Source organism: Lactuca virosa, chromosome 2, assembly GCF_052849685.1.
Source record: "Lactuca virosa cultivar CGN04683 chromosome 2, Lactuca_virosa_CGN04683_v6, whole genome shotgun sequence".
NCBI classification, from domain to species: Eukaryota; Viridiplantae; Streptophyta; class Magnoliopsida; order Asterales; family Asteraceae; genus Lactuca; species Lactuca virosa.
In genome coordinates, this window is record NC_136427.1 from 100,697,704 (window position 1) to 100,769,792 (window position 72,089).

Genomic DNA, 72,089 nt, shown 5'->3' on the forward strand with positions numbered 1-72,089 from the left:
TTCTGTTGATCACCACCCCAACCGCTTAACCAAGTACCTGCCGCTGGAGTAGGTCAAGCATGCTACCAATGTGGGGATGTGGGGCATTTCAAAAGAGATTGTCCTAAAGCTGGAAATGTCGGTGGAGTTGGGAGAATTTTAGCCTTGGGTCACGAAGAAGTGGTAGCAGACCCAACTGTGGTCACGGGTACGTTCCTTCTCAACAACACTTATGCATGCATTCTATTTGATTGTGGTGCTGAGAAGAGATTTGTGAGCCATAATTTCAAACACTTGCTAAATCAAAACTCCCAACCACTAAAAGAAACATTCACAGTCGAAATGGCTAACGGGAAATCTGAATCCACCAATGATATATTCATAGGATGTATTCTTACCTTGAATAACTTTTCGTTCCCAATAGACCTTATGTCGGTCTCTATTAAAAGTTTCAACGTCATAGTAGGTATGGATTGGTTGTGCCCTAACCATGCTGACATCCTATGCTATGAAAGAGCCATTTGTATGAACTTGCCAACTAACAAAACTCTTGTTATTTACGGCGACAAACCTGGAACGAACCTCCAGATCATTCCTTGCATCAAGGCACAGAAGTACCTTCGCAAAGATTACTGTGCTTTCTTAGCTCACGTGGTAGATAAAAAGCAAGAAGTGAAAGATATCGTGAGCATTCCTGAGGTCTGCAACTTTCCCGACATTTTTCCCGATGATCTTCCAGGAGTGCCTCCCGAACGACAAGTCGAATTCACAATCGACTTAATCCTTGGGGCTACCCCTATAGCAAAATCCCCCTTTCTCTTGCACCTTCTGAAATGCAGGAATTATCCAGCCAGCTTAATGAACTCCTTAGAAAAGGTTTCATAAGACCAAGCTTCTCACCCTGGGGAGTACCGGTCTTGTTCATAAAGAAGAAGGATGGATCATTTCGTATGTGCATAGACTACCGCGAGCTGAATAAACTTACCATTCAGAATCGATACTCTCTGCCTCGCATTGACGACCTATTCGACCAACTTCAAGGTGCGAGCTACTTCTCAAATAGACTTAAGATTCGGGTATCACCAGTTACGGATTTTGGAGGATGACATTCCCAAAACCACGTTCAGAACTCGTTATGGTCATTATGAGTTCGTAGTGATGCCATTCGGATTGATGAATGCACCTGCTGTGTTCATGGATCTAATGAACAGAGTGTGTCGTCCATTCCTGGACAAATTCGTCATAGTCTTCATTGACGACATCTTTATATATTCAAGAAGTGAAGAGGAACATGGCCAAAATCTTCGTCAAGTATTACAAACTCTTAGATCAGAGAAATTCTATGCGAAGTTTTCAAAGTGTGAATTTTGGATCAGGAAGGTTGAATTCCTAGGTCACGTGGTCAGTTTAGAAGGAATACACGTTGACCCTTCCAAAATAAAGGCAATTAAAAACTGGTCAGCACCAAAAACACCTACAGAAATCCGTCAATTCTTAGGTCTTGCTGGCTACTATCGCAGATTCATCCAGAATTTCTCTTGAATAGCTAAGCCTCTTACCACCCTGACGCAAAAGGGTGTAACTTTTAGCTGAGGAGAAAAGCAAGAAACAACGTTCCAAACGCTGAAACGAGCTTTATGTAGTGCACCGATCATGTCTCTTCCTGAAGGTACAGAGGATTTTGTATTGTACTGTGATGCTTCTAATCAAGGGCTTGGATGTGTTCTTATGCAAAGAGGAAAGTTTATATCCTATGCCTCAAGACAGATAAAGACACATGAAGTCAACTATACAACACATGACCTTGAACTAGGAGTAGTAGTATTTGCTCTGAAGATCTGGAGACATTACTAATATGGCACGAAATGCACAGTATTCACACACCATAAAAGTCTCCAACATATCTTCAATCAGAAAGAGCTGAACATGAGACAACGACGATGGGTGGAGCTACTGAACGACTACGATTGTGAGATTCTTTATCACCCTGGTAAAGCTAACGTAGTAGCTGACGCCCTTAGCAGAAAAGAATACTCGGGACGCCGAGTAAAGTCGTTGACCATGAAAATCCATTCACACCTGTCCACACAGATCAGAGGGGCTCAACTTGAGGCCATAAAACCTGAAAACGTGGCAGGTGAAACTTTGAGAAGAATGGATAAAAACTTCAAAGTCAGGGATGATGGAGTCTATTGTTTCATGAACCGGATCTGGACACCAAAGTTCGGTGGTTACAGAGACGTGGTTATGAATGAAGCACACAAACCCAGATACTCCATTCATCCAGGTTCAGACAAGATGTATCTGGACCTTAAGAAACTTTATTGGTGGCCTAATATGAAGGCCGAAATTGCTACCTTTGTGGGCAAGTGCCTTACTTGTGCCAAGGTCAAGGTAGAATACCAGGAACCTTCAGGTTTATTACAACAACCTGAAATCCCTGAATGGAAGTGGGAGTGAATTACAATGGATTTCATAACCAAGTTACCCAAGACATCGAGTGGTTATGATACTATTTGGGTAATCGTTGATAGATTAACCAAATCCACACACTTCTTACCAATCAAAGAGACCGACAAGATCGAGAAGCTAACAAGAACTTACCTCAAGGAAATCGTTAGACTGCATGGTGTGCCAATATCTATTATTTCTGACCGAGATAGTAGATTCACTTCTCGTTTCTGGCAGTCTTTACAAAAATCTTTGGGAACTAGGCTGGACATTAGTACAGCCTACTATCCACAAACTGACGGACAAAGTGAGAGGACGATTCAAACTCTAGAAGATATGTTGCGAGCTTTCGTGATAGACTTTGGAAAGGCATGGGATACTCATTTACCCCTTATCGAATTCTCTTTCAACAATAGTTATCACACTAGCATAAAGGTTGCTCCTTTCGAAGCTCTCTATGGCCGCAAGTGCAGATCACCTCTGTGTTGGGCTGAAGTGGGTGACCCGCAGCTAGCTAGAAGTCAAGTTCCTGACAGTGCTCTCACTGGTCCGGAAATCATTCGAGAGACCACGGAGAAAATCGTACAAATCCGGGAGTGACTTAAAGCTTCCAGAGATAGACAGAAAAGCTATGCTGCCAAAAGAAAAAAACCTTTGGAATTCCAGGTTGGTGACCGCGTCATGTTAAAGGTCTCACCCTAGAAAGGCATGATACACTTTGGAAGGCGTGACAAGCTGAATCCAAGGTACATAGGACCATTTGAGATTCTTGCTAGAATCGGTCCAGTAGCTTACAAACTCCGACTACCTCAAGAATTAAGTAACATACATCCTGTTTTCCACGTCTTGAACTTGAAAAAGTGTCTGTCCGACGAGACTCTTGTAATTCCACTCGATGAAATCGAGATCGACGAGAGCCTCAACTTCGTGGAAGAGCCAGTAGAGATCATGGACCGAGAGGTCAAACAAAGGAAGCAAATCCGTATTCCTATAGTGAAGGTTCGCTGGAATGCCAAGCGAGGACCTGAATTCACTTGGGAGCGCGAGGATCAAATGAAACTGAAATATCCTCATCTCTTTGCTTAGTTATTTGTAATTGCTAAATTGCTTAAACTCTAATTTCGGGACAAAATTCTCTCTAACCGGGGGATAATGTGACAACCCAAAATTTCTATCATGTACAGTCCTTCAAATTCAATCACAGTCATACTCGTTTCTGCTATCTTTTAGCATTGTTCGGGGTCTGTTTGAGTGTTCTAAGTCTAGTATATTCAAGTTTTGGGTTTAGGGATGAGTTATCTTAAGTTCATTGTATTGCATTCGGGCCAAACACTCCATTTAGAGGAGTGTACGGTCGTACACATGTGCACGACCGTACAAAGGAGTGTACAACCGTACACATGGGTGTACGACCGTACACCCAAGTATGGCCGTGAACCCAAACATATATATATATATATATATATATATATATATATATATATATATATATATATATATATATATATATATATATATATATATATATATATTTTTTTTTTTTTTTTTTTCTCTTCATTCTTTCTCATATTTCACACTTTCACCTCAAGAATTCAGATTCTCTCTCAACTATCATCCAGTTTCTCACTTAGATCTTCAAAGATGTAAGTGTTTCCTACCTTGATTAGTTGCTTCATTGCTTTAACTAGTGAAGAATCCATGTTTTCATTCCATGAATTTCATCTCTGGTTAGATCTTCATCTTTCACCAAGAACACACACTTGTTCTTGAGCCTTCAACTCCTTAGAAGCCCTCAACCGTGTGAGTATTCCTTCTATCATCTAGTTAGACATGTTAAACACTTGATTCAAAGCCTTAAAACATCATCTGACTCAAGATCATCAAGGGTGTACGGCCGTACACACTTGGTGTGGCCATACACACCTCAAAACCTTCCAAAATGATAGTTTTGTCCATCCTCTTGTTGTGCAATTGTCACACTAGTTTCCCCAAGGATCAAACACCCATTTTTGCATGTTTTTCCATGAGTGTACGGCTGTACACTCCATGGCCATACACATCATGGCCGTACACATCAATGACTGTATACATCATGGTCGTACACTCCCTTAAGTGACCATAAACTCCTTTAATGCAATCACATGTGATTGATACACTTCAATCTAAGTGATTCCTAGTCCCTAAGGTGGTTTCTTAACATAATTAGTTGTACAACCACTAATTATATTTATATATGTGTCATTATATGCTATTAGGATCCGTTTGTGCTCAAGACTTCACTTGACACTTAGCATCCTACACCGATCTTACATTTGAATAACTTACTACAGGTAAGTTCATACCCCTGTATTTTCATAGTTTTTACTGTTTTAAGGGGGGGGGGGGGGGAATACAAGTCTAACCCAAAGATTTTGTGTTATAAATAAATGGTTTCAAATATCTTATCAAAATGGATTTCAGTTATCATCAATTCAAATGGTTTTTCAATGATTGTTTCAAAATGACATCAAGTCACCAAAATATATTTCAAAATATTAAACTTCTTTTAAATGTTTTTATAAACTTATATTTCTCCCAAAAATCATACTTGCATAAATATATTTATATAAATAAGATTTAAAAGACTTAGGACTGATAACCCACTTTGGTTCTTTTTCCTTGTTTGGATGGGGGATTATAAGCATCAGTTATTTGTCGGAGTGTCATTTAAATTTTACTTATATATATTTGTATATGTATACAAGTATAAAAGTTAGTTCATTAAGTTTCAATTACCCTTCGTAACATGTTGAGCAAGGGGTTGCATTCATAAATACTCAGTATCAGTTCAGAAAATACATATAAATTATAATAGGTATAATTTATGAATTCACAGAACACTAATTCACGATTCAAGTATACCAAAGTACATTGTTTTACAAAAACAAAGGTTTGATTCAAAACTAATCAAGAGTATACATCTTTCAAAATACATGTTAAGCATAACAATTCAAGAAAATACAGTCAATTATTTATTCCAGAATGATTGGGTTTTTCATAACTATTATACATGTAACGTTTATATGCTTTTATGAGTCAAGTAGTACAGGTTGTTTAATTCATTTAAACAATATAGTTAACTACTGACATTATAACCAGAATCTCCAGCCGGGGATCGAAACAATGTGTGTATAGATCTATATTGGGATTGACAACCCCACACTCGGACTGCTTGCTACAGTCAGGCATACACGCCTGTGAGTGACAAATTGTTATCAACAGTTTTCAGCGCATTCATAGCGTTGGGTCAGGCCATCTAGTCAGTATGGTTATAATAACTCATATAAAGATATTAACAATACGTTAGTGTATAATTAACTAAACCTAAGTACATTTTCAAAGTACTAGTTTACAAGATACATTTTACAGTATTACATTACAGTTTACAATAACAGTTGATGAAATCAGACACACTCTCAGATACAAGTTTACAAAAGGATTACAAACACAGAACATTGGTTTACAAATAGAACAGTTTTATGTAATTAAAACTACTTTTCATATACAATAGAAAATATAGGATTTTCTGGAACATTTTACATATTCAAGATAAAGGTAACATTCTTTCAAACATAAATACTTGTGCACTTACTCAACTTTATTTTGATACTCTCTTTTCAAATTACTTGTATAATGCATGTGTTGTGATACTACAAATGAAGTCCTCCACCCCCGGACATTTCCGCTATGTGGTTTGGGGGTGTGACAGCAACCTAGAATAGTTTGCATCAGTTTGAATCTCTTTGTACAAGCTTGCTCTTGATACATGTCTTTGAGCTACTCATTCATGTTCTACGCCCCCAGATTCTTGCAACTCTTTTGGAGTTCAGAAGACATGGTCGCCAACATTAAGAACGAGACTTCAATCAAGTGATAGTGATGATTTTAATGATTGGTTGCTTCTTCTTCAGTAGCATCGCCAGGAAGCTCCTCTACAAGCTCTTCTTCCAGAACATACTCCTTCTTTTCGTACCTCCAAATGATCCTTAGGTTACGAATCCAATATAGATAGTTGGGACTAGTAAGCTTGTCTCGCGAGAGGAGTTGGAGTAGAGAGACGTTTAATGAGGAGGTTGGTACTAGAGGAGAAGGAGGAGGAGTAACACTCGAACCATGAGACATCTATGAAAAAAGAAACACAATTAGTTGATCAAAAATCATTTTATTGTAATTACCCAATATTATTATTCAAAAGGGATAGGATCCATATTTTGCTTCACAATGTAATGTGGATTATAGGGAAATTACAAGATTAAGTTATTTAGATAGTCAAACTATTGTCGATCTCAATCTCTATGAGATTCCTAGTATCTATATTTATAGAATTATATCAGTAGCATGTTAATCTCTTCTAATGCTCATTTAACATTCATGATTCATTTACCCTGTAAACCACACACGCTTAAGTCAACAAGATCATATCACAAGAAAAATTTTCCATGGGAAGCATAAAATTAACATTCTTTATTAAAACAGGATTTTTGTTTTATTACTTATAGAGTTACTACTTTTAACTTCTCACAATTGTCCTATCAAACCCTTTCGGTAAGTCCACTTCAAACGCAAGAAGGCGTTGAGGGTGGCGAGAAATGAATGCCTCTTAAAATCCGACCTCATTAGGAAACAAAGAGACCTACCTGAAACCTTCCATGTAGCAATAAAGTGGATGAGTGTAGTCAAAGTAAGACTAAAAATGCACATCACGATAAAACATGCAAGAACATAATGCTTACTTTGGTTTCATACATATAAATACTATTTTACAATATATATATATATATATATATATATATATATATATATATATATATATATATATATATATACTATTTAACACAAAGTCGAAAATTAAATTATAAGTTCTAATCTTTTATCTGTTAATTAATCTTATAATTAAATCAAATGTAACTTAACTTTTTTAGTGTTAAGGCTAGTTTGTATATGATTAAAATTGAAAAATCGAGCAACCAGTAAATAAAGACAAATTTAGAGAAATCTGGACTTTCAGGTTTGACGACAAGGGGAAAGAGTTGCCACGTTGTGACATCCCGAAAACTATGAAGTTAATCGCGATCTGGGTAGATATGATGATGTGGCGGAGGACAAGCCACTTCGTGGCGAAGAGGCAGATCGACTAAAACGTCAATTCTAATGTATTATCAAATTCTTTTTCAATAAAGGCAAATTCTCGACATCTAAACAATTCATGACAGAAACCCTACACCTACAAACCCTAACACACTTAAAAGACATAGTCTAAGTGCAATAGGATTGAGTTTACTAGCTTTGACACCACTGATGGGTTTCGAGCCTCATTAGATAAAATATAAAGCATTGAAAATGATTAGCGTTTCTAATCTAAACTCGAAATATGATGAATCTAAACTCTCTAGTCTATGAAACTTAGTAGAACTCTAAAGAAAACATACCTTTGATTTCTTAGTTGGTTTCTTCTTTTGTCGAGCCAAAGGATTGAACTAGAGAACCCAAAGGAGAGTTCATCTTCTGTGATCGCACCTAAAACACAAACAAGAACCAGATCTGTGCAATCCTCGAACTTTGAGCTCAAACGGAATCGAAACTTCGATTCTTTCTTCGGTCACGACGTGACGTCAGATGGTCACAACGTAAAGACGATGATTCGGTATTTCTACAGGGTTTGAGTATTCCAAACTTTTATAGCTTAGACGCGTAAATATCATCTGTCAAAACCGGAATTAGAGCCCCTATTTTTATGGAGGTGATTTCAAACCAAGAGATAAATACCAAATATAATTGTAATTATCTAAGGTATTCAAATCATCTTGGAATATTCCATATTCCATTTATTTACAATTAATTAATTAAACTATTAATTAATTAACAAAACAAGTCCCTCAATAAATATCTTAACATATCTGCTTCGTTTTGTTCTTGCATGTAACAAAAATATACATTGGTATTTATAGTAATATTACCGAGCTTTGTTAAGGGTATAGGCACTAGTCTCTATCATTTCCAACAAGCCATTTACTCAACTTATTGCAATATTTATTTCATTTTAGCAATTGTATATATCATGTTAATATCTTGTTTATGTATTGTATCTGAACACGTTAAACTATAAAGTGAGAAATAAATGTGTTATCGACAAATCGTCTTGTTGGCAAATGAAAAAAGTAGTTGGATACAATTTTCTTATGCATTAATATTGTTGGAATTTAAATAGTAGCATTCATTTTAAAATACTTTGCATTTATGTGTCGTCTCATTTAAGCCTACGTTCAATCAAGTTTATGTTATCCAAGTAAATGGTATAAATGTGATACATTAGGTATGTATAGGTATGTCTAAAGTAAATTTGAATGAATGTATTTCAAACTTCTTTATGAATATATATATATATATATATATATATATATATATATATATATATATATATATATAATGCCTTTCTTCTAGCGGAATGGTCTGTGTTCTCTCCGGTAGAAGGTTCAAGTCTAACTTGGGACATATGTCATATATTCCTTACTTATATTAGACCATTTCAAATGTGATTATAATTACATCAAAGTTTGTTGTTGTATCATATATTTTATGTTTATATAAGCTTTCGTAAGTAATGTAATTATATTATATAATTATAATATCTTACCTAACTAATGTGATTATAAATATTTTATCAAAGTGTTGTCATATCATATGATCATCATTATATTACACATCCTAAGTAATATAATTCTAATTCAGAAAACGATTTATATAAGTAACTATCTAATAAGAAGTTTTTTTTCAATAAAGCTATTATTTTTAAAGGTGAATAATATTATTTAGAGAACTTATATGTATAGTGCTTATGAAAAAATAACTTAGGTTTATGGATTAGATGTAGTACAAGCTATCATGACATGCCTCTCACGTTTGAGAGAAATCTATAGATTGAGATTCTATTATAGTTTATAGTAATGTTTATTGGATTTTGCTCCATAGATTAGCGAGTCACTATCATTTTCTACTCTAAGAACAATAAACTCTCCTCACTGATTAAATTTTGCATCACATGTACCAACTTTACGGTGTCATCACATCATGCTCCTTTTTCACATCTGGATTATTTACTCGCGCAATGTCTTCCTACATAATACTTCTCTTTATGTCACATACTACCTCTACACTAGCCCTCCACCTCCTTCTCCAGTAGGAGTACCATGATGACAACCTGTTCATTACACACATATTAAAAAAATATCCTTCATGGCATGAAAAACAAACATTTCATGAAAAAGTGATTGAGATCTAAGATTTTCTTGCACATCGAATATGTGTATATTATTTGTTTATCATTTCATTAGTTTATTTCTTTTAACTGAAAGAAATACTAATGCAAAGTGTTGTAGGATAGAAGCAACAAACAACACAAATCCTAAATCAATTAATTGAATAGGCAAGACATGAAGTTTCTATGGTGGAAATAATATCTAGGATTCTCTTTTAGAATCTCATTTCATTTAGAGTAATTATTCATTTCAAAGTCAAGAAATGAGGTTGCATGGATAAAAATATGGCGCAAACTAAGTTTGAGGTGTTAGTTGTACATGATCAAGGGAAACCATGTGGCATTGTTTTATATGTAGTTCATGAGGATGTGAAGAAACGTTCTAGTAGAGTGGCATACTAGGGAGGGAGTATGGGAGGAGGGTCGAATGTTAAAAAAATTAATTATAATAATAATAATAATAATAATAATAATAATAATAATAATAATAGTTATGAAGCTAAATTAGTCATTTAGATTGGATTAATGGATTACAACAAAATGTATGTATTCTGAGACCAAAAAAACTGAAACTAATAGGTTTTGGCAAGAGCAATAAAGTTTAAATATTATTTCAATATTTTTTCCAAAACTATAAACAAACATTGGATTTCAAAATATATTTGCACATTATATAACATTGTGTAATAGTATTTATTTATAAAATAGATTAAATTGACAAAGAAAATTTCGACTTACAATGTATTTTCGAGCCAATCTAATGTGAATTAGTCATTTTGAACCGTATAATAGTTAGTTTGAGTAAAAAAAATTAACTTGTTTTTGACCTCTTCTTATTTCGATCTTCTCTATTGAGAGTTATTATAAGATTTATAAATCATGTTTAAATTTATTAAACCTTCTAAATGGTTTAGCCATGTTGGGTTCCGAGCAAACGAAAGCCAACCGAAGAGCAGACCCATGTTCAACCAACCCAAAAAAAACAACCATAGAGGAATAACAATATGTAAACATGTAGCCTTTGATTTCTTTGGTGTAGCCAGTTGATCGGATATGTAGAATCCAAAGTCGGTTCCCTCTAATGTGTTCGCACCGAAAGATCAAATCAACAAAATTTGGTAAAGGTTTGTGTTCTTCACACACGGCACGTGAACAAGAAGGAAACGACACATCTATATAGGCATATCAAGATTTAGAGAGGGTTAGATAGGCAACTAAAATTCTTAGGGTTTTATCCCTTTGACTCTTGGTCTGTGGTCCTCTATTTATAGGGGAGGGTGTAGAATCCCTATGGTATAATTACTTAGTCACTACGTAATTATCCATAAGATTTGACTTTCAAATCTTGACACTTAAACCCTTAAACTTTACAAGTTTCCACGAATTAAACATTTAACTAATTAACAAACTAGATCCATGGTATTCTCTCATTTCATTAATTGCTTAAATATGTCCTTGACTGTTACCCAAATGGACTATGCAATTAATAATGATATTACCAACCATTATGATTGTAGGCCTTATTTCCAAAAGTTTCCCACTTGCACATGTCACCAACATTTTATGGCCCAATATTCAGTAATAATCAACAGAGAGTACGAGATCCAATCCAACTAAAGTACGTACTGTAAACTAGCAATAAAACAGCTTATAGACAAGTGATCAAATATTCATTTTCTCTTCAAGATATATGTATGAACATGAGTCATGTGTAACATGCCAATCTTAATACTCAAGGTTATGTTTCTCGATAGAGAATTATGATGAACATTTTAGACTACGACATTGATATGATCAATTCAGTCATAGATTGGTGGAGCATTACACTGTCAACACCAAATCACTGAGGGGCCTAGATATATCAACTTCCCTTGTTAGGCAGATGGATGAAATAAACTTTTACTGCATAGACTCCACGTGTTCTCCATGTCATATATGGACATTCCCTTTATGGCTTCCAGTTACGGACAACATTGGAGAAAATCAAGACACAACATACTGCAAATGAAAAGTCCCATGCATCTTCATTTGAAGAATATTAGATATTATCATCTTATAATTACTTATGATGGAATCCACAAAGTAATATCTAAGTGTGGGTTACTCCAATACTCAAAATCTTCATTTCATGTACTCATGAGTATTAATCGCATCTTTATGATATGTTCATTTCCATGTGCAATCTACTAATATTCTATGACAATCATAAATCACTACTTACTTCTAGAAATAGCACCGCTTATGGAAATTCTATTAAATTAATATTCTGGAAGTGAGTTCAAAACATGCAAAACAGAACACACAAATATATGAAAGCAAATTGGTCCAATACAATCCATTATTAAGTAACCACAAAATCAGATAAAATATAAACTTTATCAGTTCCAATGTATCAAACTATAAACTATACAATCAAACAAATATACTAGCAAATATAATGGATATTGATCAAGTGTAATATTCATGTTTGATCTGGGACAGTGGTTTGGTGAAGGCATCAGAATAATCTCTTCTGATGATACATGACTCACTGTGATGTATCCTTCTTCTATTAGATTTCTGATGTAGTGGAACTTTTGGATTATATGTCTTGAACGCTTTTGTGATATGGGTTCTTTCTTCAAAGCGATTGCACCCTCAATTTCACAGAAGATCCCAACATGATAACCTATGTTAGGACCGACAACTAGATCCCTAATGAACGTCTTCAACCAAATAACTTCCTTCTTCGCTTAAATATTTGCTATATACTGTCACTTTGTTGTTAAATTCGCTATTGTCTATTTCTTAGAACTCCTACATGTTATTGCTTTTGTATCTATCAATTTGGAAACTTTTATCTATGTAGCCCTTTACACTTAGCCCTTCTTACCATCGTAGACCAACAACATATCTTTCATCCTCTAAAGATACTTGATAATGTTCTTGCATATAAATGAATTTTACTCGAAATTACTTGATAATGAGGCAGCCTGCTCAAAGCACACGAGACATTAGGCCGAGTACATATTATGGAATACATGATAAATGATATAGAAGAAGAATATGGAACTAGAATCAATCTTTATAGTTCTTAATTAAAACAAGGACACTATGTGTTACTTAATGTCCTGCAATGTTGCATAGTATGAGATCTTACTTAGAATCTTGCATTTTATATTTCTTCAAGATCTTATCTAAGTATATACTTTGGCTCAATCCAATTACTCATTTAGATTTGTATCTATAGATCTTTATAACAAGTATATACGCGACATCTCCTAAGTCGTTCATAGAGAACATTTCCCAATCCATACTTTTATACTTTGTAATGCTGGCAGGATGTGGAGGTATGTTAGATTCCTAAACAGGTATATCAACCTTTGGTTGAGTGCAACCATCAACTTTAGGTTCTTTATTGGTTGACTATTGAATCTCATCAAGATAAATATGGCTCCCATAAGTTCCTTAAGCTATATGCTCCCTCTCTCGGAACATTACGCTTTAAGGAACAAACAGTTTATTCTCAAAGGGTTTGTAATACAAATTTACAAAGGACTTGTCGTGATATCCAATAAAGTAAAACCTTTCTTCTTTGTGTTATAGTTTGTTGAGCACTTCGTAACGAACGAAAGCCTCACAACCCCAAACATTAATATGTTCTTATGAGGGACAAACCCCACTCCACATCTCAGAGAGTGTATTTAAAATCTTCATAGTTGGAACAAGGTTTAGGACCTAAGCAGCAGTCTATAGTCTTTAAGGCATAAACCCATAAACTGATTGGAAGCATAACACTATTCATCATACATCAAACCATATCAAGTAACGTTCAAATTATCCTCTCAAACAAACCATTATGTTTTGGTGTTCTATGTGGAGTACTTCTCTTTGTAGTGTCTTTGAGATCGAAGAATCTTAATCCTTTTGCCTAGTTGAATCTCTACTTATCTTTGGCGCGTCTTGAACACCTAAAAGGTTCTAGTCTTATATTTGATTAGATCATAACAGTCCATACATGTCACACCCCCGAACCGGGACGGCGGAAACGTCCGAGGGCGGGTGACTTCATCTTGTAATATCATAACAATTGATCATAATTGAAACATAGCCATCCAAACATCATACATTACAGATACCAACACGCATTGTTAACAACTTTGTATTTGTTCTTGAAATTGCATCCCAAAAATAACACAATGTATGACATTTCAAAAATTACAAAAATTATCCAAAAATCCATAGCTGCCAACCTGCTTACTGAGTCCCTGAGAATACAAGTTGTTTTGAAAAGCGTCAACATGGAATGTTGGTGAGTTCGAAAGCATATTTGTAAGAAAACTTTGCATTAGTTTGTAAACTCCAGAAAATCCAATATTTTCTGTAAAAATAGTGTGTGAGTATCGTTTCAATTCATGTATAATTTCATGTGTATTCTTTGCTTACCTTGTTTGAAAATTATATAGAGAGTGTTCCCCAGAAAAATGCTATATTTTCTGTTATACGAAAAGTTGTGGTCCTAAAACCCTAAGACCCGAGTGGTGGAATTCGTTGCAAAATAGCGACACGTAGTTTTGTACTTTATAAAATGAGTAGAGTGTGTGGTTTGCGTAAATTATAAAATAATATTGGTTTTTTCTATGTGAGTCGTTACAACCATACTAATGTGACTAAAGCGCATGTCTTGACGTTCTTCAGGCGTCGGTTTCTAAAGATAATTATCACCCTAGACTGGCATGTCTAGCTGTAGCGAACAACTCAGGTGTGGGGGTGTCAACCCCGTATAAATCTATACACAATATCTCGCTCTTCCTCCAGGAGATTCTAGTTATAACTACATGACTTACGATGTGCAGTAGGTAAGTACGAGTGAAGGAGTGTCTCACAAGAGCCTTAACGGAAATTACGCGAATATTGAATTTCATTATTTAACGTTATAAATAATCTTACTAGTGTATATTTTCGACTACAAAATGTAACACGCAATAATTCATGTCGTAATTTATACAGTTTACTAGAAATGTTTAAAAATAGCCCATTTTTACTATAATTGTCAAAAATAGCCCATTTTTATTGTTGTTGTAAAAAAAGCCCATTTTTACCATAAATGTCAAAAATATGCCATTTTTACTATTGTTGTCAAAAATAGCCCATTTTTACCATAATTGTCAAAAATAGCCCATTTTTACTATTGTTGTCAAAAATAGCCCATTTTACCATAATTGCCAAAACTAGCCCATTTTTACCATTATCGTCGAAAATAGCCCATTTTGAGTGAAATTTCCATATTTTTCCATTTTTCAAGTTTTCATGACAAAATTTTGCTTTAACATTTTCTTGGACATATTTTTGTGATCTTTAACACAAATCAAGAAAATTATTTCTTTTCACCTAGTAACTTGTTTCCATTTTTGACAAACACCAAGATAAATGAAAACATATCAAGATAACTAAGCTCCAACAACTTGAGACTTAGCAAATCTCGAGTTCTTGGAGTGTAAGCATGAAATATCAACATTTCATCACACATAAACATACATATACACAAATACATGCAAATATACAAAGATCTTCACAAGACTAGACTTGTATTCTCCCTAACCCACAAGTTCAAAGACTTGAAAAGTTTAAGGTCACTCAAGCCGTATTGGCAAGCAAACACTAAGATGGAAGTTTGTATGTGCCAACATCTTGGAGATGAAGTTACATATTGTCAGGCTGGGAGAGTTGGGTGTCGAAGTCTCAAGGAAGTTGGCTGTTGACTTCGTTCTTCAATCACTTCCTAAGTCATATAGCGGGTTCTTTAAGGACTACTATATGGGAGATCATGACATGACCCTTATTGATCTAACATATTTTTTTGTTGCTGCTGAATCAGAAATGATTTGGTGTACTGGTAAATCAAATTTGATTGGAAGGTCTGCTCTCCAAACTTCCATGGGCATTGTCAATGGTAACATTGGAAGTCCAGAAAAGCTTTATATTTCCAATGGAAAGGGATCGGCCATGGTTAAGTCAGTTGACCAAATGGTAAAGAGAAAAGCTAAGTCTGAGATAGTCTAGTATACTATTCCCAAAAGGTCCATATGTTCCTACTGCCAAGAGAAGGGGCATTGGTTGCGAAGTTGCTCTGTTCACCTGAAAGATAATAAGGATGGTAAAGTCAAAAAGTTTGACTCTACTTCAGGTAAGTCTAATATCTAACTTTATTAAGTTCCTATTTTGAGATTCTTAATACATGATGTAATGTAATTACGTTTTGATGTTTTGGAGAATCGAAGAAAAGAAAGGAAACTTAAAGGAAGAATAAGCTGATTCTGATCGCGAAGAGATGGATTTCGATCGCATGGTTTAGTGATCAGAATTTTGAGTTGTTGCTTAAGAGTTGTGATAGATTGCTTAGGAATAGATAAAAACATAGTTTTCATATGTATTTGCATTGTAAGGATAAGTTTTTCGCAATTTTATAAATAAAGAAAATTTTTGAAATTTATTTTATTTTAAGTTTCCTTACAATGGCATTTGTGAAAACTGTTGCTTATATGTTTCCATTGATAGCAATATTGGAAAATGGATTTGATTTTTTCGTTTGTGGTAGTGTTGAAAATTTACAAAATAAGGAAAGATTCTCATCACCCAAGTTCCAATTGGACAGAAACTTGGAATCATTCAACTGGTATTGTATGATGAATCAGAATTTTCGTCATTAGGAAAATTGCTATATTTTCTGTTATACGAAAAGTTGTGGTCCTAAAACCCTAAGACCCGAGTGGTGGAATTCGTTGCAAAATAGCGACACGTAGTTTTGTACTTTATAAAATGAGTAGAGTGTGTGGTTTGCGTAAATTATAAAATAATATTGGTTTTTTCTATGTGAGTCGTTACAACCATACTAATGTGACTAAAGCGCATGTCTTGACGTTCTTCAGGCGTCGGTTTCTAAAGATAATTATCACCCTAGACTGGCATGTCTAGCTGTAGCGAACAACTCAGGTGTGGGGGTGTCAACCCCGTATAAATCTATACACAATATCTCGCTCTTCCTCCAGGAGATTCTAGTTATAACTACATGACTTACGATGTGCAGTAGGTAAGTACGAGTGAAGGAGTGTCTCACAAGAGCCTTAACGGAAATTACGCGAATATTGAATTTCATTATTTAACGTTATAAATAATCTTACTAGTGTATATTTTCGACTACAAAATGTAACACGCAATAATTCATGTCGTAATTTATACAGTTTACTAGAAATGTTTAAAAATAGCCCATTTTTTTTTGTCAAAATAGCCCATTTTACCATAATTGTCAAAAATAGCCCATTTTTACTATAATTGTCAAAAATAGCCCATTTTTATTGTTGTTGTAAAAAAAGCCCATTTTTACCATAAATGTCAAAAATATGCCATTTTTACTATTGTTGTCAAAAATAGCCCATTTTTACCATAATTGTCAAAAATAGCCCATTTTTACTATTGTTGTCAAAAATAGCCCATTTTACCATAATTGCCAAAACTAGCCCATTTTTACCATTATCGTCGAAAATAGCCCATTTTGAGTGAAATTTCCATATTTTTCCATTTTTCAAGTTTTCATGACAAAATTTTGCTTTAACATTTTCTTGGACATATTTTTGTGATCTTTAACACAAATCAAGAAAATTATTTCTTTTCACCTAGTAACTTGTTTCCATTTTTGACAAACACCAAGATAAATGAAAACATATCAAGATAACTAAGCTCCAACAACTTGAGACTTAGCAAATCTCGAGTTCTTGGAGTGTAAGCATGAAATATCAACATTTCATCACACATAAACATACATATACACAAATACATGCAAATATACAAAGATCTTCACAAGACTAGACTTGTATTCTCCCTAACCCACAAGTTCAAAGACTTGAAAAGTTTAAGGTCACTCAAGCCGTATTGGCAAGCAAACACTAAGATGGAAGTTTGTATGTGCCAACATCTTGGAGATGAAGTTACATATTGTCAGGCTGGGAGAGTTGGGTGTCGAAGTCTCAAGGAAGTTGGCTGTTGACTTCGTTCTTCAATCACTTCCTAAGTCATATAGCGGGTTCTTTAAGGACTACTATATGGGAGATCATGACATGACCCTTATTGATCTAACATATTTTTTTGTTGCTGCTGAATCAGAAATGATTTGGTGTACTGGTAAATCAAATTTGATTGGAAGGTCTGCTCTCCAAACTTCCATGGGCATTGTCAATGGTAACATTGGAAGTCCAGAAAAGCTTTATATTTCCAATGGAAAGGGATCGGCCATGGTTAAGTCAGTTGACCAAATGGTAAAGAGAAAAGCTAAGTCTGAGATAGTCTAGTATACTATTCCCAAAAGGTCCATATGTTCCTACTGCCAAGAGAAGGGGCATTGGTTGCGAAGTTGCTCTGTTCACCTGAAAGATAATAAGGATGGTAAAGTCAAAAAGTTTGACTCTACTTCAGGTAAGTCTAATATCTAACTTTATTAAGTTCCTATTTTGAGATTCTTAATACATGATGTAATGTAATTACGTTTTGATGTTTTGGAGAATCGAAGAAAAGAAAGGAAACTTAAAGGAAGAATAAGTTGATTCTGATCGCGAAGAGATGGATTTCGATCGCATGGTTTAGTGATCAGAATTTTGAGTTGTTGCTTAAGAGTTGTGATAGATTGCTTAGGAATAGATAAAAACATAGTTTTCATATGTATTTGCATTGTAAGGATAAGTTTTTCGCAATTTTATAAATAAAGAAAATTTTTGAAATTTATTTTATTTTAAGTTTCCTTACAATGGCATTTGTGAAAACTGTTGCTTATATGTTTCCATTGATAGCAATATTGGAAAATGGATTTGATTTTTTCGTTTGTGGTAGTGTTGAAAATTTACAAAATAAGGAAAGATTCTCATCACCCAAGTTCCAATTGGACAGAAACTTGGAATCATTCAACTGGTATTGTATGATGAATCAGAATTTTCGTCATTAGGAAAATTGCTATATTTTCTGTTATACGAAAAGTTGTGGTCCTAAAACCCTAAGACCCGAGTGGTGGAATTCGTTGCAAAATAGCGACACGTAGTTTTGTACTTTATAAAATGAGTAGAGTGTGTGGTTTGCGTAAATTATAAAATAATATTGGTTTTTTCTATGTGAGTCGTTACAACCATACTAATGTGACTAAAGCGCATGTCTTGACGTTCTTCAGGCGTCGGTTTCTAAAGATAATTATCACCCTAGACTGGCATGTCTAGCTGTAGCGAACAACTCAGGTGTGGGGGTGTCAACCCCGTATAAATCTATACACAATATCTCGCTCTTCCTCCAGGAGATTCTAGTTATAACTACATGACTTACGATGTGCAGTAGGTAAGTACGAGTGAAGGAGTGTCTCACAAGAGCCTTAACGGAAATTACGCGAATATTGAATTTCATTATTTAACGTTATAAATAATCTTACTAGTGTATATTTTCGACTACAAAATGTAACACGCAATAATTCATGTCGTAATTTATACAGTTTACTAGAAATGTTTAAAAATAGCCCATTTTTTTTTTTGTCAAAATAGCCCATTTTACCATAATTGTCAAAAATAGCCCATTTTTACTATAATTGTCAAAAATAGCCCATTTTTATTGTTGTTGTAAAAAAAGCCCATTTTTACCATAAATGTCAAAAATATGCCATTTTTACTATTGTTGTAAAAAATAGCCCATTTTTACCATAATTGTCAAAAATAGCCCATTTTTACTATTGTTGTCAAAAATAGCCCATTTTACCATAATTGCCAAAACTAGCCCATTTTTACCATTATCGTCGAAAATAGCCCATTTTGAGTGAAATTTCCATATTTTTCCATTTTTCAAGTTTTCATGACAAAATTTTGCTTTAACATTTTCTTGGACATATTTTTGTGATCTTTAACACAAATCAAGAAAATTATTTCTTTTCACCTAGTAACTTGTTTCCATTTTTGACAAACACCAAGATAAATGAAAACATATCAAGATAACTAAGCTCCAACAACTTGAGACTTAGCAAATCTCGAGTTCTTGGAGTGTAAGCATGAAATATCAACATTTCATCACACATAAACATACATATACACAAATACATGCAAATATACAAAGATCTTCACAAGACTAGACTTGTATTCTCCCTAACCCACAAGTTCAAAGACTTGAAAAGTTTAAGGTCACTCAAGCCGTATTGGCAAGCAAACACTAAGATGGAAGTTTGTATGTGCCAACATCTTGGAGATGAAGTTACATATTGTCAGGCTGGGAGAGTTGGGTGTCGAAGTCTCAAGGAAGTTGGCTGTTGACTTCGTTCTTCAATCACTTCCTAAGTCATATAGCGGGTTCTTTAAGGACTACTATATGGGAGATCATGACATGACCCTTATTGATCTAACATATTTTTTTGTTGCTGCTGAATCAGAAATGATTTGGTGTACTGGTAAATCAAATTTGATTGGAAGGTCTGCTCTCCAAACTTCCATGGGCATTGTCAATGGTAACATTGGAAGTCCAGAAAAGCTTTATATTTCCAATGGAAAGGGATCGGCCATGGTTAAGTCAGTTGACCAAATGGTAAAGAGAAAAGCTAAGTCTGAGATAGTCTAGTATACTATTACCAAAAGGTCCATATGTTCCTACTGCCAAGAGAAGGGGCATTGGTTGCGAAGTTGCTCTGTTCACCTGAAAGATAATAAGGATGGTAAAGTCAAAAAGTTTGACTCTACTTCAGGTAAGTCTAATATCTAACTTTATTAAGTTCCTATTTTGAGATTCTTAATACATGATGTAATGTAATTACGTTTTGATGTTTTGGAGAATCGAAGAAAAGAAAGGAAACTTAAAGGAAGAATAAGCTGATTCTGATCGCGAAGAGATGGATTTCGATCGCATGGTTTAGTGATCAGAATTTTGAGTTGTTGCTTAAGAGTTGTGATAGATTGCTTAGGAATAGATAAAAACATAGTTTTCATATGTATTTGCATTGTAAGGATAAGTTTTTCGCAATTTTATAAATAAAGAAAATTTTTGAAATTTATTTTATTTTAAGTTTCCTTACAATGGCATTTGTGAAAACTGTTGCTTATATGTTTCCATTGATAGCAATATTGGAAAATGGATTTGATTTTTTCGTTTGTGGTAGTGTTGAAAATTTACAAAATAAGGAAAGATTCTCATCACCCAAGTTCCAATTGGACAGAAACTTGGAATCATTCAACTGGTATTGTATGATGAATCAGAATTTTCGTCATTAGGAAAATTGCTATATTTTCTGTTATACGAAAAGTTGTGGTCCTAAAACCCTAAGACCCGAGTGGTGGAATTCGTTGCAAAATAGCGACACGTAGTTTTGTACTTTATAAAATGAGTAGAGTGTGTGGTTTGCGTAAATTATAAAATAATATTGGTTTTTTCTATGTGAGTCGTTACAACCATACTAATGTGACTAAAGCGCATGTCTTGACGTTCTTCAGGCGTCGGTTTCTAAAGATAATTATCACCCTAGACTGGCATGTCTAGCTGTAGCGAACAACTCAGGTGTGGGGGTGTCAACCCCGTATAAATCTATACACAATATCTCGCTCTTCCTCCAGGAGATTCTAGTTATAACTACATGACTTACGATGTGCAGTAGGTAAGTACGAGTGAAGGAGTGTCTCACAAGAGCCTTAACGGAAATTACGCGAATATTGAATTTCATTATTTAACGTTATAAATAATCTTACTAGTGTATATTTTCGACTACAAAATGTAACACGCAATAATTCATGTCGTAATTTATACAGTTTACTAGAAATGTTTAAAAATAGCCCATTTTTTTTTTTGTCAAAATAGCCCATTTTACCATAATTGTCAAAAATAGCCCATTTTTACTATAATTGTCAAAAATAGCCCATTTTTATTGTTGTTGTAAAAAAAGCCCATTTTTACCATAAATGTCAAAAATATGCCATTTTTACTATTGTTGTCAAAAATAGCCCATTTTTACCATAATTGTCAAAAATAGCCCATTTTTACTATTGTTGTCAAAAATAGCCCATTTTACCATAATTGCCAAAACTAGCCCATTTTTACCATTATCGTCGAAAATAGCCCATTTTGAGTGAAATTTCCATATTTTTCCATTTTTCAAGTTTTCATGACAAAATTTTGCTTTAACATTTTCTTGGACATATTTTTGTGATCTTTAACACAAATCAAGAAAATTATTTCTTTTCACCTAGTAACTTGTTTCCATTTTTGACAAACACCAAGATAAATGAAAACATATCAAGATAACTAAGCTCCAACAACTTGAGACTTAGCAAATCTCGAGTTCTTGGAGTGTAAGCATGAAATATCAACATTTCATCACACATAAACATACATATACACAAATACATGCAAATATACAAAGATCTTCACAAGACTAGACTTGTATTCTCCCTAACCCACAAGTTCAAAGACTTGAAAAGTTTAAGGTCACTCAAGCCGTATTGGCAAGCAAACACTAAGATGGAAGTTTGTATGTGCCAACATCTTGGAGATGAAGTTACATATTGTCAGGCTGGGAGAGTTGGGTGTCGAAGTCTCAAGGAAGTTGGCTGTTGACTTCGTTCTTCAATCACTTCCTAAGTCATATAGCGGGTTCTTTAAGGACTACTATATGGGAGATCATGACATGACCCTTATTGATCTAACATATTTTTTTGTTGCTGCTGAATCAGAAATGATTTGGTGTACTGGTAAATCAAATTTGATTGGAAGGTCTGCTCTCCAAACTTCCATGGGCATTGTCAATGGTAACATTGGAAGTCCAGAAAAGCTTTATATTTCCAATGGAAAGGGATCGGCCATGGTTAAGTCAGTTGACCAAATGGTAAAGAGAAAAGCTAAGTCTGAGATAGTCTAGTATACTATTCCCAAAAGGTCCATATGTTCCTACTGCCAAGAGAAGGGGCATTGGTTGCGAAGTTGCTCTGTTCACCTAAAAGATAATAAGGATGGTAAAGTCAAAAAGTTTGACTCTACTTCAGGTAAGTCTAATATCTAACTTTATTAAGTTCCTATTTTGAGATTCTTAATACATGATGTAATGTAATTACGTTTTGATGTTTTGGAGAATCGAAGAAAAGAAAGGAAACTTAAAGGAAGAATAAGCTGATTCTGATCGCGAAGAGATGGATTTCGATCGCATGGTTTAGTGATCAGAATTTTGAGTTGTTGCTTAAGAGTTGTGATAGATTGCTTAGGAATAGATAAAAACATAGTTTTCATATGTATTTGCATTGTAAGGATAAGTTTTTCGCAATTTTATAAATAAAGAAAATTTTTGAAATTTATTTTATTTTAAGTTTCCTTACAATGGCATTTGTGAAAACTGTTGCTTATATGTTTCCATTGATAGCAATATTGGAAAATGGATTTGATTTTTTCGTTTGTGGTAGTGTTGAAAATTTACAAAATAAGGAAAGATTCTCATCACCCAAGTTCCAATTGGACAGAAACTTGGAATCATTCAACTGGTATTGTATGATGAATCAGAATTTTCGTCATTAGGAAAATTGCTATATTTTCTGTTATACGAAAAGTTGTGGTCCTAAAACCCTAAGACCCGAGTGGTGGAATTCGTTGCAAAATAGCGACACGTAGTTTTGTACTTTATAAAATGAGTAGAGTGTGTGGTTTGCGTAAATTATAAAATAATATTGGTTTTTTCTATGTGAGTCGTTACAACCATACTAATGTGACTAAAGCGCATGTCTTGACGTTCTTCAGGCGTCGGTTTCTAAAGATAATTATCACCCTAGACTGGCATGTCTAGCTGTAGCGAACAACTCAGGTGTGGGGGTGTCAACCCCGTATAAATCTATACACAATATCTCGCTCTTCCTCCAGGAGATTCTAGTTATAACTACATGACTTACGATGTGCAGTAGGTAAGTACGAGTGAAGGAGTGTCTCACAAGAGCCTTAACGGAAATTACGCGAATATTGAATTTCATTATTTAACGTTATAAATAATCTTACTAGTGTATATTTTCGACTACAAAATGTAACACGCAATAATTCATGTCGTAATTTATACAGTTTACTAGAAATGTTTAAAAATAGCCCATTTTTTTTTTTGTCAAAATAGCCCATTTTACCATAATTGTCAAAAATAGCCCATTTTTACTATAATTGTCAAAAATAGCCCATTTTTATTGTTGTTGTAAAAAAAGCCCATTTTTACCATAAATGTCAAAAATATGCCATTTTTACTATTGTTGTCAAAAATAGCCCATTTTTACCATAATTGTCAAAAATAGCCCATTTTTACTATTGTTGTCAAAAATAGCCCATTTTACCATAATTGCCAAAACTAGCCCATTTTTACCATTATCGTCGAAAATAGCCCATTTTGAGTGAAATTTCCATATTTTTCCATTTTTCAAGTTTTCATGACAAAATTTTGCTTTAACATTTTCTTGGACATATTTTTGTGATCTTTAACACAAATCAAGAAAATTATTTCTTTTCACCTAGTAACTTGTTTCCATTTTTGACAAACACCAAGATAAATGAAAACATATCAAGATAACTAAGCTCCAACAACTTGAGACTTAGCAAATCTCGAGTTCTTGGAGTGTAAGCATGAAATATCAACATTTCATCACACATAAACATACATATACACAAATACATGCAAATATACAAAGATCTTCACAAGACTAGACTTGTATTCTCCCTAACCCACAAGTTCAAAGACTTGAAAAGTTTAAGGTCACTCAAGCCGTATTGGCAAGCAAACACTAAGATGGAAGTTTGTATGTGCCAACATCTTGGAGATGAAGTTACATATTGTCAGGCTGGGAGAGTTGGGTGTCGAAGTCTCAAGGAAGTTGGCTGTTGACTTCGTTCTTCAATCACTTCCTAAGTCATATAGCGGGTTCTTTAAGGACTACTATATGGGAGATCATGACATGACCCTTATTGATCTAACATATTTTTTTGTTGCTGCTGAATCAGAAATGATTTGGTGTACTGGTAAATCAAATTTGATTGGAAGGTCTGCTCTCCAAACTTCCATGGGCATTGTCAATGGTAACATTGGAAGTCCAGAAAAGCTTTATATTTCCAATGGAAAGGGATCGGCCATGGTTAAGTCAGTTGACCAAATGGTAAAGAGAAAAGCTAAGTCTGAGATAGTCTAGTATACTATTCCCAAAAGGTCCATATGTTCCTACTGCCAAGAGAAGGGGCATTGGTTGCGAAGTTGCTCTGTTCACCTGAAAGATAATAAGGATGGTAAAGTCAAAAAGTTTGACTCTACTTCAGGTAAGTCTAATATCTAACTTTATTAAGTTCCTATTTTGAGATTCTTAATACATGATGTAATGTAATTACGTTTTGATGTTTTGGAGAATCGAAGAAAAGAAAGGAAACTTAAAGGAAGAATAAGCTGATTCTGATCGCGAAGAGATGGATTTCGATCGCATGGTTTAGTGATCAGAATTTTGAGTTGTTGCTTAAGAGTTGTGATAGATTGCTTAGGAATAGATAAAAACATAGTTTTCATATGTATTTGCATTGTAAGGATAAGTTTTTCGCAATTTTATAAATAAAGAAAATTTTTGAAATTTATTTTATTTTAAGTTTCCTTACAATGGCATTTGTGAAAACTGTTGCTTATATGTTTCCATTGATAGCAATATTGGAAAATGGATTTGATTTTTTCGTTTGTGGTAGTGTTGAAAATTTACAAAATAAGGAAAGATTCTCATCACCCAAGTTCCAATTGGACAGAAACTTGGAATCATTCAACTGGTATTGTATGATGAATCAGAATTTTTGTCATTAGGAAATTAAGACTAATTCATTGTTCACATGAATATGTTAGTCAAGTGAAGGACTAGGGGATCGGGTATACTGGGTGTGCGCTGATCAGGTCCACCACAAAGAACGATAAGACTATTCGTTATTATTTACTAAAACTTAGTAAATATGGTTATGCGTACAAGTTTAAGTGTAATTCTGAAACATTGGAATAGTTTCAATGTTTTGCAGAACGAATGAGAAGAATCAAATTAGGCAGAAAGATAAACGTTTCTCCAATCTGAAAAGAAAGGAGAGTACTTTAGTATCGTGTTTAATGATCATTTTAATGATTATGGAAAACCATATCACAATTGATCCTCTAAGAATATCTTAGTGTATTTGTATGGCTAAGAAGAGGAATAGTGAATTGTTGAAATGGTTAAGTCAAGAAGATGAGTCATACTTCGTTCCAAAACAAGTCTTAGAGTTATAATCCAAGATTGGAAATTGAGTGACATATCTTAAGGAAGGTTTATAACACTCATCAAATGTAGAGTTTAATGTTTTCTACTTTTGTACATTTGAGATTGGTAAGTTGTGATGTTTTGGATACGACAAAGATCAACTAAGACCAATCATGTGAAGTGTTTTTCTTGATAAGAAACCGCACTAACTCTTGAATATTTGTTTGTCAAGTAATGTTCCGTGACAAAGTGAATCTTATATGTCAAGAGGTCAGTGGGAGTCTTAAGGATCTTGAAAAGTTTCAAGAACTAATCAAGAGTAAACCAATTGTTAATCGCTAGCACACGACTTGAGTTTTATAACCTATTGTGTTGACATATTCTTGTTTCTGTGCCCATTCTAGTTAGATTTGACTATGCATGTGAGTTCTATGAGTGCTCAATTGTTTGCATAACAACTTGGAAGCAATGGTAGGCCCTTGTGCTGCCAGGTGGTAAGGAATTAAGATTGAACAAGTTCAGTCCATATGAGTTTGGATTTGTCACTAACCTTGTCTTGTGATTATGGTTATGACAAATTCACATCGATAAGAACACATACACCATAAAAATCTATGTGTCATAAGGTTTCTCTCTAATTCATGAAAAATATTGTGAGGAAACGCTTTCACTAGGTAGATTTTAAATAGTTAGCAATTGTAATATTTGCATTCTCAAATTCGATTATGATTACGGCATCCCTCTTCATAGTTCGAATTGTGAGAAATGGCAAAGGACTAAACATTTGAGACTTATTGTTGTAAGTTCTAAAATTGTTTAGACACACATGTGAGCTATCTAAGGAAAGGTGTAAGAGTTTGAGAATCCTAGATAAAGTCTTATCGAAGCATCTTGTATCAGAAATCTGAACTTTGGTAAGAAAGTCAATAAGTATTGATTTCTAGAAGTCCAGCTCATGTTTGGGTACATGTAAAAGCTAGTGGGAGCATAAGTGTTATGCTAATCAGAGTGTAATTATTATGCTAGTGGGAGCATAATTATTATGGTAAGTGTTGCAAGTTAGCAATATTAATTATAGAAAAACAAATTTTGCTATAATTAAGGGAGAGGAATTTATACTTCATTTCAACTCTAAAAGCTTAGATTGAGATTTTAATCAAATTTAGTTAAAATGGTGATTGCTTTCTCAAATTCGATTATGATTACGGCGTCCCTCTTCATAGTTCGAATTGTGAGAACATGGCAAATAGAAATATTATAGCAAAAGACTGATCAAGTATCATGTCTTTATGTAAGACATTATGAATCGTGTCTCATATGCTTCGGGTATAGGATCGATTGCATATGCTATAATATTCTCGTGTTCTAATTTTTCAAAATGCCTAGGGAATTAAGAGGGAAAAACGGACTAGAACAAGATATGACTAAAGTGGTTAAGCAATTGTCGAGGACAATCTGAGGTTTACCAAAGATTGGTTGCTCATGGACAGTTGGAAGTATTTTGAAAATTTTTGGAAGGACCATCTTGACATATTCTGAAAAGAGGTGACTCTTGTTCAGAAGTAATAGTCAAAATGGGAATATGGAAATGTTTCCATAAGTGGAAGTTAGTTTTTAAATCTGTGTAAGATTAGAAAACTTAATGCAAGAAGGATGTTCAAAGGAATGTACTTTGACTGTGAGACTTTGTTTCCATGGAATTGCTCTCCATTGGAATACTTTGTAATGTCTGTTGCCAAGTCTCTATGACTTTTGTGCATAGTCATTACAAGAGGATCATTGCATATAAGTTTAGAATCTAACAGATTTCATTAAATGGCAAGAATTTGGTATTCTTACATTTATCATAAGGATTTGGAATTGTGAAATGAGCATCATTGAAATGTTATCAATAGATCTATCTCACAAAGAAAGGACCATAGGCAAACATAGTGTGCATGCTTGGAGCATGGGATAATTATTGCTTTTAATTCAAGTATAAGTTGATTATTCGAAACATTATACAATGAATAATGAGTAATCAATTTGGCGATTAGCTAAAAGGTGTTTTATTTACACTCAAAAGTTTTGGGGCCATATAGGATTAGTATTATTCTTGGGTTTCACTTTGCATGTTTTGACTTCCCGAATAACTAGGTTATTCAAACGATCCACAGTCGATCATACTTTGGAAGTAGGTATTGAGGCAAGACTGTCATGAATGGGTCTGTAGGATTGTCTAAGGAGTTAGACATAGCACAAGTTTACTGCAGTATTCATGAGTACTCCTGTAATAAGATTTGAGTATTGGATTCAACCCACGCTCATTGTATCACTTCATGGATTTTATCACGAGTGATCGTGAGACGATAATATCTTATATTCTTGAAACCCAGACATGTGAGTTGCAGTTTACAAGTCGGTTGCACATTGATAATATGAAGATGCACCGGTAAATCGGTGTTATAAAACGTATTGTTGTGTGTGATTTGATGAGTAAATAGAGCAAGCATATGAATCGAAGTTTATCCGTTCCTTTTACCCTAAGGGGATAAAAGCGATATCAGTGGGCCCCTCGATGATTTAGTGATGACACCGGAAATGCTTGGCCAAGCGTGCACTGATTTGATTTATTCAATTAGTCACTCATCATAAATCAGAAATTGGGAATCAACACATGAACAGAGAGAATGATTATAATCCATGTCTCAGTTCATACGATATCTAGAATGGAGGAACATATGATGCCTTATCTAATAGACGCGTCAATTGATTTGTTCAGAGTTCGACAGCGGCTTTTGAGAGCTACGATTGCTAGTCGGGTTATGGAGTCATACTTACAATAATAGTTATTAGACTTATCCAAGTGGGGGACTGTTGGATTATTGTCTAAGCCCATAACTATAATTGGTATGTACTTGACCCGAGAGTAGCATGGTCCATTTCAGGTTGCCTTCATCAGGACAATTTGATAGGATGGATATTTGAGTAAGAAGTTATTTGTGATTTATTAATATATTATAAGTATAATATATTAATTGAGGAATCATATTATTTAATTAGTATTGACCAAGAATTAGTTTGGAATTAATTTAGTGATCAAAAGAGACTAATTAAATATATGGGGATTGATTTGGTAAATCAATGATTCTTATAGTGTGGGCCAATTGTTGTTTAGGATAGGCTAAACCAATATCGTGGTCCATGGATAGTCCATGGAGGTTTAACCCATGGAGCCTAAGGAATATGAAAGGTCATGGGCGATAGGGTATGCATGGATGTAACCCTAGACCTAGCCACACTATAAAACGGATCCATAGTCACCAAAATCAGCACCTATGCATTCCAAGGAGAGTGAGAGCCGATTTTGTGCTTCATAACTTCTCTCTCAATATTCACCAATTGTTCATGATGTTTGTGACTTGTTTGAGGTGCAACACTTGAAGCACTAATCTCTTAAAAGGCCAATGTCTACAAGCTACAACAAAGAGGTAATCTTTTAACTCATTTTTATGATGTTGATGTAAATTGTATGCTAGTTGTAGGCGTAATGCTTTGGAAACCATATTGCATGTATAATTAGAGAAAACATAGATCCAAAGCATTTAGGGTTGTATGTGCACCATAGGATGTTGTGGTATACCAAAAACCCAACACATATGAAGGGCGCCTTTTTTATCTTGCCAAGTAAAAAAGATTCGCATATAGCATCCGACTCTAAGAGAAATGATTCCAAGATGTCATTCAACTGGAGATTCATAATGTTCTTCTTATTTACTGACCAAGTTGACATTGCAATATACATGATTTATCCAAACTATCTTTGGAAGAATCAACACTTATGATTAAGACATCATTATTTCTTATTCCTATGATGGTTTCATAAATTCTATTACGCGGATTAACTTTTAAGTAACGATTATATTTTTTGAAAACATGAATACTTCCATTATCAGATCCAAACTGAAATCCATCACAATACAATGCATGAACATAAATAACCTTTCTTGCCATATCAAGCGAATAGAAACAATATAATAAATTAACTAAAAAATCACTTGATAGCATGGGCTTATAGTCCCTAACCCTTGTACTGGAAGATTTGTTCTTGTTTCCCTTGAATAGGTCGAGCTATCTATGCCTTAGCTTCTACTTTTATTTAGTCCCTACACATCATAGAAAATGTGACTGCTACATACTATGTCATGGATCCAAGAATAAGAAGTTAAAGCATTATGGAGTTCAATCATAAAAATATCGGATGTCCCAATCTGATATGATTTGTTCTACTTAAGTTCCTTCAGGTATTTTGACACCTACATTTCGAATGTCCATTTTGTAGGCAGTAGAAGCATATGTCTTCATTAGGATCCCTAATAGGTCTTATGTTAAAGTCGACCTTGTTTGGGGTTGATTTGAAATGTCCAACCTTACCCCTTTCCCTTACCTTTAGGATATGAAGTCTTCTTCCTCTTGATACCACCCTCCTTTGGACAAAACGGGAGCTATAGTGGTGATGCTACAAGGAATAAATCCAATCGAGATAGTTCGGTCTAGGGAGTTTGTCCCTCAAGAGGATTTGAAGTAGTGAGAAGTTTAACGAAGGTGTGGGTGTAGGAGGGATAGTTGCACTAGTACTAGAAGACATATAAATAAATGAAATTTGTTAGTTTAAAAAAAAAAAAAGAATCTAACGCTCTAGTCTAATTGAAGACTTTCAACGCTCATGCTATTTGAAAGAGCTTTCAACATGGAGTGGAGACTCCATAACGTACACAAAGAGTAACCGCTCTATGAATATCATCCTAATTCAGGTCTTGTTCCGCACTTAAACGGATAACTCAAAGCCTTACCTTGACCAGGAAAACCTCGATGACATAATCGTTTATAGTCACTCACTGGAGGTTTGATCAATTTCTTTGAAAAAATAACTACCTAATATATCAAAATTATTTAAATAAGGGTAGGACCTATATTTCACTCAAAGATATGAAGAGAGTTTTCATAATCACACCAATAAGCTATTTAGGTAGGCAAAATGTTTTCCATTTTCAATCTCTATGAAACTCTTAGATTTTTCAACATTTATTTCCTTATGTCAATAATATGTTTAATCTCTTCGATGCTTATCTGAATTTATGACAGATTTTCTTAGATCGTTAATCTAAATGAAAAATCAACCATGAAAAAACCTCGTGATCCCCAACACAAGTAAAACTTCAGAATTGTGAGTATTATATCACCTCGACTATAATCTAGCCAATGTGTTAGCTCTTGGAACTACCATATGTAAAAACAATTTAAGGAAGTGTTTGTTTTTCATGGATAACATGTGATTTTCATTTTTATAAAACAGGGTTTCGTTTCATTTATTTAAAAGTGTTTAACTTTTGAAACCACTAAATTTTGTTCTTGTATTATATCTTTTATAAAATCCTTTTGTTAGCTTTTAATGATTTCAGTTCCTGATTTTAAATAACCATTAAATTAAAATACATACATTCATAAAGAACATATGCCAGTAATGATAGCACGAGCCTCGATCCTATAAGTATCCCTTATTAGTCATCAAAGGAGAGACAAGTCATGCTAAGGACAAAGGGACACTTCAAAACTCCCACTTGAAGAGGACCAACTTTTGATACTACCTTGAAATCCATGGGACACCAAACTCTGTGATCTTCTTCCTGGTCTTTGGTCTTCATAACATTAAAATTTTCAATTGTAATACAAATTTTATAACTAAACTATTACATTAAAATTTGAAATAAAAATTACATATTACTAAATTGAAAACAAATGATAGTCACAAATACAATAATTACAACCATGCATATAACATATAGGTTAAGTCGAGGCTCGGTCAGATCCATACAATTCAAAACAAATAATTATTTTGAACTTGGACTACAAGTTTTAGATTAAATGAATAACCATTAAGTTGAAAACAAGTTGACAAACCATTGTTTCTATGATCCCACACGTAGGAGATCATTCAAACAACAATGTCTCAATATTGACTTTAATTAATAATTAAAATTAAACTATTAAAACAACAAAAAAAAATAATAACCACTTTTAATACCATATGATTTGCAAGAATTTATTATTTTGAGTCACATAAAGAGAATCATCACCACCGCCACCATCACCATCACCACCACCACTGCTACCACCATCAACATCATTACCACCCACCACCGCCGCTGCCACCGGTACCACCGCTGCCACCGTTGCCACCGCCCCCTCCATCACTACCACCACCGTAAAAATTTTAGTATTTATATAATATATCTTTACATATAAGTTAGAAAACAAGGTAAATTTAAGCAAAACAAACAAACGGGTATTCTGTCATTTTACATGGGTTCCAATTCCATTTCCTACCAACGAAACAAAATCTAGAATTGATTCCAATTCCATTTCTTTCTAACCAAACAAGATATAGCATTAGATTCGAATTCCTGACAGTTTCCTTTTCCAATTCCAATTACAATTCCTTCATAAACATTTTGCAAACCAACCAACACCTTAGGGTTTTATAACTTTGATTTTAGCTCATGGGCTCCTCTATTTATATGGGAGGGTTTAGAATCCTTATCGGTTAATTACTTGGTCCGTGTGTAATTATCCATAAGATTTGACTTTTAAATATTTACACCTGTACCCATTAAGTCTATAAGTTTTAATTGATTAATTAAATACTTCAGTTATTAAAAAAAAACTAGAACTCTGTTATTCTTATGTCATTAATTGCTTAAATTTGCGATTGCATGTAAACTAAAACTAGATCTTTATATATTCTCTCATATCATTAATTTCATAAACAATTGATTTTGCAACATCTTTTTCAATTTTACCAATTGCATATATCGTGTAAATGTGTTGTGTATGTATTGTATATTAACACAATAAAATATAAACCGCGACACAAATGTGAGATTGACAAATCTTCTTGTATGTAAATTAAAAAGAGGTTTGAAACAGTTTGCTTATACATTAATATTGTTAGAATTTAAATAATTCCATTAACTTTAAAATAATATTTATTTATGTGTTGTCTCAATTAAGCCCACGTTCAATCATGTTTCTTCTTTCAAAGTAAATGTTATAAATGCGATACTTATATAAAGTAAATTTAAATTAATTTATTTCAAAATTCTTTATGAAATATGTTACACCCCAAAACCAGAACGGCGGAAACGTTCTGGGGTGGAGGACGTCATGTACAGTATCATAACAATGCATAATAGTAAAGACAAGCAACAACATCCATTGCATTAATATAATAATTATAATACAAGCGTGTTCTGTATAGTTTGTAAGACACCCAAAAGTATAATCAAAATAAAAGACGATTCTTGTATGTGCTCCATCTTCTCAAAAGCTTCATCTGTACCTGTCTACTGATGACTTGAGAATACAAGTTATTTTGAAAGAGTTTATCAGCATAAAGCTGGTGAGTTCATAAGTATTTAGTGTCATTGCTTGTATGAAAATGTTTGTAACAACTTAGTGTAGTAACCGATTTCAAATGTTTGTAAATAGTATACTCCCTAGAAAATCCTATATTTTCCAGTAAAATGTAGTCTGCTACCAAGACCCGATTGTTTGTATGTTTGTTCTCTCGTAACAGTAAGAGTTTTCCCCAGTGGAACTATCAGTATGAAAATATAGTTTTAGACTTCACTCATGTAAGGTGATTACAAAATAAATGTACTAGGGGAAATTAATGTTTTACCCCAGCAGTATCACTACTGACTGATAGTAATGAAAATGCAGACTCCAGATAGTATTAAATGTACAATACGCCTCTGGGAGTCCGTTTTGCCTTTAATTATTAATTGCTTAATTAAAGGTTTGAATGTGAACTCGTATGTAACCATGCTGATCGACGGCTGAATAACTGATGACCCTCCGAGTCATACGTAGTGAGGTAACATTTTGTCACCCCTTGGCCTTATCGGCTGGGACTGTAGCTAGCAGTCGGGATGTGGGAGTGTCTATCCCGTATAGATCTATACACACAATGCCCGCTCTCCCTCCAGGAGACTCTGGTAACAAAGTAATACCACGATGAAGTGTCGTATCGAGAGATAGTATGTCACATTCAGTTTATAGTATTCAAAAGGTTGTATAGTATGTCATAGTGTAGTGATGTTTTCTCTTTACTAGTATATAGTATGTTCCTAAATAATGTATAGTATGTTCTCTTGTATAGTGTATAGTATGTATTGTTTCTCACTGTAGTACTCATATAGTGACTCGTGAATGTACTGACTCTTGTATGTATCTTTGTAATAGTAGTAGCGAGTAGTAATCCCTTAACTATACCTATTATAGTTAAATAGTAATGTGGTTTGTATGCCTTTGTTACACAAAGGCATTGAACTGAAGTGAAAGCTTTTATATCCAACACCAATATATATGATATATAATTAAGATTTCAACGACATTTGGATAAATAACAGGATACCCTAAGTCCACAACCAAACAAGGAACAGGAAATAAGGTGAGCTATCAGTCCTAAGTCCTTCAAGTCTTACTTATATAAATATATTAGTGTAGATATGAGTTTGAAAACAATGCAAGTTTAAAAGAGTTTGGAAACAGTTTTAGCATTTAAAGAGTTTAATAAAAGGTTTTGAAGTGCTTGAAATCCATAAGTTTGATAGTAATTTGAAAGTAATAGTAAATCTTTCTGTTTGTTCTAGTTATCAATCACATGCGATTAAAGCAATAACTAGAATGTTTCAACTTGTATTCCCCCCCCCCCCCCATAAAAGCATTTAAAATCATTTCAAAGGTTGATTAAGGGGTATGAACTCACCTATAGTTAGTAACTCGAATGGAAGATCGATATAGGATTGTTGGGTGTCAAATGGAGTCTGAACACAAACGAATCATATTTAACATATAATTACACATATATGAATACATTAATGTATATAACCACTAATGGTTATAGGGACATGCCTTAAGGACATAAAAACACTTAGAATTAAGTGTTACCAACTCATATGGTTGTATATAAGGGGTGTATGGCCCTATATTGGAGTGTAAGGCCACAAAAGCATGGGTTTTGTGTGTGTGCGGCCAGAGTGTGCGGCGAAGCCTGTGTGCGGCCGTACACTCACTATGAAGTGTATCAAAAACGTGCTTCCAAGCCTTAGGAATGTTCTAGTGAAGGTGCTTTGACCATTTCTTAGCCGGAATGGAACTTTATTGATATTTTGGACCCTTAAAAGGGTGTGTGCGGTTGCACATGGCGTGTGCGGCCAGGTGTGTGCGGCCAGGACTGTGTGCGGCCGTACACTCCCATACAAATGTGTCCAAATCGATTTTCTAAGGCTTTGTGATGATCCTAAGAAGGTGTTTTGGTCGATGCTACGCTTGGATGAGTGTTAAAGCCCATTTTAGGACCAAAAGATGTGTGTGCGGTCACACATGATGTGTGTGCGGCCGTACAAACATGAAGATCATCTAGAATGATGATTTCATGGATCAAACTCGAGGAAAAGGCTTTCTAATGTGTTTTAATAACGATCTAAGGATGTTTACTTACTTGTATTGTCGATTGGAGAAGAAAACTTGAAGAACTCTTGAGAGAAAATGTTCCAGCTTTGAGGTCTCTCATCATTCATGGCTCAATCTCTCCTTTTCTCTCCACGTATATAGGGTCCTTTATATAGGCTGGAGTGTGAGGCTAGGAGGGTGTGCGGTCGCCTGTGTGCGGCTGGCTGGCCGCATACTCGGGTGTGCGGCCGCACACACCTTGTTGGGTGTGTTTGGCCCGATTTTGCGATGCTACACACATTCTAACCCTTCCTAAGACTCATATCTTGATTATACTAAGTCTAATGCACTTATATAGACCCAAAACTACATTGTAAAATAGCAAAACGAGGCTAACTTTGATAAAATTGAAGGATGTATAAGTTAGAAATTTCGGGTTGTCACAAAATATACAAAAAAGATAAAATTTTTACTTATGTCAAATCATACAAGCTGTAGAATATTTATGTATAATTTTAGACGAAAATTAGTTAACATAACTATATCTTATATGTAGCATTAATAAGCACACATATAAATCTCTATATATACGGGTGATTTGATATCAATTATTTCCAGTCATTATTGGAATATTGAAAAAAGATATACAATGGATCTTAAGCTTTTAATGGCTGTAGTTGTGGGGTTTTTGATTTTCACAACCGACATTGTTTGTGGTAGAAAAATTATTGGTGGAGATGAAAATCGTTGCATATGGTGAGGATACTAATAAGAGTGGTTGTGACTCAAAAACAAGTGTATCATGCGGTGTTCGTCCTATAATACATAGTGGAGGAAAGGTCAAACGAAGTGGTAAAGCAATAACCAAGGCAAGTACGAATGTAAGGATGGGTATTGATATTGGTTCGACCAATGAAGATCCTATCATTGGAATTAAGATAAATAAAATGCCAAATAATTCAAGGTATAATACTGCCCTTGGCGTTGGTATTGATACCAACGGACAATATTCCAGTCAAATGTCGAACAATGGCATGCAAAACAACCAAAATGAACAAGCAGGGGGGGGGGAGGAGGGGGAGGTGGTGGAGGAAATGGAGGCGGAGGGGGTGGCGGAGGCGGCGGACGAAAATGATGATGTTGAAACTAAATAGAAACATCTACTATAATAAACGATACATCATTTTACAAAGCCTCTCTAATTATAATAAGATATGTATTGTTAAAATATAAGTCAAATATATATGTATTATCTCCTAATGTAGTTATTTAATGAATAAATTCATGATGTTATATCTTTCTTTATCGTTATATATATATATATATATATATATATATATATATATATATATATACTATTTTATAAAAGAAATCACATTATTTCTAAAATTAGATTCAATATAATAATAATATTTTTTTAAGACGTTCAAACCATTAAGCTTATAGTACAACTAACCATCAATAAAATAATAATATTTTAAGTCGTACAAAACATAAAGAATGAAGTACAACTTTATATTGCAAGCCCTTGTTATGGATAACTGTATAATGATATCATTCAAAATAGTTATTCAAATGAGAATTCCTCAAATTTTTGCAGAAAGCACAAGAGACTAATTCAAATTAGAAGACCCATTCAGTTTAGTTCTTTTTTTCCTATATATGTCGTCTCCGATGTCTCTCCATAAAAAGTCCTAATCATATTCTAGCTTTAAGGTCCCCTGGTTAACAAAATGCTCCTTCCTCCCCTGATTCACAGTCGTTCCTTTCATGAAATCCACCATCTCCCCCTCTCCTCTACGAAATCTACCATCGTCTCTCATCATTATCTATAAAAGCTAACTAAAGATGATCGTCTCTCATCATTCATGGCTCAATCTCTCCTTTTCTCTCCACGTAACAACCCCTTCCCTCTATATCGATCAATCCCTCCTAATCCCACCTTCGAAGATAAAAAAAGACCCATGTCTCTTAATAATCCCTGCATGCTCCATCTCTCTTTCACACACATTTAAACCCCAATCATCTTAGGGCTTCATTCGCTGCTCGAAAGTTGCTTAGAGCTAAAGGAAGAGCCGACACAAATAATGGTGCAGTCATGATTCTATCTAATCTCCTTTGTAAGTATGATTCCGAATTCGCAGATGTGAGCCTCTCCTTCAAAACAATCACATTGTTCACAAGTTCTAACATCTTTAAAGGTAATGTTTCCATTTACCTAAGAATGCATGTGTATTCTATAAAATCACCTTCTATGCTTGGGTATCTGTTCTATTTGGTAGGCTATTCTCCCTGGTTTTAGTAAATTATACATGTTTTGTGAAAAGGAGGTATTTTCTTGGAAAGAAATAGAAGTTACCGGTGAGGAGAAAGGAGGCCTTTTGTTTTTGTCAAAATGGCAATTTGTATTTTAATTTGATTTTTTATATCAAGTTTTAGTTTATAGAGTTTTGTAAATAAATCAGGCTTACATTCTTTTTTCTTTATTACCTTTTTTTAGTTTAATAAATTATTACATTGAATCGAAGGTCATTCAATAATAGAAATAAATTATATTACCTTTAATAAATTAAATTATTAGTTTAATGTAATAATTTGATTAATAATTCTTTATATCAAGTTTTAGTTTACATTCTTTTTTTCTTTATTACCATCAATAAGTTAAAGAGTTATTACCTTTTTTTTGTATTTCTTGGATTGAATGTGAACAATACATTTATCTTTTTGATGACTTGATGCAACATCTGTAGGTGGAGAAGATACCACTTATTCTAGGTGTGGGGAACAACTTCTCTGATCGTTTGGTCATCATTTGTCGAATGAAACATGTGCCGAACTGGCTTCCTATTTGAAGATAATGTATAGCTATAAAGTTATAATAATCATGTTTAAAATGTCCCTCAACAGTAAGTTACTTATTAATTTTCTAATGATTTTAGCTCCCTTAAATTATATCCAATCAACAATGGTTTTGTGAGTATAAATTTTATAGTTTGACTATTGTTTGACTACCTACTTAATTTCTTTTGTAGGTTCTTTTCTCTAACATTAGAACTTATGAGGTAAATTATATATTAATTTATTATAATTTGGTGCAAAAGTGAGAATTGGAAATGGAGCGGGCTTGATATAAAGATGTTCAGGTCATTGTCTAACATCTCATCGTTGAATATGTTTGGTTGGTAAGTTTACATTATAACACATGTTTTTGAGAAGTATGATGTTATAATGGTATTTTTAATCATATTTTTTCATTTGGTTTAGAAACCGTGGCTTGATGGTTCATTATTTGGGAGGTGCTTTCACTAATAGCAATAGTGACGGGTCCTATGTTGAACTCACCATAGAAATCCCCCATTTTAGAGAATTTTTATCTTTCAACTGCAATTGCAATTTCTGAGGTATGTGACTTGTTTATGCACTACAATAATCCTTGAATCTATTTTCTTATAACATGTATTGATGTTGATTATTAATCTTTATTTACTCTTATCTTAGGACGTAAGAAGTAAAGGTAACAAAATTACTTATTTAACCCAATACCTAATAAGTATTGGCACAATTCTAACACTAGATATTACTTTCGCATGATTAGAAAAGTTTCCTTTAATGATGATAATCTTTAGTGGAAATTTTTGTAGTGACAAAAATGCCCTTGTGTGGAAACTTTGTTGTTTGAGATCTACGTATAAGGGTTGATTACTGTTTTTGTCTATATTATAGTTTTTGGATCATTCGTGTTTGTAAGATCAATGAAGGGTTGGAGGAAGGGAACCTAAATATGTTGCTCACTACAATGCTAAAATACAAAACGGTGACATTATAATGACAATGTCAAGTTTATTTGATTTTAATTTTAAAAATATTTGATATATTAACAATGATATTTTTAAAGGTACAATAATAGGTGCATGAAAATGGTGAAATGATTGGAATTTTTTGTTTTTGCAATAACAGTAGGAGAACACCGAGTGTTAAATGTTGCATCCCTCAAAGTATGTTATTTTATTTTTCTATCTATATGTTTTGTGGAAATAGACATCGCATATGGAAAATTATAAATATTACTAACATGTAACTTTTGGTTTGTGAGAGTAAAGCATTGCAGCTAAAAGTGCAAGTATTTATGCATAAATATACAACTTTTTTTTCAGTTATGGCCCCTATACTTTTATGGATTTTTCAAAACTCATCCAACTTACAAAAATTAGTCCATAAACTCCCAAAGATGCTACTTACAATGCATAATTTACAACTTTTTTTTACCGTTATGCCCTTATATTTTTATGGATTATTCAAAAAACAAGTGGCGGACGCAGTTAATTTGAATAGCGGTGTCAGTCATATACGAAGGCGGTGCACCTAATAGAACTTTTTTTTAACTACGGGCCTGAATCGAAGCAGTAGCCCGAGACCCCAAATGCCCTACACAAGTCCGCCACTGCAAAAAAAATCCAACTTACAAAAAGAGTCCCTAAACTCTTAAACGCAATTCGATTCGGACCTCTTTTATATATATATATATATATATATATATATATATATATATATATATATATATATATATATATATATATATATATATATATATATATATATATATATATATATATAGAGAGAGAGAGAGAGAGAGAGAGAGAGAGCGAGAGAGAGAGATAGGTTCAGGTGTTTAAACTAAGTATTGTGTTATTATATGCATAAATGTGGGCCAATCAAAATTTAAAATATAAATAAATAATTAAATAAATAAATAAGGATAATTAGGTAATTTTATAAACAACTTCCCTAAATAATTTCCTATAATTATGCTAGTTGATTTTAACCTAATTTATTCCCTTTTAATTACCACCGACGTCACTTTGTAAAACCTTACGGATTCGATCGAAAGGGAACAAGATCGAAGGAATCAGAAACCCCTCCTTCTTCTCCTTCGCCGCATTCACCTGCTGCGACGCTATCGCCGTCTCCGGGGCTTGACAAGGCCGAAGCATCGATGACGTGTAGAAGCAGCGAAGGTTCAATTGTTCTTCGCTGGCTGTGAGATGCGAAGGAAGGAGGTCTAATGGCTGCTGATCTTATTGATTTGCAGTCGGTGATGGCTTCCAGGGTTCGACTTAGGCAAAAGAAGAGGAATGGGAAAGAAGTAGAGACGCTTCTATGGGGTTGGGGAAAGGGAGTGAGAAGCGAGGGGGAAGAGAAAGGTGCGTGGGGTTGGACGATAAGCCACAACAGCTTCGGTAAGGGGTTCGGTGGCAGCTGCTCGACGGGAGAAAAACAGATGTGCGAGAGGTGTTGCTCTGAATCGATAACAGGTAAGTGCCTTGTCGTTTCTTGTTCACTCTTTTCTTTTTGTTTTGACAAAAGCTAATGAAGGAGGATGAAAGAAGGTAAAAAAAACGATCCACTGATGTGTTTGGCTTTGATTTTTGATAGGAGAAGGAGAAGGAAGAACAAAGGAGGTTTGATACTCCTTTTGCTAATGAAGGAGGATGAAAGCAAGCCCATGGATGATGGAGCCCAAGGATGCAAGAGCCATTAGAGTGTAATCCAGTGCATCTGCATAACTTAAAAGCTTGGTGAATGGCAATGGCTGATCATTCAAGATCTCTTTTTCGTCATCTACTACTTCTTGTGTGTTAACTTTCTTCATTATGCTTGCAGCAAAGTTTGAGACTGGTAAAATCAACTTGTTTTTGTTATAGTTTACATCATTACATGGTTTATATTGATTTAATTACATACTGTAAAGAAGCATCAGAGAATCGTGAGTGCATATTCGATTGGGTTTGTAGAAAAAAAAAAGAAGGTGACAAATATATATAGAAGGAATTCAGCAAAGGATAGATATTTGATCAGGTTTCTCTATGATCTCTTTATACAATTGTGAACTATGATCTTTTTATACAATTGTGAATCAAGCATTGGTGATAAGTTATTAATTTTTATCAGGTTTTGGGTTTGATTGTTTGACAAGAAAGAAGGAAGAAGGAAGAACAAGAGGGAGCAGCTGGTGTTTGGGTGGTCCGAGGCTAGCAGTGAAGAAAGGAGTGCACGTTAGTTCAATTCAGAATGGGTTGTTTGCTCTCTTGATTCAATAGATGATACTGGTGAGATTCCAATTCTATTGGAATGGAATCACGAATTCCAATTCTGTTGGAATGGAATGACGAATTCCAATTCTGTTGGAATCACAGAAGTTGATGCTTGAAGAACGGACCACAAAATTGAAACGGACCACATTATTCTTTTAGAATGTATTAGTCGTTGTTAGATTTTGATGTTTTCTTTCCGGTTTTGATTGTTTTTTAAGTTTTATTCTTTAACAATAAATGTAATTATTAACAAGTTTTACCCGTATTCTATAAGAAATAATGTATTTTTTGTTTTTATTCTTCTAGTGATTGTTCAAGAATTTGTTATTCTACAAGAAGTTTTTAAATTCATGATCAAGAAATAGGTTCAAGAATATTTTTAATTTTGAATATACTCATAAACATATTCTGTCAGAATGCCCGAATTAAAATAATTATAATTCTTAAAATCGGATTTTTTAAATTAATAGAATCTATGATCCCTTAAAAAATGCAATTTTCCTTTATTAAATCTATGTTAATTGACTAAAATACCCTTCTAGTTAAACTAGATGATATTTTTCGATTATTTTTAATTCAATAATATGTATTAATCACTTTTTTAAAATAAGTAAAATGATTGGCCCATATTTATGCATACAATAACACAATAATTAGTTTGAATAGAATAACCTAGGCCTATATATATATATATATATATATATATATATATATATATATATATATATATATATATATATATATATATATATATATATATATATATATATATATATATATATATATATGTATATATATATATATGTATATATATATATATATATATATATATCTTATTTTTACTATGACATATTCCTTAAAATAAACTAATCAATGTCTTGAAACGAATCATTGTCCATCGAATAAAACCAATTGCTGAAAAATTTATTCGTTGTTCGCCGCTTTGCGCCACCGCTACCACCGCCGCTGCCACCCCCACCCGCATCGGGTTGCATATTACAAACTCACAGCCCAACAAGTTTGTTGAAGTTTCAGAACAAGTTAAGATGTTATGGTTATTTGAAGTTAACATTATGATTGATTGATTACAATTTGCAAGGAAGTGACAAATAAATAAATTTATTAGCTTTTGAGATTGTAAGAACTAAATAATTATTAATATTTTGTAACTTAGTTGATACGTAATGGTTTTCATGATTCAATTTGATAGCATCAAGAATACTATTCACCGAAATGAATTAATCATCACTCATAAACTATTTGTTGTTGCTGCTTTGCGCGGGTACACGGCTAGTATATATATATATATATATATATATATATATATATATATATATATATATATATATATATATAGGCATCATTTATATGTACACAATATTTCTAAAAAAATACACACATAAATAATCCTAATGCAACGATTTAGATATTCATTTATTTTTTGAAAAACAAATTATGCATACGCAAATAACGTATGTGCATATGCACTGTGACAACTGTAGAAATTAGGTCATCGTTAAAATAATAGATTTAATCGAATCACTGTTGTAATGGACCTGTTGTGTAATAAATATATGATTTCGTTGTTTATAGGATAGTATACTTTGAAATACACCAAAAATATCAATCAAAACTTGAAATGATATAAATCCCTTATAAACAAACAATTCAAGTATATCTAAGGAATGTGTTAATGCATATATATATATATATATATATATATATATATATATATATATATATATATAAAAGACATTATTTTATAGTATCAATAGGGTTATCTCCTAGCCTATGAAAATAGGAAAAGTTGGACATAAAGAACGTCGAAAACAGAGCTCATATGCAAAACATACGATTTTTTTAAGAAAATGAATATCCATGTAACAACTCATCACCTGATATGTGTCAAAACACGAACTTCAACAAGTTCCTATGAGTCTCATTTAGTTTAGGAGTTTATCATGTTCCAGACGTTTTATGTCCAAAAAAAACTCGAGTTGTTGTAGACAAGGTTGAACGGTTAAGGTTCGCCTTCTTCAAGTAGTAAACTTCGAATGATCTGTAGGATCAGTAGGATCAGTTCCGAGTTTCGTATCGAAAAGTTATTTATATATTACGAATCAGGTTTTGATTTAAGAGCGAACATTTCCGTTTCACGTCATATCGACTCTTTTACGAAGTGAAAGGTCGCAACTATAAACGGATAATATCTGAAAAGCACTTTCAAACACTTTATTAGGATAGCTACGCTATTTCTTAATGACTAGAGATCGAACCATTTTTCTTAGAAAATAATCTAGTAATTGATTTTATTAACGAAAACTTCGTCACTCGAAATTTCTCGAAAGGTTGTCTCTTGGGCTAGATAAGATAAAAAATCTAGCCTTTAATCTGAACCGCTGGATTGAATTTGATTCGGACCGTTAGATCGGAATTAGAAAAACTATAAAAAAGAGGGGGGGTCACTCGAAATTTCTCGAAAGGTTCTCTCTCTCTCTCTCTCTCTCTCTCTCTCTCTCTCTCTGTGTGTGTGTGTGTGTTTCCGACCATTGCAACACACTGTCGGCCGCATAGAAACGTCGTGCTGAAAGTCCATGAACCGCGGGAACAAACGGCTTCCGCCCTCCTTTCCCCAATCCAGCAACCGGCATAGCTCCCCTTCCGCCCTCACCTATCGATATTTCACCTCCGACGAAGCCAATGACACCGATAGCCGCCTAGCGCTGTCATAGGTCGCCGTCGTCCGCCGTTGACGGAGCTATTTTAGGCCAGTTTTGAATAGTTTTCCGGCTAAACTCCGGTCAAGTACTATTCATGCTAGTCAAAGTCACTATTCATCTCGGTTAAAGTACTATTGATGGGACTGCAAAACTGCCAATTACCAGAATATATGAATCTCTTCGGGTTCTCGCATACGCTTGAACCAAGTGAGTGTCACAAACCCATTTTAAACCTTTTAATCATTTTCGAGGGGAGGGATACATGTCATAAATTGTATTATTTCTATTAAATCCATAGAAATTTTATTTAAACTATATTAAAATTATCTTTAATCAATGGATATGGTAGGATTATATTGTAAGAGATTTATCTCAATATCAAATTAAGTAGTAAAACTGTGGAACTTTTAATTAAGGAATAATTGTATTATTGGGTATTGGTGTGGGAATAATCGTCAAAAACCTGTTATAAAAGTTAGGGTTATTAATATGTTTCAAAATTCATGTGATACCTTTTCATCAAACCAAGTATCCTTATACTTAGAAAGACCTATGGCTTATAAACGTATTTCATAAGGAGCGGTGTAACATCCCAAATTTCGAGGCCAAAAATTTCGTTTTTGAATTAATACTTTGTAAAACATTTTACCAAAACATTACATCAAGTTATAAAAACCACAATGTCGTGTCCCAAACCATAACATCAGAAGTAATGAAAATCAGAGTACAATCCCAGAAACTCAATGCGGAAACCATGTGTGTGTGATGCGCTGCTATACCGCCGACTCCTTCCCTTTAGACGAATAGGTACCTGAAACCAAAACTAAAATTATAAGCACGAAGCTTAGTGAGTTCCCCCATCATACCACATACAATATCATATCATCGGTATCTTTCAACTGGTAACTGCCATCGGTATCTTTCAACCGGTATCTGCCATCGGTATCTTTCAACCGGTAATCGCCATCGGTATCTTTCAACCGGTACCTGTCATCGGTATCTTTCAACCGGTAACTGGGGACTATTTCACCCCCTACTGCTATCATACAATATCAAGATATAAACATATAGTCAGGCATATCTGGGTATTGACCTACCTTTCGATCCTAACGACCAATGTTAGGGAAAACTATTCCCAACTACTACCACTAACATACACATTGCATATCATACAAGCATATCTCATGACCATATCACATAAACACACCAATATGATTATCACAAAGACAATTATCCACCAAATAACCCTCATGGTGGGTCGGCATTGTGGCCTTAGACCCACCCCTACTGGAAGGTAACTCACCTCGATGTCGTGCAGTGTCTGAACTATCTTCGGCGTACAAGTCGACTACCCTCGACTCCTCGATCCCTACACAACAATGCTTCAAAGTTATTCATTTGAGTATGCAACCCTAACCGGGGTCATACCAAACCAGACAAAGTCAACATTGGTCAAAGTCAACATTGGTCAAAGTCAACACCCAGTTGACCTGACTCGCCGAGTTGTTCTACCAACTCGTCGAGTCCATACTCCACTAACCCGATCCAACCCCGAAAGGATTTGGTGGTCAATACACCGCGAGTCGCCGAGTCCCCAGAACAACTCGTCGAGTCCATCCTTGACCAACACTATACAGTCGATTTGAATGGGTCTTACCACACCAAAACCATAGATCTGGCCTCCTAATGTCCATTTTACACGTAAAGTTCCAAACTTGGTACACATGCAAGGGGTCTTTGGCCCAAAAATCCATAAAAGATGGCCTCCAAAGTGCATGGGGTGTTCATGGCAACAAAATGGGCACCTTTGTGCCATAAAAACCCCCAATAGACCTGGATCTAAAGCATACACTGACTTCCAACACTAAATCCCGAATACAACCTCTCTAAGGCTTAGAAAGATGAAGGAAAAGGCCCAAAAATCAATATCTATAGACAAAGGTTCAGCTTCATACCTCCAATAAGCTGAAAATGAGCTCCAAACTTTGGATCTTCTTGTTTCCCCTTGGTCTCAGAAGCTCCTTTCCTCTTCTCAAACTTCACAACCCACCAAAAAGCACCAAAATGGCCTTAGAACACGCAAAAAAGGCTAGGGTTTCGATATGATGTCTTCTGGGAGTATAAGGGACGATGGATGCTGAGATAAGGTGTTTAAATAGGGTGCAAACCCTAAATTTAGGGTTTTATCCAAACAGCACTTACTCGCCGAGTCAGTCTTCCGACTCGTCGAGTAGGTCACTTAAACTGTCCGCGGATCTCGACTCTACTTGACGAGTTGGGCCTCCAACTCGTCGAGTCGCAGAGAAAAACACAAGAAATGCTTGAATTAACTGCGTACTAGGAATCGGGGTTACAAATCTCCCCCACTTATCTTAGACTTCGTCCTCGAAGTCTGATGTTCGATCTTGAAAAAGCTCGGGGTAATGTTCCCTCATCTCGTCCTCCGGTTCCCAGGTCCATTTCGAGCCCTTACGGTGCTGCCACTGCACCTTTACCAGCTCCACTCTCTTGTTCCTCAGATCCTTCGACTTCCTGTCAAGGATCGCCACTGGCCGCTCGATATAGTTCAGGCTATCATCCACCTGAATATCCTCTAAAGGTACCACTACCGAATCGTCCACCAGTCACTTCCGCCACTGGGAGACGTGAAAAGTGCTATGAATCTGACTGAGTTCGGCTGGCAGGTCCAGCCTATATGCTACCTTGCCCACCCGGGCTACAAACCTGAAAGGTCCAATATACCTGGGGCCCAGCTTGCCCCGCTTCCTGAATCGGATGATACACTTCTAAGGCGACACCTTCAGGAGTAACATATCCCCGACCTGGAACTTCAGGTCCGACCGACGCTTGTCGGCATAACTTGTATGCCGACTCTGAGCAGTCTAAATCCTCCTCCGAACCTGTTGGATCCTCTTTGTAGTCTTGAGTACCACTTTGATGCTCCCCATGACCCTCTGTCCAACCTCACCCCAGCATATCGGGGTCCTGCACTTCCTCCCATACAACATCTCGAAAGGAGGACAGTCAATACTCGCATGATAGCTGTTATTGTAGGAGAACTCGGCTAAAGGAAGGTAAGTATCCCAACTACCTCCGAAGTCTAAAACACATGTCCGCAGCATGTCCTCCAGAGTCTGGATGGTCGGCTCACTCTGACCATCCGTCTGCGGGTGAAAAGCAGTGCTGAAATGAAGACGAGTACCCAACTCGTCGTGAAACTTCTTCTAGAATCTGGAAGTAAACCGCACGTCCCTGTCGGAAATCACCGAGACCGGCACCCCGTGCCGCGCCACTACCTCCCTGATATAAATATCGGCCAACCTTTTGGCCGAAATGCTCTCCTGAATCGGAATAAAATGGGCGCTCTTGGTCAATTGATCAACGATGACCCAAATCGAATCCACCCCTCGCGCGGTCCTCGGAAGCTTCGTGATAAAATCCATAGTAATATCTTCCCATTTCCACATGGGAATGTCTAATGGCTGCGTCTTGCCGTGCGGCCTCTGGTGCTCGGCCTTAACCTTCCTGCAGGTCAGGCATCTCTCAACAAGCCAGGCTACGTCCCTCTTCATGCAGGGCCACCAATAATCAGGACGAAGATCCCTTTACATCTTCGTCGCCCCGGGACGAATAGAAAACCTGGATTTGCGCGCCTCCTCCATCAATACCTGGCGCACACCCCCATGATATGGGACCCACACTCTACGATGTAGCATCAAAAATGCACGGCTGTCATAATCAAAGGAGGAAACCTGACCCACAATATGCTCGCTCGTACGGTGTTCCTCCTTCATGGCCTCCTGCTGGGCCTCCCGAATCCGCTCCAACAGCGGAGTCTCAACCGTCATCCTCATACAGATATCCCTGATCGGTGTTGGCTTGCGGCTAAGCGCGTCGGCCACGACATTGGCCTTCCCCGGGTGGTAGAGGATATCGCAATCATAATCCTTCACCACATTGAGCCACCGACGCTGCCTCATATTCATATTTAGCTGATCCATGAGATACCTTAGACTCTTATGGTCCGTGTAAATGGTACAACGAACCCCGTAGAGGTAATGACGCCAAATCTTGAGGGCGAAAACAACATCCCCCAGCTCCAAATCATGTGTCGGATAATTCGCCTCGTGAGGCTTCAGTTGCCTCGAATCGTAAGCAATAACATGCCCCATCTTCATCAATACCGCGCCCAAGCCGGAGATGGACGCATCACAATATACCACAAAGTCCTCTATGCCCTCTGGTAGGGCTAAGATTGGCGCCTCGCACAATCTCTGTCTCAACGTCTCAAACGCGGCCTGCTGCTCAGGCCCCCAGCGAAAGACCACAACTTTCCTTGTCAACCGGGTCAGGGGCACGGCTATCTTGGAGAAGTCCTGAATGAATCTCCGATAGTAGCCCGCCAGTCCCAGAAAGCTCTGAATCTCTGATGGAGACCTCGTAACCTCCCATCTCATCACGGCCTCCACTTTGGCCTGATCAACCAAAATCCCGTCCTGGTTGACAAAGTGCCCAAGAAAATGCACCTCGCGCAACCAGAACTCACACTTGGAGAACTTAGCCTACAAGCTCTCCCTCCTCAAAGTATCCAACACCTCTCGCAAGTGCTCCTCATGCTGCTCTCGCGTCTTGGAATAAACCAATATGTTATCGATGAAAACTATCACAGACCGATCCAACATCGGTCTGCACACGCGGTTCATGAGGTCCATGAACGCGGCAGGAGCATTGGTGAGTCCGAAGGGCATCACCACAAAATCATAGTGACCATAGCGCGTCCGAAACGCAGTCTTCTTTTTCACAAACAGAATCGGGGCTCCCCAGGGTGAACTGCTCGGTCTAATGAATCCCTTGTCTAACAGCTCCTGTAGTTGTGTAGACAACTCCTGCATCTCAGGAGCAGCCAACCGATACGGTGCCTTGCCTATCGGAGCCGCACCAGGGACTAGGTCGATCCTGAACTCTACCTGCCTCACCGGAGGTATCTCAGGCAACTCCTCGGGGAATAAATCCGCAAACTCTCGTACCACTGGCACATCGCCCACCGTCGCCTTACCCGCCTCCCGGGTATCCATAACATAGGCGACAAATCCTGCACAACCCTGCTGAAGGTAGCGCCTAGCTCTCGATGCTGAACATAAGGCTGGTCCTCGATGTGGGCTCTCGCCCTGAATCACCAGCTCTCCCCCACTTGGGGTCCTGATCCTCACCAACTGATGCGCGCAGTCAATCACTGCCCCATTGGGGCTTAGCCAATCCATACCAATAATGACCTTGTTCCCCCGCAAAGGTATGGGAACCAAGTCTACCAGGTAATGCTCCTCGAACAGCCTTAAAACACAATCTCGGTAGACCTCTGATGCTCGTACTGACCGGTCGTCCGCAATCTCGACCTCTAGAGGGCAATCCAACATGCCCGAAGACTCAGGAAACTTCTTCCTAAGCGCAAGAGAGACAAACGATCGGGTAACATCCGAGTCAAACAATACCTGAACTGGGATACCGTTCACATGGAACGACCCTAAACCAAGCATACATATATAAAAATCACAGCGACATAACATAAAGAGTAAAGGTACGAAATCATACCCGTCACCACATCGGGTGCAGCGCGTGCCTCCTCAGCTGTCAACTGAAATGCTCGGCTCCGCACCACCGGAGCCTCTGCCTTGACCTTCCGGCCATCCGGAACTCGTGCTGTCATCGGAGTCAGCGCCATCACTGGCGCTGCTGCTGTCGCTGCTACCAATCTAGGGTAGTTGGCCTTTTTATGGCCCCTCTGATTCCAATGAAAGCAAATCAGGTCTGATATATGAACCGTGGGAGCAGGGGCAGTACAATCCCTATCAAAATGCCCAGTCTTGCCGCACTTATAGCAGCCGGAACCCGACCCAATTTTGCAAACTCCCTCATGTGACCGACCGCACTTCCCACAGTGGTCCCGCCCCTACTGGCCCTTCGACCTCGCGTCGAATCCCTTGGGTTTCTTCCCCGAAACCCATGCAACCTGCGCAGTCTCTGACTTCCTCTTCCTGAGGTGCTCCAAATCAATCTCCCTCTCCCACGCCCTGGCAATCATGGACTCCAGGGTCGGGCAGGCCGAATAGCTGACATGCTCCCGAATGTCGGCTCTCAACATATCATGATAGTGGGTCTTCCGCATCTCCTCATCTCCCGCATACTGGGGTACCAACAAAGCCCTCTCCCGGAACTTGGCGGTGATGTCCGCCACAGTCTCCGTAGTCTGTCTCATATCCAAAAATTCTCTGGCCAGCTGCTGAAGCTCTACAGCTGGTGCAAACTCAGCTCTAAATCGGGTCACGAAATCTGACCAAGTCATAGCCTCGATGGCTGGGGCTCCCAACGAATCACCAACTGACTCCCACCAATCTCTGGCTCGATCCCTCAAACAACCTGCAGCAAAACGGACCTTCGACCCTTCCGGGTAGAAGCTCGTCAACTGCGCAGACTCGATGTCTGCGATCCATCTCCTGGCAGCAATGGGGTCCTTCACCCCATGAAAGTCCGGCACACCACTCCCTCTAAAGTCCTTAAAGGACAGTGTGCACGTACCCGACTGGCTGGACGCCGCGTCCCTCCTGAATGCCTGGAGGCGATCCTCCATCAACTTAATAATCCCCTCCTTGATCTACCCGAAGATGATAGGGGTCGACTCAAGGATACCTCTAGTGATCTCAGACGCGATGAACTCACGTAACCCGTCATCAACCTGCTCCGATCCCGCAGACGAGCTTGACCCTGATCCTGACCCAGATCCTGCTCCATGTCATGTAATCGCCATACTAAAATATGCACATAAACGTCAGGATCATACATATCCCTGAGAGGTCTCACACACTCCCCCGGTTTCCTGGTTCCATCTCGACCCTCCTTGACTCGAGTACAGATCCTCTGCTTTCAGTAGTACGGGCCCATACTACCTTCCACATCTATCCGTACTTTCCTCAAGGATTGCCTTAACTTCACCAAGTCCCCTTACCGATATCCCTTTCCAAATGATCTCATCCTAGGCTTTCCTAGGGCACCCTCCAACCTACTCTCCGCCATCAGCTGCACTAGGAGTCCCTACTTCCTTTCCCTAACTAGCTTGCGAATACTGCTACATATCCGCTCCCTAGTTAGTTAAAGTTAGCCAAGACCCCTATAGCACAAAGCAAGCAGCATTCGTGCATTGAGTAACCACATCAAGCATAACCTAATCAGGCTATCCTACTGCTGACTAGACAGCCCTAGCATGCAGCTCATACAATCAGGCATTCAAGGCATCCTCCTAGATCCTTAGCCCTAATCTAGCATGCAGTTCTCAGAATCATATATCAGGCATAAAAGGCATCCTCCTAGATCCTTAGCCCTAATCTAGAATGCGGTTCTCAAAATCATAAATCATGTAACGTAACATAACAAGTATGGGTATCTTGGGTAAAACATACTTCAGCTCGGCCGGTCGCACGCATCACACATCCTTGTAAAAATCTTTCAAGCCCTCGGTTTGTGTTCAGACACCCCCGAGGGTGTGTCCGAATCCCTCAAACCAAGGCTCTGATACCAACTTGTAACATCTCAAATTTCGAGGCCAAAAATTTGGTTTTTCAATTAATACTTTGTAAAACATTTTACCAAAACATTACATCAAGTTATAAAAACCACAATGTCGTGTCCCAAGCCATAACATCAGAAGTAATGAAAATCATAGTACAATCCCAGAAACTCAATGCGGAAACCATGTGTGTGTGATGCGCTGCTATACCGCCGGCTCCTTCCCTTTAGACGAAGAGGTACCTGAAACCAAAACTAAAACTGTAAGCACGAAGCTTAGTGAGTTCCCCCCAGCATACCACATACAATATCATATCATCGGTATCTTTCAACTGGTAACTACCATCGGTATCTTTCAACCGGTATTCGCCATCAGTATCTTTCAACTGGTAATCGCCATCGGTATCTTTCAACCGGTACCTGTCATCGGTATCTTTCAACCGGTAACCGGGGACTATTTCACCCCCCCTACTGCTATCATACAATATCAAGATATAAACATACAGTCAGGCATATCTGGGTACTGACCTACCCTTCGATCCTAACGACCGATGTCAGGGAAAACTATTCCCTACTACTACCACTAACATACACATTGCATATCATACAAGCATATCTCATGACCATATCACATAAACACACCAAGATAATTATCATAGATACAATTATCCACCAAATACCCCTAATGGTGGGCCGGCATTGTGGCCTTAGACCCACCCCTACTAGAAGGTAACATACCTCGCTGTTGTGCAGTGTCTGAACTATCTTCGGCGTACAAGTAGACTACCCTCGACTCCTCGATCCCTACACGACAATGCTTCAAAGTTATTCATTTGAGTATGCAACCCTAACCTGGGTCATAGCAAACCAGATAAAGTCAACACTGGTCAAAGTCAACACCCAGTTGACCTGACTCGCCGAGTTGTTCTACCAACTCGTCGAGTCCATACTCCACTAACCCGATCCAACCCCGACTTCACTCGTCGAGTCTAGCAAGAACTTGACGGGTTCTCCTTCATTCAAACCATCGGCACCATCTTCATCCGACTCGCCAAGTTCTTCCTTGAACTCGACGAGTTCATCTCCTTCATAAGAATGTGTCCGGTCTACGACTCGCCGAGTTGTATGAACAACTCGTCGAGTCCATCTTCAAAGATTGGGAGATTGCCTTGGACTTGCCGAGCCTGCTCATACACTCGTTGAGTCCCATGATTCCCAGGTCCCTTTTTGTGTCTAAACGTCCACGGGACTTCCTCCCTAACAACTGGTCCATCCACAGAAAGGATTTGGTGGTCAATACACCGCGAGTCACTGAGTCCCCAGAACAACTCGTCGAGTCCATCCTTGACCAACACTATACAGTCGATTTGAATGGGTCTTACCACACCAAAACCATAGATTTGGCCTCCTAATGTCGATTTTACACGTAAAGTTCCAAACTTGGTACACATGCAAGGGGTCTTTGGCCTAAAAAGCCATAAAATATGGCCTCGAAAGTGCATGGGGTGTTCATGGCAACAAAATGGGCACCTTTGTGCCATAAAACCCCCCAATAGACCTGGATCTAAAGCATACACTGACTTCCAACACTAAATCCTGAATACAACCTCTCTAGGGCTTAGAAAGATGAAGGAAAAGGCCCAAAAATCAAGATCTGCAGACAAAGGTTCAGCTTCATACCTCCAATAAGCTGAAAATGAGCTCCAAACTCTGGATCTTCTTGTTTCCCCTTGGTATCACAAGCTCCTTTCCTCTTCTCAAGCTTCACAACCCACCAAAAAGCACCAAAATGGCCTTAGAACACACAAAAATGGCTAGGGTTTCGATATGATGTCTTCTGGGAGTATAAGGGACGATGGAGGCTGAGATAAGGTGTTTAAATAGGGTGCAAACCCTAAATTTAGGGTTTTACCCAAACATCACCTACTCGCCGAGTCAGTCTTCCGACTCGTCGAGTAGGTCACTTAAATTGTCCGCGGATCTCGACTCTACTCGACGAGTTGGGCCTCCAACTCGTCGAGTCGCAGAGAAAAACACAAGAAATGCTTGAATTAACTGCGTACCAGGAATCGGGTGTTACAAGCGGAAGAATTATATATAGATCTGTATGGATTGACACCCCCACAATGGTTTCAAGCCACCACCTGAACAACAAAGTCACACCGGTGATAATTATGTTTTTGATATTTTAACGCCTGATGAAGCGTCAAGAGAGGCAGGTCAGTCTGAAATAGCTCGGTTATTGGACCTCATAGTATATATAAAATATGTATAGGAAAGTCGAAATACCTATAACATATAAGGAATATCTTTTTATCAGGAACTTAGGATAATAAATAAACACTAAAAGATGGGAAACTATTTATACGAATAATGTTTTTCGGTCTCGAAAAGTAATTATCATCCCTAATGTAGCTATAGTTTAGTGAGAAAGTAGGTTTCGGTTCAATTATTATAAACTTGTTAACTCACCAACTTTTTAGTTGACATTTCTTTAAAATACATGTATTCTTAGGAAAATAGATCGTTGGAAGAGTTACTACAAGAATAATCATGGAATTGCAATCATCTTTTGAATTTCAGTATTTCCTTTTGATTCCTACTGTTAAGGCTTGTTTTGTAGCTTTCAATTTCCTGTACCCTAGAACAAGGTTATTGTAAGATACTATTTGAATGAATAAAAGAATTTATCTATTACCATATTGTTGTATGTTCAATGTATGCTTATTATTGTGATATTACTAACCTTGATTTGATGCATACTAAGTGTGAAAAGACTAATTTAGTCTTAAATTAGGAAAAATGTCATTTCATGGTGAAGGAAGGAATCGTATTAGGTTATAAAGTGTCAAAATCGGGGAATGAGGTGGATCAAGCAAAGATCGACACTATTCCCAAGTTACCCCCACCAACTAACGTGAAGGGCGTTAAGAGTTTTTTAGGTCATGCGGAGTTTTACCGCCGTTTATCAATGATTTTTTCTAAAATAATGATTCCTTTGACTCAATTACTCTTAAAAGACGCAACATTCAATTTTTCTAATGAATGCTTAGAAGCTTTTGAAATTCTAAACGAAAAATTGACTAATGCCCCGATCATTATAGCCCCGAATTGGAACTTGCCCTTCGAAATAATGTGTGATGCCAGTGACTATGCCTTAGGAGTTGTGCTTGGTTAAAGGGTTGATAAGAACTTTCAACCCATTTACTATGCAAGCAAGATATTAAACCAGGCCCGAGAAAATTAGAGCACCACTGAAAAAGAATTGTTGGCCGTGGTTTATGCATTTGACAAGTTTCGTCCCTACCTTATTTTGTCCAAAACAACTGTTTTTACTGACCATTATGCTATCAAATATTTCTTTGCCAAGCAGGATGCCAAACCAAGACTGATCCGATGGGTGCTTTTACTTCAAGAATTTGACATCGAGATTCGGGACAAGAAAGGAATGGAAATATATCAGCAAGAAACGAGATTCCACAAAGAAACGAGATTCAAGAGAGTGTTTGATGTAGGTTTTTATTGGCCAAAAATCTTCAAGGATACTACTACTTATGTAAGAGAGTGTGACTCATGCCAGAGGACGGGAAATATATCAGCAAGAAACGAGATTCCACAAAGGAACATCCATGTCCGTGAGGTGTTCGATGTATGGGGTATAGAATTTATGGGACCATTCCCATCATCTAGAGGGAACAAGTATATCCTTGTGGCATTCGACTATGATTCTAAGTGGGCAGAAGCGCAGGCACTACCCACCAATGATGAGCAGGTGGTTGTGAAGTTTCTTAGAAAATTATTCTCTCATTTTGGAATGCCAAAATCACTTATAAGTGACAGGGGAACCTATTTTTCTAATGATCAACATGAAAAAGGGTTACAGAAGTATGGGGTACACCATAGGCTTGCAACACCATATCGTCCTCAAATGAATGGGCAAATCGAGATCACAAATAGGTCACTAAAGAGAATTTTAGAGAGATCAGTGGGGAGTAATAGGAAAGAATGGTCAGATAAACTCAATGATGCGCTTTGGGCATTTCTCACCGCGTTCAAGACACCCATTGGGACTATTCCTTATCGGTTAGTTTTTGGGAAGAACTGCCATTTACCTGTGGAACTCGAACACAAGTCGTATTGGGCGTTAAACACACGCAACTTCGAACCGAGTGAATTGCGCACCAATCGGCTTTTGCAAATGAATGCCTTGGAAGAGTTGAGAAACGAGTCATACACCAACTCGTTGATTTACAAGGATAAGAAGAAAAAATGGCACGATACAAGGCTGAAAGAAAACAAGGAATTTGAAGCGGGTTAAAAAGTTCTCCTTTACATTTCAAGGATGAAACTTTTGATGGGTTTTGAGCATAACAACAATTCCTATGTGTGAATGTAACCCTATTGATTTGGATTTAGGTTTTCTCTAACTGAACATGCAAACTTGAACACAAAAGGATAAACCCGAGGAAGTAATTATGATTTTTCAAAATCAACATGAAACTAGGGTTAGGTTACATACCTTGATTGTTATATTGTAATAACAATGATTCCCTTGTAGATCTTGAACTTTGAGAGCAAGTGTAATAATTGTCACACCTCTAATGGCTCACAAACACATCAAGCAAGAGGATGATTATGAGAGGAGGAGAGAGGAGGTAAATTTCGATTTTTCCTTCTAAGGAAACATGGTCAAAATTGAGAGGGTTAGGGATCTTATTTATAGTGCTCCAAGGATGCTATGGATAACCCTAATTTGAATAAAATATCAATATTTCAAATATAGTAATTATCCACCTCATTTGATTATCCATATATGATAAGATATTCTAGAAATTCTAGAATTATCTTATATATATCTTAATAATTTCGTCCAGCCTTCCCCTAGGAAGGTTCTGGACCCCTTTGCTCAACTATTAAACAATTGCACTTTTAGTCCCTCCACTTTCAACTAATTCCTTTAATCCCCAAATTAATTCCAAATTAATGTCTGATTAAATATTAATTAATAATATGATTTCTAATTAATATATAATTTCCAAAATATATTAATAAATTATTTATTACAATTTATTAATCAAATTAATAAATTCTTCCTCTTTCTTAATAGTTTATCGTGTCTAGTTGCTAGTGTTAAGGCAACCCAAAAGGACTGTGCTATTATCAATTCAAGTACATACCAATTATAGTTATGGGTTAGACATCTAATCCAACAACTTTTTCGCAAAAAGTTGCGAACATGCTGCTTTGGGCCATTCAAGATAAAGCAAGTGTATCCATATGGGGCGATCGAGCTATTAAACGAAGATGGGTCAACCTTTAACGTAAACGGGCATAGAATAAAACATTATGAGGAAGGAATGAAACCGAAGAGAGAATGGGAGAAAGCATGGACTTGTAGGAGGCCGCCACAACGTAGGGCGGAAAGGAGTCCACCTCAAGACTCCTCAAAAAGAAGCGCTTGTGGGAGGCAACCCGTCATTTGAGTTTACATTTCCTTTTCCTTTATCTTTCTTTTATTTTTTTAGTTTTCTTCCTTTTATTTTATTTTTTTTGTTAAGGATTGTCGTCTTTGTTTCCTGATAATTAAAATGTTGCTTGAGAGCAAGCAAGGCCTAAGTGTGGGGTATGGTAAAACCTTTAATGAGAAAACATAAAAAAAATTCTTCCGAACACCGAACACGGCGTGGATGAGTTGTTCCCACACCGTGTTTGGGCAAAATTGTCACACCCCCGAACCAGACAGCGGAAACGTCCGAGGGCTCGTGTGACTAAATTTGAAATGTTATCACAATGAATATACATGAAACATAGCATAAACATCACCATGCATTAATATATTACAACTGACCTTCTTCACACCAAGTACATTGTTTACATTACAACATCACAAAACATAAATTGTTTAACGATTGATATTGCACAAAAGAAATTTCAGAAACACGCTTGATGATTCTTCATTCTAACGGTTACCTGAGAATACAAGTTATTTTGAAAACGGTCAACATATATAATGTTGGTGAGTTCATAAGCATGTTTGATATAAAAAAAATAGATTGTATTGTTTGTAAAACCCAAAAAATCCGATATTTTCTGTAACAAAAACTGTTTACGAAAAAGATGTGATGATCCCATAAGTGTATATGTATGTGATTTCAAAACGTGTAAAACTTAATGCCTTTCATAATTGTTCCTTGTATTGTCGTTGTTGTATGTAGAAGTGATTAATGTCGTTCCCCGAAAAACCCGATGTTTTCCAATTTAAATAGTATGATAGTTTTGTATTATTGTATAAATCACTTTGCATCGTCACGGTGTATGAATATGATTTCCCATGAGTACTTAGATGGTAATGGATCTCTATGTGAGACGTTATAACCATGCATAATAGTGACTAATTCGCCTGTCTTGGCTTTTTTCCTAATGTCGGTTTTGATCAAGATTTTGTCACCCTAGACTGGCCGAGTCTAACTGTAGCGAACAGCTCAGGTGTGGGGGAGTCACCCCCGTATAGATCTATACACAAACTCTCGCTCTCCCTCCAGGAGACTCTGATTATAACTATAGGCTACGGCCGACACTTATTGGTACCACCCGTTATTTCTCACTAAATCCCAATGAAATTGAATAACTTTGTTTTACAACCCGATTGATGTTTACGTAAATATGAAGTAAGCCTAACAGACACGAAAGAGGACAACGGTGGCCCACTAATCATGTATATTATTATAGGCTATCGAGTATGCTACGGACACGTTATAGCCCATTGAGCATATGATAAAAGTTTAGGGCCATATTAGCAATACAAATAGGCCACTACGGCCCAATAGCATGTTTAAGTTGATGAAGGCCCATTAGGCATGTAATTGGGTCACCAATAAACATGTTTTGATTATATTGGGCCCAATAATCGTATAATTGGGTCACGAATGCCCAATAAGCACGAATAGGAAATATTGGGCCCAACCATTGAATCGTTTATCTGTTTTTCGTTATAAGTCATAGTATGGAATTTGGTTTACACTTACTGTTTACTTTCGATGTTAAAATACTCAATGTTGGTTTATAACGATATTCTTAGTTTTTATAAAAATACCATTTTTAAACCTTCATGTTGTAAAAATTTATATCTTTGATCCAATTGTTTAGAAATTTACATATTTGGCCCAAAATATTTATTTGACCATTTCAGTCCCTTTTTCATACAAAATTTACATTTTCAGCCCTTAATGGTGCAAAATGACACTTTTAGTCCTTTTTGATGAAAAATGACATTTTAGTCCATTAGATTATTTAACTTGGCATTTTCGGCCCAAATAAAATCTTAAATTATAATTTCAGCCCAAAATACAACTTTTGACATTTTCAGCCCTTATTTGCTAAAAATTTACCTTTTTGGCCCATTTGCCGTAAGTTTTACAATTTTGGCCCAAAATCTAAAAACTTTGCATTATTAGTCCAATTTAGCAAAAAGGGTCATTTTCAACCCCTGAATTTAATTTATTCACGTTTTTGATTTATACTTTGATAAATTTACAATTTCAGCCCCAAGGTTCATCCTTTTCGCAAATTGGGCCCAAAAACCGTTGGGGCCTAAATATAAGCCCAATAAGCAAAATTTTATGTTTTTGGTCCCGTAAGAAACATTATTTCCATAGAAATCATATTTTATATAGATATATACCATATTATCCTTGTAAAAACCGAAAATGTCATCTTTTAACCAAATCTTTGTAATTTTGCAAAAATGACACTTATGAAAATCTTTGGCCTTGTTTTTCACTTCTTGAACATAAAGACTCTTAGATCTTTGAAGTATGTTGTTTATTATGTTTTTTTTATGTATGCTTCAGACTTTATCCATAGATCTCGAGCTATAACAAATAATATCACATTTTCACAACACAAACCAAAGAAATCACATATAACATGTAAACACACATAGATCAACACATAACACATGTATTCTCCCCCAAAGACAAGTAAAAACCGAAAACAAGGGGGTATGAACTCACCTTGGGTTTGTGGTTTCGGTTTTGAAGAAGAATGGAAGAAGATGGTGTGGTTTTTGAACTTAGACACTTCCTTGAAGAGAACTTTCGAACTTAGAGGTTTTCTAGGAAGTATTATCACCAAATGAAGTCATATAAGGAGTTGTTCTTAGCTTAAGAATGGAAACCAAGACATATGTAGAACAATAACTTACCAATGATGGTGATATAAGTGAAAGATCATCTTGGAGCCATACTAATTTTCGAGATTTTGAGGGAGGTAAGAAGATGTTCTTGAAAGGTTTGAGAGAGTTTGAAATGAAAGTTGAAAGTGGTGAGGGTGTGTGTGTTCGGCCGAGGGTAGAAAAGAAGATGGAAGAAGAGAGAGAGTGAGGTGATAGATGCATGGGGATGTGAGAATGGTGCATTGTTATCCTACATACAATTTTGAGGTGTCACCCCCCCCCCCCCTTAATCTCCCATTAATCTCATGTCTCTCTTATTTTTATCTTGGGCCGAAATGGGCCTAATGAAAGAAGATATGGATTAATTTGGCCCACTTCTGGCCTTGGTTCGAAACTATGAGGTTCATAGAGAAGGTTTTCGACCCATTGGGCTCCTTTGGATAGTTCACGGCCCAATTAGTATAAAAGAATGGGTTTTATGATCCATTAGGGTTAATTTGTTTTGTTATGGCCCAACAAGGCCCATTAAGGATAATTCAATTCATTTTGGATCCATTATGGCTCAAAATGTTAGGTTTCATGAAAGTGGGTCCAATTAGGGCCCATTTAAGGGTTCTAAGCCCAAAATAGTCAAATTGGAAACTTATTGGTCCATTAGGCCCAATAAGGAAATCCTAGTCCAAAACGGACTTATGTTGGGATTCTTAGTGTTTCTAATCTTTCTTTGACCAATTGAAGTGTTTGTATAGAGTTTTTGATGGAGTTATGTTGTCATTAAATAAACATCAAGCCTGCTTTCAAAATTTTGGTTACAATGGCTATCATTGTTATAGTTACAAGGATATAGAATTTCCTAGTTGTGACATCATTCCCCCGTTAGAGGGAATTTCGTCCCGAAATTCCTTTTTGACGCTAGATTTGAGAATGAGAGAATAAGTGAGGGTACTTTTGCTTCATCTGGTCTTCGCGTTCCCATGTAAATTCCGGTCCACGCTTTGCGTTCCATCGAACTTTCACAATCGGAATGCGACTTTGCTTAGTACGCTTCACTTCCATGTCCATGATTTCAACTGGTTCCTCGATGAACAGGAGATTCTCGTTGATTTCGATTTCTTCCAATGGGATGACAAGAGTTTCATCGGATAAGTACTTTTTCAGATTGGAAACATGGAACACGGGGTGTACGCTGCTGAGCTCGGCAGGTAGCTGCAGCCTATAGGCCAATGGACCGATTCGGGCAAGAATCTCGAATGGTCCAATGTATCGTGGGTTTATTTTCCCCCGTTTCCCTAAACGAATTCCCCTTTCCAGGGAGAGACCTTCAATAACACCCGATCCCCGACTTGAAATTCTTGGGGCTTTCGCCGTTTATCAGCAGAGCTCTTCTGTCGGTCTCGTGATGCCTGAATTCGAGCTCTGATTTGAACTATCTTTTTTGTTGTTTCACGTATGATTTTTGGCCCTGTTAAAGCATTGTTTGGTGTCTGTCCTCTTACTAATTGAGTATCCCATGAATTGCCCAAGTCAATCACACATGCTCGAAGCATATCTTCGAGTGTTTGAATGGTTCGTTCGCTTTGACCATCTATCGGTGGATGGTAAGCAGGGCTCATGTCGGTTGTTTCCTACTGCCTTTTGTAGTGATTTCCAGAACCATGAGGTAAACCTACTACCTCGATCCGAGATAATAGATACTGAGATTCCACGGAGTCTTACTATCTCCTTTATGTAGATTATGGTCAATCTTTCCTTCTTGTAAGTTTCCTTTACTGGCAGGAAATGAGCGGACATAGTCAATCTATCGTCGATCACCCAGATAGGTGCCCGGTCTAACTCCAATTTCGTCCACCTTTGGCTTCGAAAGTATTATCCATCCCACGCAGTGCATTCCTTCACGGTATTTCCTGGTTTTGATGCCTCCGGGGCAGGTCGTAGGTGTCGACAGTGTTTTGTTCTTGTTACGCGAGCAAACTAGTATGTTATCGAGGAAAATAAATAAAGGTTGGCTAGGAATGGTTGGGAAAACTCGGTTTGTGGGATCCATGAATACCGTTGGGACATTCAATAGACCGGATGGCATCACAACTAATTTGAAATGGCCGTAACAAGTTCGAAAAGCAATTTATGGAATGTCCACTTCTTGGACTCAGAACTGATGGTGTGACAACCTGAAACTTTTATCCTGTACAATTGATCTTTATTTCAATAGTAAACTCGATTTTATCATCTTTTAACGCCGTTTAAAAGTTAGTTTAGGTGTTCTAAGCTTGAGTACAGCCGGGAATGAGATTGGAAATGAGTCAACAAGTCGTATAGAGACAAAACCGGGCCATACACCCTCCTGAGAGGTGTGTACGGCCGCACACATGGGTGTGCAGCCGCACACCCACCCTCCAGCCACACACTCCCCCTTATATATAAGGAGACCCCCTTCACTCATTCCTTTCCTTTGGTTGCACTCTACTTTCTCTCACTACTTTCTCTCCTAAAAACTTCATCCAAGAACACTCTAAGGGCCTCAAGAACGTGAACTACTTAATCAATCAGCTTGTTATATTGGTAAAACACCTGAATCTAAGCTTAAAACTCATAGTGTTCTTCGTGTTCTTCATCCTTTGAAGGTGTACGGCCGCACACCTTCATAAGGTGGCCGCACACACCTTAAAGACTCCCCAAAGTGAAGATTTTCGCCTCCATTTACTAGTTGGACTTGGTATTAGCACTAGAACACCTCAAAATCGACATTTCGGGCACAAATAAGGAGTATACGGCCGCACACTCCTGTGTACGGCCGCACACTCCTGTATATGGCAGCACACACCCTCTGTACAGCCGCACACTCATGTGTGCAACCGCACACACAGCCTGGCCGCACACCCTAGCCGCACACCCACTCAAATGGCCCTACACCTCCCTTAATTGATCATATAGGGTCTCGACAAGCATTTCCAAGTCTTTAGGGCTGTTTCCCGTCATGTTTAGCCATCAAACACCCTAATTCTAACACACATATGTGTTATCACATGTTAATAGGATCCACTTGCGTACGAAACATCGGTTGACACTCAGCATTCGTAACTGATCATACACCCGGATCCTACGTCAAACGGTGAGTTCATACCCCTACGCTTTTTCCGAGTATTTCATGTTTTCAAGGGAGGGAATACAAGCAAAAGTACAAGGAAACTTGTGCTCAAATTATCTCATTTTGCATAAAATGATTTTAAGTACGGTTATGGCACTCATAACTTAGGTAATGAGAATTTACTTTTGTAATAATGAAACGAGTGAACTAACCTCAAAGTAATATCCGATTTGATTACTAGAAGGCATCAGTAACGCCCTTAGGATCTTGTTCACTACCTATTTTATTAGTTCTATTTATGTAATAAGACTAATACATCTCACAGCGAGTAACTAGGATTTTTCAAGGAAACTACATCTATCGATACAAGTATGGTAGATACTTGTACACCTCGTATCAGAATCGATAATCAACTATCAACTTTTAAGGAAAATATAGGATTTTCCTGGGATAACTTAACCTTTCATAAACAGGCTGTTTAACGTATAACTAATGGATAATCAAATCTCTTTCATAAGAAAATATAGGATTTTCTTGGGAAACAACTTTTCAAAGAATCAAAGAAACATTTCTTTCACCATAATTATACGCTTATGAACTCACCAGCTTTATGCTGATATTTTAAAATTGCTTGTATTCTCAGGGCATCAATAGACATGTACTCTTGCCAAGTTTTGGAGAAGACGGAACATTCTGAAGTCACGTCTTTTACTTTTTATATATACTGATATGTATAAATCAAGTTTTTGATCAATGTAAATATTCATATTATAATGTAATGGATGTGTTTACTTCGCTTACTATGATACAACTTTTGTGATACTACGTATGACGTCCTCCGCCCCGGAACGTTTCCGCCATCGGTTTCGGGGTGTGACAGATTGGTATCAGAGCTATTGTTGATAGTGAACTAAGTATACCGAACCTTACATGGTATACAACTATAAACACTAAGGGGCTGAAGTGATCTGAACTAAAAGTATACTTTTAAAATACAAGTATTTTTACAAAAATTATACAAGTATACCCGAGTACTAGAATCCGTGTCATGAGTAGAACAAAACAAACGTATTTTGGATGTTGAACACTGCGGTTAAACCTGGGCAGTTATGTAACCATGTCTAGGGTCAATATAGCCTGATCAACTATATTCATTCTAGACATGACCAACATGTGCTTGGGAGTGACTTTGGTGTTGCAACAGACCTAAAACGTACCCAGTATCCATTCAATTTAAAATACTATAGGAGTATTTTAGTTAGAGCCGAATTCATTGTAGAAATTCATTCTTAGTGTTGCTACCTATTCGTTTCTTAGCGATAACTTACTTGCATTAGTATCTTTCCTTTGCTTATCGCATGGTAGAACACTCTATTATCAGGATGAGATATATTATTGCTTCATATCTCTTGGTTCGATTCAGAGGACTTACCACCCTCTTCTTCCTGATTGTTTCTAGAACAAGATGCCTCCCCGAAAAAGACCCATCAGAAGAAACGACGACACTCCACCACCACCACCGCCCCCTCAGTTTGATCCCGCTGTGTTCTAGGCAGCTGTTACTGCTGTTGTGGCTGCCGCAATGTCACAAATTAATTCTGACGGATCTAGTGGGCAAGGAAGTGGTACTCATCCCCAAAATCAGGAAAGTGGTCAAGGACACCAGAAAGAGTGCTCTTATAAGGACTTCATGACCGCAAAACCCACATCCTTCGACGGCACTGTAGGTGTTATTGCCCTGACTCGATGGTTCGAAAAGATTGAGTCTATCTTCGAAATCTGCTCTTGTTCCGAAGCTAACAAGGTGAAATTCGCCGCTTGCACTTTCACCAACAAAGCATTGACCTGGTGGAATGGTCGGGTCAAGTCCCTAACCCTGCCAATAGCAAATGCTATGGGTTGGGAGAGCTTGAAAGAGATCATGCTTGCTGAGTATTGCCCTCGGGGCGAAATGCAGAAACTGGAGCACGAACTCTGGAACCTAAAGATGAAGGGTTCTGACGTTGCCGCCTACACATCTAGGTTTGAAGACCTAGCGCTTCTCTGCCCGGGGATGGTCACCCCGGAAAGCAAAAGGGTTGAAAGATACATTTGGGGGCTGACCCAGCCGACCAAAGGAAATATCTTGGATGCTCGGCCAGCTACATTTGATAGCGCCAAGTGCCTGGCACAAACTCTGATCGATCATGGAGTCGATCTCGATGAAGTGACCGCCACCCCTGAACCGGCTAAAGGGAGTGGTGAGAAGAGAAAATTCTTGAAGCAGAGAAAGGGTCAATCTTCGCAAGAGCCCTCAAAGAAACAGCAAACGGTGGCAGTCCACGCTGCTACTACCCCTGTCGCTGCTCCTGCAACTCAAGCACCTACTACTAGGTATACTGGTACCCTCCATTGGTGCAATAAGTGCAGTTATCATCACCGCATCTCTGGTCCATGTCGTGAGATGCTCTGCAACAATTGTGGTAAAAAGGGCCACTTAACTCGAGGCTGCAAAAAACCAGTCCAAACAACCGATCAGGCCTCTGGAGTAGGTGTTGGTCAAGCCTGTTACGGCTGTGGGGAAATCGGGCATTACAAGAGGAACTGCCCCAAGGCAGCAACAACTGGCAACACTGGGAGAGTACTAGCTACGGGGCAAGAGGAGGCCATGGCTGACCCTACCGTTGTTTCGGGTACGTTCCTCCTCGACAACTCTTATGCATGCATTCTTTTCGACTCTGGTGATGAAAGAAGTTTTGTTAGTCATGCATTCAATCATTTTCTTAAACATAAATCCCAACCTTTAACCGAAACGTTTACCGTCGAAATGGCTAACGGTGAGAAAGAGAGCACTAATGACATATTCGTGGGGTGTACCCTTACTCTGAACGACCATTCATTTCCCATCGATCTTATGCCGGTTTCCATAAAAAGCTCCGATGCCATCATCGGCATGGATTGGTTGAGCCCCAATCATGCTGATATTCTTTGCTTCGAAAAAGCCATTCGCCTCAACCTCTCCTATGATGAAACTCTCGTAATTTATGGCGATAAACTTAGCACAAACCTTCGCATCATTTCGTGCATCAAAGCCCAGAAACTCCTGCGGAAGGAGTGTTATGCATTCCTAGCCCACGTCATTAACGAAAAGCAGGAAGTTAAAGACCTCGAGAGCATCCCCGAGGTCTGCAACTTTCCCGATGTTTTTCCCGAAGATCTCCCGGGAATCCCTTCCAAACGCCAAGTTGAGTTTCGCATTGACTTAGTCCCCAGAGCTACTCCCGTAGCTAAATCTCCATATCGCCTAGCACCGGCAGAAATGCAGGAGCTATCTAGTCAGCTCAATGAGCTACTCAGCAAAGGATTCATCAAACCGAGTTCCTCACCCTGGGGAGCTCCGATCTTGTTCGTGAAAAAGAAGGATGGATCCTTTCGAATGTGTATCGATTATAGGGAGCTGAACAAGCTCACTGTCAAAAACCGTTACCCTCTTTCTCGAATCGATGATCTCTTCGACCAACTTCAAGGAGCCAGCTACTTCTCGAAAATAGATTTAAGATCAGGGTACCATCAGCTATGAGTCCATGAGGGTGATGTTCCTAAAACAACATTTCGGACTCGATATGGTCACTACGAGTTCGTAGTTATGCCCTTCGGTCTAACCAACGCACCGGCTGTGTTCATGGACCTGATGAACCGGGTGTGCCGTCCTTTCCTGGACAAGTTCATCATCGTATTCATCGACGATATACTTGTCTACTCCGGAAGCGAGGAAGATCACAAACAGCACTTGAGATCAGTGCTGGAAACCTTAAGGACGGAGAAGTTGTACGCGAAATTCTCCAAATGCGAATTCTGGATCCGAAGGGTAACCTTCCTAGGTCACGTGGTAAGCGAGGAAGGCATACACGTGGACCCCTCCAAAATCAAAGCGATAGAGAACTGGTCAGCACCGAAGACGCCCACAGAAATCCGTCAATTCTTGGGTCTCACTGGCTACTATCGTAGATTTATCCAGAATTTCTCCAGAATTGCCAAACCCTTAACCACTCTAACTCAGAAAGGCGTACCCTTTTGTTGGAATGAAAAGCAAGACACTGCGTTCCAAACATTGAAGCGGGCCCGATGCAGTGCACCTATCTTGTCTCTGCCCGAAGGGACGGAGGACTTCGTTGTCTACTGTGATGCATCCAATCAGGGCCTAGGCTGTGTGCTCATGCAACGAGGAAAAGTCATTGCTTATGCCTCAAGACAACTAAAAGCACACGAAGTCAACTACACAACGCACGATCTGGAATTGGGAGCAGTGGTCTTCGCATTGAAGATATGGAGACATTATCTCTACGGAACCAAGTGCACTATCTTCACTGACCATAAAATCCTGCAGCACATCTTCGATCAGAAGGAGTTGAACATAAGGCAATGGCGGTGGGTTGAGCTACTCAGCGATTACGAGTGCGAAATCCGCTACCATCCCGGCAAGGCCAATGTGGTGGCAGATGCCCTCAGCCAGAAGGAGTACTCAGGTCGTAGAGTGAAGGCACTGACGTTGACTATCCATTCCCATCTATCCGCACAAATCAAGGAGGCTCAGTTGGAAGCCTTAAGACCAGAGAACATGCCGGGTGAAGCCTTGAGAGGAATGGAAAAGAACCTAGAGATCAAGGGAGACGGATTCTATTACTTCATTGACCGGATCTGGACCCCAAAGTTCGGTGGTTAAATAGAGGTTGTAATGAACGAAGCTCACAAGACCAGATACTCCGTTCACCCAGGATCGGACAAGATGTACCTTGATCTCAAGAAACTGTATTGGTGGCCGAACATGAAAGCAGAGATCGCTACCTTCATGGGCAAGTGTCTGACTTGCGCCAAGGAGAAGGTCGAATATCAGAAGCCCTCAGGTCTACTCCACCAACCGGAAATACCTGAATGGAAGTGGGAGAGGATTACTATGGATTTCATCACCAAATTACCCAAATCTCCGAGTGGGTACGACGCCATTTGGGTAATAATTGACCGACTAACTAAATCCGCTCACTTCCTGCCTATCAAGCAAAACTTCAAAATGGATAGACTCACGAGAATCTACATCCGGGAGATAGTTCGACTGCATGGTGTGCCTGTGTCCATTATCTCCGATCGAGATAGCAGGTTCACTTCGAGGTTCTAGCAGTCACTACAGAAGGCTCTTGGATCTAAGTTGGATATGAGCACAGCTTACCATCCTCAAACAGATGGACAGAGTGAAAGAACCATCCAAACCTTGGAAGACATGTTGAGAGCCTGCGTCATCGATTTCGGTGCGTCATGGGACACTCATCTTCCTTTGGTTGAATTTTCCTACAACAACAGTTATCATACCAGCATCAAGGCTGCGCCTTTCGAAGCTCTCTATGGCCGCAAGTGCAGATCCCTTCTGTGCTGGGCTGAGGTGGGCGACACGCAGCTAGTCAAGGGACAAATCCCTGACAGCACTCTCACTGGTCCAGAAATCATCCGCGAAACCACCGAAAAGATCGTACAAATCCGAGAACGACTTAAGGCCTCTCTAGATAGACAAAAGAGCTACGCCGATAAACGACGAAAACTCTTGGAATTCCAGGTTGGAGACCGTGTCCTGCTAAAAGTCTCACCCTGGAAAGGCATGATATGTTTCGGAAAGCGTGGAAAGCTAAACCCGAGGTACATAGGACCGTTCCAGATCCTCGCCAGGATCGGTCATGTAGCCTACAAACTCCGATTACCTCAAGAGCTTAGTAACATTCATCCCGTGTTCCACGTCTCGAACCTTAAGAAATGCGTGTCCGATGAAACCCTTACGATTCCTCTCGATGAGATTGAAATCAACGAGAACCTGAATTTCGTGGAAGAACCAGTCGAAATCATGGATAGAGAGATCAAACGAACGAAACAAAGTCGCATCCCGATAGTGAAGGTTCGCTTGAATGCCAAGCGGGGACCTGAATTCACTTGGGAGCGCGAAGATCAGATGAACCAGAAACATCCTCATCTCTTTCCTAATTCATGATTTGTATTCTATGTTCGAATTTCGGGACGAAATTCCCTCTAACGGGGGGATGATGTGACAACCCGAAACTTTTATCCTGTACAATTGATCTTTATTTCAATACTAAACTCGATTTTATCATCTTTTAACGCCGTTTAAAAGTTAGTTTAGGTGTTCTAAGCTTAAGTACAGCCGGGAATGAGATTGGAAATGAGTCAACAAGTCGTATAGAGACAAAACCGGGCCATACACCCTCCTGAGAGGTGTGTACGGCCGCACACTCACCCTTATATATATAAGGAGACCCCCTTCACTCATTCCTTTCCTTTGGCTGCACTCTACTTTCTCTCACTACTTTCTCTCTCTAAAAACTTCATTCAAGAACACTCTAAGGGCCTCAAGAACGTGAACTACTTCATCAATCAGCTTGTTATATTGGTAAAACACCTGAATCTAAGCTTAAAACTCATAGTTTTCTTCGTGTTCTTCATCCTTTGAAGGTGTACGGCCGCACACACCTTAAAGACTCCCCAAAGTGAAGAGTTTGGCCTCCATTTACTACTTGGACTTGGTATTAGCACTAGAACACCTCAAAATCGACATTTCGGGCACAAATAAGGAGTGTACGGCCGCACACTCCTATGTACGGCCGCAAACACCCTCTGTACGGCTGCACACTCATGTGTGCAACCACACACACAGCCTGGACGCACACCCTGGCCGCACACCCACTCAAATGGCCCTACACCTCCCTTAATTGATCATATAGGGTCCCGACAAGCATTTCCAAGTCTTTAGGGTGGTTTCCCGTCATGTTTAGCCACTAAACACCCTAATTCTAACACACATATGTGTTATCACATGGTAATAGGATCCACTTGCGTACGAAACATCGGTTGACACTCAGCATTCGTAACCGATTATACACCCAGATCCTACGTCAAACGGTGAGTTCATACCCCTACGCTTTTTCCGAGTTTTTCATGTTTTCAAGGGGGGGAATACAAGCAAAAGTACAAGGAAACTTGTGCTCAAATTATCTCATTTTTCATAGAATGATTTTACGTTCAGGATGCTTTTAACTCAGAAAACCGTTTTACCAATCGATTAAGAAATCAACTCGTAGAAACAGTTTTCAAATCTAAAGCAAGAAGCTTGTAAATCTTATCATAAAATGGGATATTTCATAAAGGATTTATTCAAAACCTAAACAGGATTTTCGATATTGTTACTTGTAAATTTGTTAGGCTAAGTTTGAGACATGTCCTTGGTAACACTCCATCAGATTCGTGAGTGGAGGACTACGACTTATAACCAGAATCTCTTGGAGGGAGAGCGTGACTATTCTATATAGATCTATATGGGACTGACTATCCCACACCCTCGCTGCTAGCTACAGCGGAACCGTTAGGTTCAGGGGTGACAAAGTCATAAAAGATACTGGCCCCCGTTTCGTGCCTTATCCAGTCTAAGTACGGTTATGGCACTCATAACTTAGGTAACGAAAATTTACTTTTGTAATAATGAAATGAGTGAACTAACCTCAAAGTAATATCCAATTTGATTACTAGAGGGCATCAGTAACGCCCTTAGGATCTAGTTCACTACCTATTTTATTAGTTCTATTTATGTAATAAGACTAATACATCTCACAACGAGTAACCAGGGTTTTTCAAGGAAACTACATCTATCGATACAAGTATGGTAGATACTTGTACACCTCGTATCAGAATCGATAATCAACTATCAACTTTTAAGGAAAATATAGGATTTTCCTGGGATAACTTAACCTTTCATAAACAGGCTGTTTAACGTATAACTAATGGATAATCAAATCTCTTTCATAAGAAAATATAGGATTTTCTTGGGAAACAACTTTTCAAAGAATCAAAGAAACATTTCTTTCACCAGAATTACACGCTTATGAACTCACCAGCTTTATGCTGATATTTTAAAACTGCTTGTATTCTCAGGGCATCAATAGACAGGTACTCTTGCCAACTTTTGGAGAAGACGGAACATTTTGAAGTCACGTCTTTTACTTTTGCTATATACTGATATGTATAAATCATGTTTTTGAACAATGTAAATATTCATATTATAATGTAATGGTTGTGTTTACTTCGCTTACTCTGATACAACTATTGTGATACTACGTATGACGTCCTCCGCCCCGGAACGTTTCCGCCATCGGTTTCGGGGTGTGACAGATGGTAACCTGATCTTAGATCTATTTGAAGAAGTAATTAGCTCCTTGGAGCTGGTCAAATAAGTCGTTAATCCGAGGGAGTAGGTAGCGATTCGTGATAGTGGGCTTATTCATCTCTCTATATTCGATGCATATGTTGAAGGATCCGTCTTTCTTCTTAACGAAAAGAATCGGAGCTCCCCATGGTGAGAAGTTGGGTCTGATGAATCCTTTGCTCAAGAGTTCGCTTAATTAGCTGGACAATTCATGCATCTCCGCAGGAGCCAACCTATAGGGTGAATTGGCAATTGATGTGGTTCCCGGTATGAGGTCGATTCGAAATTTGACCTGTCTCTCTGGGGTATTCCCGGAAGTTCTTCGGGAAATACATCCGGAAAATCGCATGCTACTGGAATACCTTGTATGCTTACCTCTTCCTTGGTCTTGTCCACAACATGAGCGAGGAAAACGTAGTTCTTCTGATGCAGGCACTTCTGTGCCTTGATGCACGAGATAGGACGAGGATTGGCGCCAGGTTTATCACCATAGATTATTAGAGTTTCGTGATTAGGGAGGTGAAGGCAAACGGCCTTCTCGCGACACATAGTATCAGCATGGTGGGGGCTTAACCCAACCATGCCGATTATCACATCAAAACTCCTAATATTTACTAGTATCAAATCTATTTGAAATGAATGGTTGTTTAGTGTTAAGGTGTACCCTACATAAGTATCTTTGGTTGATTCGTTTTTTTTTCATTAGCCATCTCTACCATGAAGGCTTCGTTTAGCTTCTGGGATTGTTGTTTTAGTATGTGTTCGA